Raw genomic sequence first — 71,973 nt, forward strand, 5'->3', positions numbered from 1 at the left:
TGTTTGAAATGAACAAAGTCATTCCATCGGACCAATAATGTTTCTTTGGCGTTGGGATTGACCAAAGCGGCAAAAAGTAGCAGAGTGGTTCCGTTTCAACCAAGCAAAACCCACTTTGACTGATATTATGTTTTGATAATATATGGATAAAAATCTGATGAGTTGGTGCCCTCCATGAATGATGGAATGATAAATGTTTGATTTGGCACGACCGTGTCGATTTGTAGCTAATCTTGTGACAATTTATCTTGGAAAATACTATCATATTGCGACGACATCTCTCTCTCTCTCTTTCTCTCTCTCTCTCTCTCTCTCTCTCTCTCTCTCTCTATATATATATATATATATATATATATACTTCGGCAAGAATACCTACTCTCAAGTACTAGAAATCATGGTCGTGGGTTGTATCTTCTCAATTCAACTATATGAATGTAATCAACATAGTTTATTTGATAGGAATCATGCTTTGATCATGTTTTTTTGACATAAAAATTAAATTTTTTAAGTCATAAAATTTGATACATTGTGAGCAATTGATTTTTAAAGGTCTTAAAAAACATACATGTGTACCATAATCACGCCATCCAAAACTTGTTTTTTACTAAATATTGCTTATAGACAAAAAGAGTTTAAAATTTTTGAAAATAGAAAGCTTCTATTAGGTGGGAGTAGGTACTCAGAGAGCACCTTGTTATATAAGATAAATATTTGCTAATATATCCTGTATGTATGATCTAGCTGGAAAACCATAGATGCAAGTTGTGTCCCCTCTCTCAAAAAAAAAAGTTGTGTCCTCTCAATCCGACCTTACATGTGTTCATGTTTTGTTTGCGAGGAAACTCACTTTGGAGCATAATTTTTAGATGTGAACATATAATCTTTTGATTCTTGAAAATTTGGCACATTATAGGCATTAATTTTTTTGAATCATTTGGAAAACCTGTTTACATGTTGCAGATAGATGATTTAAACCTATTTTCTGCTGAATTATGTAAGGTTAAATCCACAAAAAAAATGAAAAAAATAAAGAATTGGTGTTTTCTACTAGATTATATACATATATGGGAAGGGTGTATTGTTGGACACCCAAAAAGTTTGATCGAAGTCAAACTTAGTTGCGCCAATGATTGTGTGAAAGCCTTTAGTGGCGGTCACAACCGCCTTTAAAGACCACTTTTGCAGATTTTTTTCCGCTGTTGTTGGGTTGTTCGACATTACACCCCTCTTATATAATGTATATATAGGTAACTAAAATATGTAAACCAAGGTTTTCACATTCTTTTACTTTTTTTTTTAAATTTCACTATAGAGATGTGATCTAGATGCTTGGTTTTATAAAAGCAAACTCTTAGATCATCCAATTACAATGTATAACAAAATCTTTTAAGGGTTGAAAATCAATTGTTTGGAAATTTCATAAATATTCAAACATAAAAATTGTATTTCTTGATCCGATTACGATGATCCAACAGTCGATTCTTAGCAAATGAACTTCGTCAAATGCATCTACAGGGTTAGATTTGCAAAAAAAACTATGAAAATCTTGATTCATACCAACAAATATATTTCGTTAGTAAACATATTTCACTTATATATATATATATATATATATATATATATATATATATAACTTGAATATGTTTACCAAACATGTTTCTTGGTATGAACCAAGATTTTTATAGACACTTGGTTTATAGAAATAGACTCTTGGATCATCCAATTAGGATGTATAAGAAGGATCTTTTAAGGGTTGAAAATCAATGGCTTAGAATTTTTATAAATATTAAAAAATAAAAAATCATATTTTTTTATCCGATTACGATTATCCAACAATCGATTCCTAACAAATGGACCACACAGAATGCATATGTAGGGTTAGATTGTGCAAAAAAACTTATGAAATTCTTGATTCATATCAGCAAACATATTTAGTTGGTAAACATATTTTAGTTTCCCTATATATATGGGAAAAATAACCTACAAAATGCCCATGGTGCTAAATGAAACATGCTATTGGATTCCTGTTTTTTTTTTTTTTGAAATTTTGACTATACAGATGCGATATATATGCTTGTTTTTATCGGAATGACTTCTTGGAGCATTTGATTTTGATGCATGGATAGGATTTTATAAGGTTTAAAAAATCAACGGCCTATAATTTTCATAAATTTTTTTTGCTCCAAATAACATTTTTCTATCCAAAATGAATGATTCTAGTGTCATTTTTTGGTACCATGGGGTGAGGGGTAAGCCCTTATAGTTTTATGCTAGTAGGCTAGTTATTGCAAGTTAGGGGCAGAGGAAGGAACCTAAACTAGGTTGGGCATAAATGCACCAAAAAAAAATCAAAACCCTAAATTCTAAGAACATGATTCATAGGTATGTTAATTAAAAAAAAAATTCTTAACACTCCTGAAATTCTAACAAGAAACAAGGTTAAAATCATGGAATCATGTTTAATGTTGATTAAAAAAAGCCAAAAATGCCTAATTAAATCTTCATAGCATTTAAAAACCAAATAGAAAACCTAAATTTTAACAAAAATCAAAGATTTAGGGGTTTGATAAGCAATCACCAAAAGGAGCATTCATTAATAGAATCATGCTTAATGATATATATAAAAAACAAAACAAAAAACCAAAAATTATAATTAAACATTTGGAAAATTTGAAAAAATGCAAACCAATGACCTAATATCTAAAAAAACATAGATTTATGTTCATTAAAAAAAAAACTAATTCTAACTAAAGTCAAGCATTCATTACATGTCCAACGCTAATTAAAAAACATACAAAAAATCTTAAAATACCCTAATTAAACATTTATACCATGTAAACAAATAAACTAAATAAATAAACAAAAACACTAACAAGAATCATACATTATGCTAAAAAAAGCAAATAAAAACCTTAAAATCAAAACATTCATGCTATTATCAAATAATTCCTAAGGAAAAAAGCACAAAAAATACTTAAACCCCTAATTAAACATTTATGTCATTTGAAAAAATCCAAATCAATACCTCAATTCTAAAAAAATCATAAATTTATGCTAATTGAAAACAAAAAATAACTTATTTGTCTAGCCAAAATCAAGCGTCTATTACTTACTTTATGCTAATTTAAAAAATACACAAAAACCTTAAAACCCTAATTAAAGATTCATGTTATTAAAAAAAATAAATAAATAAACACCATACATTATACTGTTTAAAAAACAAATAAAACCTGTAAAATCAAAACATTCTTGTTAATAGCATACATTATGATAAAAAAGCAAAAACCTAATTAAACATTTATGTCAATTAAAAAATCCAAATCAATACCCTAAATCTTAAAAGATTCATAGATTTATGCTAATTGAAAAATAAACAAAACCCCTAATATTCTAATCAAAATCACACATTGATTGTATGTCTAATGCAAATTAAGAAAATAAAAAAACCTAAAACCCTAATTAAACATTCATGTTATTTAAAAAATAGACTATATCTAAACAAATAGCATACCCTACTAATTGAAAAAAATAAAACCCTTAAAATCAAAACCCTATTCAAAGAATAATTTGAAAAAGAAAATTACAAACAAGAAGAAGAATGCAGTGGTGTGTTGCAGCCTAAAGCAGGTTGCAGGCAACACGTTGAGGGTCTGATCCTCCTAAATAGAGAGGGGAGGGGGTGCATGTTGCATGCCGTGCACCAAAGGCTGCCGCTAGATGGAAAGTGGTTGGAGGCCTAAAAGAGTGGTGTGGGCCAACGTTGCAGTTTTAAGAGAGAGAGACAAAGAGAGAAATTCTCATGCCCATTTTGTTGGTTTTCATTTCTCATTTGTATATATATATATATATATAGAGAGAGAGAGAGAGAGAGAAAGAGAAAGAAAAAATTCATATGTACATGTCACCATCATACAAACTAACACATATATATACACCACCGAGGTGGTATTCCATGTGGTAAGCAAGGTCATATGTCAAGCTGAAGGCCCAGGATCGAATCCCTCTGACCCATGGGGCAGTTGTTGTTTTGATAGGGGTCAACCTAACATATATATTCGCTTTTTTTATATATCTGAATATTGTTAGTAACCGTGGCCATGTTTCACGGAAAAATTTTCACCCATTAAAGAGAGAGGAGGGCCCAATCTTCCTTTAACGGTTGAGACTGCCATGTATCAGGGCCTTATCTAGAATGAGCCTCTCATTCTAGATAAGCTCCAGGTGAAACGGTATATCGTTGCATGGGTAAATGGCTACCCAAAGGGAGATAAACTCCTAGCAACCCTTTTTTATATATAAGAGGAGGGATTACTCACCGGTAAGTGTGAAGCATGAGCAGAAACCCCCTTTGATGCAGGTCGTTTACATAAATCGATCTCAAACCTCTGTTCTCTCCTTCATATTGATCCTTCAGTGGTATCAAAGCCAGGTTTGGTGGTGTGCGCGGCCCACTCCAAATCATTGAGAAAACGTCACCATAAAAATCAGATAAAAAAAGGAGGTCAGAGCTATTATTATTATTTTTAGATATTAGGCAAATCTCTTAAGGAGAGATCATCATTTTCTCTTCTTCTTTTTTCGCTTTTCACAAAGTATAAAAAAAGGGGCAGACCCCATCTGGGATCTGCATTAGGTTTCAGAGGGTCTTGGCCGATCTTGAGAAAAAGGATAAAAAAAAAAAGAAGAGGGAGAGGGTTTCCATTTTTTTTAAACAAAAAAAGGTTGCCGACATCCGATGACCTCGGTAAATAAATAAATTTAAAAAAAATTAAGTAAAGTTTGATTCCTTGACATCTGTATCAAAGCATAAGAGTTCGGGGTCTCTTTTATTTAAAATACAAGAAAAGGATCACTTGCAGTAGGCGACCTCAACAAAAAAACATAAAAGAGGTCACCGACATCGGGCGACCTCAAAAAATAAAAAAATCAAAACAAACAACATCAAAAGAGGAGAAAGCAACACAGTTGGATGCTCAACCACATTTTTTTTTGCATCTTTGTCATCTGACAACTGTGAAAACATAAAAAATAAAAACTGAGGATTACCGTTATTTATCACCATTTTTTGGTGTGTTTTTTTCAACGACCACTAGACAACACCTTGTCATTTTTTTTCTGGGGAACAACCCATCAGATAACAGCATCCTATCATCGGCTAAAAAAAAATCTGGCGTAGATCATTTTTTTTTCTTCAGCAATCCGTCGGTGTTTTTTCTCACCGTCGAGAAACAAAAAAACAAACAAAACCAAAAGAGAAAAAAGGCGATTACCATCTTTTTTTTTGTTTTTCCTTTCTTTCTCGCTGCTGCAACTCCGACGACACCTACTTCGGCGACCACTGGGCAGATCCGACGCCATCAATGACTTTTTCTTCTCTCCAACAAACGAACCGACAACGATCTCACTGGATGCAAAAAAAAAAAAAGAGAAACAAAAACAGAAGCTTCTGTCAGTTTTTTTTTTTAAAACCGACTTATATACTGGTTTCCAGGTCAAATTACCTTTTCATCCGGGTCTTTGCCAGAAATTCTGATTGTATCCTTTTTCAGTTCATTTACATTAATACCACTGCTTTTAGTTTAATTGTCAGTTATATCCTTCTGTTATAAAATTATAGCAGTATCATAGTCTTTTTTATTTATTACTTTTGTGTCCCTTAATTACAGCAAAAGTCCTAGTTTTTGCTAGAAATTTCAAAAAAGGACTTAGTCTCCGGATTTTATTTTTCTGAAACAGGGTCAAATTTTTTGTTTTTTTTTTGCAGAAAACCCTTGTTACTTTTTAAGTCCTCTTTTTGGGGTGGGATTATTCTTGTAAACCTTTCCTCTAACTTTTCTGAAATTCTAGAAAAGTGATCAGAGTTTGCCATATTTTTTTTGCATGAAATAGTGATATTTAACATGAATTTTCTTTTGATTATGAACATGTTCTTTTATGCATTTATGGCTAATATTCTCTTATTATTATGCTTGTTGATTGTTGGACTTAAACTTATCATGTTATGCCCTGTTTCATGTCCTCCATCTCCATTCCAAACGGGGCAAGGTGGGGTGGAGCCTGTTTCCCCATATCCACTACCATCCTTACAAAAGACAAGCTGAATATATTTTTGAGAAAAAATGTGCTGCTATTTTCATGGCTTTGAGCAAATATTTCTTATTAAAATTGCTTTGGTATGCCCTTTCTTTCATCTTTTTCCGAGAGGGGTCCGCACATTCAAACAGTACTCAAGTAAGAAACTTAGGACCATAGTATCTGCCTTGTCACATAAATTCTTATTGGTGTTAGCTACGTAAATAAATTATTATATCATGGACAATATGGCATTAACGAGGGTGAACCATACCACCTTCAACCTTCTCAATGATAACTTTTGTATTTGGATAAATATTTTGTGTTGAACTATGTCTATAGCTGATTAAATTTCGATTAATTTATACCTCTTGGAAAAAACCTTATTTTTCAGTCTTTTCATGATTATATATGTTTACAGAGAAACTGAAATATGTTTATCAGCAAAACATGTTTTGAATTAGGTGATGCTTTTTTTGCAAATCTAAGTTTGTAGGTGCATTCGGCATGTCTATTTGCTAGGAATTGAATTGTAATCAGATCAATAAATACAATTTTTTATATTTGAATATTTAAAAAATTCTAAGCCGATGATTTTCAAGCCATAAAAGATTCTTCTTATACATTGTAATCAGGTGATCCAATAGTCTGTTTTTATAAAACCGAGCATCTAGATCACATATGTACAGTGAAGTTTTAGAAAAAAAAAAAAACTATAAAAATATAGGTTCATACCAACAAACATATTTTGTTGGTTAACATATTCCAATTTTCCTATATATCAGAACTGAAAATATTTCAGTTTCCCTATAAACATATTCCAGCTGAGTCACTAGAATATGAGAACTAATGTGTGAACCACAATTTTCATTGATTTTTAACTCATTTCTTTTGAATCTAACCATACTGATGTCATCTACATGCTTAGTTTTATAAGAACCCGCTCTTGAATCATCTGATTTTGATGCATAAACATGGTTTTTTAAGGCTTTAAAATCAATGGCTCATAAACTTCATAAATATTCAAGAATTAAAAAATCACAATTTTCATCAAAAATACATAATCCAATGGTTTGTTCCTATCAAATTCATCATGCCAAGCACATCCACATGGTTGGATTTGCAAAAAAAAGTGTTGAAAATGCCCATAGTTCTAGCTCTCATAATTTAGTTCTCATATTCTAGTGACTATATATATATATATATATATAGCTACTGACTACTTTTTTAGTAAAGCATAATTTAAAAATATATATATGTCTTCTTTAAACTTGACCAAAACGATTCAATATAGTCAATTTACTGGGGAACGATACTTGGATCATGTTTTTTTAAACCTTGGATATTTATGAAAATCTTGGATCAATGATTTTTAAAGATTATAAAAACTTGCCTGTGTACCAGAATCAGATGATCCAATAGTCAATTCCTATAAAATCAAATATGTAAAACACATATGTATGGGCAGTTTTAAGAAAAACATAAAAAAATATTTCAAAAGCCAAATTAGCTAGAAAAGCACCTTCTCTCTCTCTCATATATATATATATATATATATATATATATATATATATATATAAAGGTGTAATGTCATATTGCAAACAGTTTAATATTACATCAAACACAATGCAAAGTGCAAAAAAATAACCTTTAGCAGTGGTTGTTTTGTGAAATTTGCATGTTCAATGTTGTTTGACAATGTTACGTCAGCCTCTATGGTGCTTCATGGTGGCATTGTACACCATAGCTTAGGGTGGTGAACACTTGATTTATATAAATTTGAATTTCAACAGAAAACTCTAATCATTAGATTATATTTAACATATTTTATTTATTATTTTCGTGTGTTAAAGTTCACTCAAATGTGTTGTTTTATATCATTTTTAAACCACCTTTATTTGTATGAATTGTCAAAGGCTGATTTTTACTATCTCAAAGATGAAATCTTATGTGCATTATACATAATAAAACCTTCTAATATAGTAAATAAATCATGTTAAAGACATCTTTACGGTTAGATTTACCGCTTAGTGGCTAGATATATGCAAACAAAATTATGTGCCAGCTGGGTATCTAAAATATGTTTACTATGAACCAAAATTTTCAAAGTTTTTTTTTTAAAAAAAATCAACAATTTTACTGTACGGATGTGATCTAGATGCTTGGTTTTGTAGAAACGGACTCTTGAATCATCCAATTATGATGTATAAGAAGATTCTTTTAAGGGTTGAAAATCAATGGCTTAGAATTTTTATAAATATTCAAGCATGAAAATAACATTTCTTGATCCGATTTTATGATCCAACAGTCGATTCCTAACAAATGAACCATCTTGAATGTATCAGAAAGGTTAGATTTACAAAGAAAAACTATGAAAGTCTAGATTCATACCAGCAAACATTTTCGGTTGATAAACATATCCCAGTATGCAAACAAAAGTATGTACCACCTTGTGATATCTTATATATGGAGAGAGAGAGAGCAACAATTTACAATTGCTTGCTAAAAGAAGGTGATGTTTTTGTAAAACAACAACAAAAAGTCTTTAAATTTTAGGATAACCTTTTGAAAGATTTCATACCTTTTTTTTCGGGCTTTCTTTTCATCATCCCATTAAATGAAAATAGTGTTACCAACGTGGCTTATGAGTGGTGAGGCGAAGAAGAAAAATACTCAGTCATTTTCTTCCTTCCTTTTTTTTTAATAAAAAGAAGAAGAAAGAAAGTAAGAAAATGACCGTGGGATTTGTGTCAACTAATGCTCCACTTTTGTGGGGACTTGAAAATTTGAATTTGAAAGCAATTAATGGATAATAAATGTGATGGTTGGACCATGAAGGCAGAACTTCAGACACGAAGATCTTTGGTTTTTGGACCCATTTCAAGACACAACTTCCACGAGATTTCCAACAGTGACAGGGTTCGGCCTTTTATCGTTTGGCTCAGTTGCAATAGTCAGAGCCCCACCAGTTATTAGACGAGAGGGCATACTCCGCTCTCCACCGTGCATTTTTCTTAATCAAGATAGGCGTGGGCCCCACTCTCACCATCCCCAAGTGAGATTGTGTGGTTCAGGACAGAACGTGACCTGATCTCCCCTCGGGTTGCTAGACAGTTCACTTACGACATTGGTGACCTTATCACTTTCATCCTTTGCGAGTGAACCTCTCTATATGACTGCACTGTTGCGTTTGTGCACAACTCCGCATGCAACATACTCTAACAACTTGCACCTAGTTGTGCATTCCTTCATTTAAATTAAACAATATGCTTATGTTACACGATTAAGCTACCAAAATCTCTGCAGAAAATTTAATAATGTGTAGTGAAAGCGCTATAAAAAATTTCAGAGATTTTGAAACCATGTTACAGAAGCGCTGCCCAAACTCCCACAAATAAGGTATGTACCTGTGAGACTTATCTGGTCCCTTGTATGTGTTTGTAGAATTTCCTAAAGCTTTCTCCCAAATCTTTGAGATTTTCTTTATGAGTTAAAAGACAATCATTATGTCAAAACCTTAATCCATTTACTCTCATATATATAGGAGGTTCTTAAATAAATTTTCAGATTTTTCATATTAAATTAGGACAGGTTCAACTAAAAAGTTAAAAATAATTTTTTGATTTTTCATACTAAAATAATGCAGATACTATCAAAAATTTTATATTGTAACCTATTAATGTTGAATGGGCAATTTTGTTTATTTTGAGTTTTAAATACTCAAAAGAGAATTACTGTTATTTCTATTCTTTCTAGGGCCTTGAAGTGGCACTATTCTTTCTAAATTAATAAAAAATATTCGGCACATTTATTTGCAGAGATTATAGGTTCAAAACCCTAAATCTAATTGAATTATTTATAAGTTTTATATGTGATACATACGCTAAGAATTGCATACGAGATTGTGGTTGAGCCATGAGTGTTAACAGGGATTCTAAAATTGTCCGGAGGTCCATTTATGATTGAATACATGCTTAATGGTTATGATTCATGCTATCTGTGTTTGATTATAATTATGATACATTTTGTAACTGCATGTTGATGCATTTTGACTGCATGAAATGTTTTATGGGTATTAACCCAAAAGTGCAACTATTGTGAGTTTTGACCATGTTGCGTTTATTTTTAATGGCATGCATTGAAAATATATTCAAAAGGATAAAAGAAGTTGCATTATTATTTTTTGAGCTATTTTGATGGTGAAAACTTGATAATTAGCGAGTCATTCAAGTAGTATCGACACTTTTTACCCATTCCCATGAAATCCTTGTGAAGGCCTGTAATGGTGAAAACCCAAGAGCAGATAATATATCTATGAAAAGGGTTGTGAGGGTGAAAACCCAAGATTGAGAAATCTAAAGGATGAGTGATCATGTTCCTAATCCACAACTAATGTAAAGAGAGACAGACTCGGCTAAAAGATGCTGACAATCTAACCATGCACATGTGTAGTAGTTGACTATGATCATTGCCAGTAACGAGAATCCTTGATGAAAGTTCCTTTACTATGGTGCTGATCTCTCTACTACCATGGGTAAAATATGAAATAAATTTTTATCAATGAACACCCCCTAGAAGTATGTATACTCACAGTGGATCGAGCGAGTGGTGCTCCGAGATGTTGAATTAGGATAATCACTTAAAATTTGTGAATTGTTTGTTAGCATGACATTTAATACAAAAACAATTTAATTCAAAAGATAATAGTATAGTTCATGCATATAGGATAGACATCTAAATATATAATTATCTATTTTATTAATTTTGTAAATTGTTTTTTATATTTATAAAAAAACATGAGATGCAAATAATTTTTATAATTATTTAGATTAAATTATTTTGATTATATATGCAATTCATAAAGGATTGTGAGATGCGAGTAATTCTTTATGATTATTTAATTATAATTTGATTCGACTCAATTAAAAAAATTGCCTTAAGAATATGTATTGTTATTGCAGAAAAATGTTTGAAACAAATAACTTTTGAATGCATTTTAAAATATTAAATAAGAGTACTATGATATATTTTATGTTTATAATTTGATACACACTAGAGACACGAGAAAGGCGTATTAATACATACGGTGACATTAAGTTGCCTCACTTATTTTTATTAAAAAAATTTTGGTTCACATAAACGAATAAGCGGATGCTACAGTACACAATGACTCAACTGTAATTTTGTTATAGATTAGGTTAATTTGAACAATATCTAAATTTTTGTGATTTTGATTTGTATGCACTATGATATTTGTTTAATTGAATGAAATGTTTTTGAAATAATTATTATGATATTTTTTTATCAATGACGAACCGAATATTCAAAATTGGTTTATGTCTTCCGTTGTGTTTCAAAAAGAAATTTTTTTAGTGAAAATTTCAGACTCTAAATTTTTAGAGTGTTACAATAAGCCTGATCCGATTAAGCCCACAAGGCTAATAGGTGGCCCGTGAGATGGGGTTTACCTGGTGGGCTGACCCGACCCACAAATGGATGGGGCTGTAGTCTGGGCTACTAATGAAGGTAAGGAGCTAATGATTAGAAATCACTTTTTCCTTAAAAAATTTATAATTATTTGTAGATCAAATGTTAAGAATGTGATATACATGGTTTATTTATTAAGAATCTTGTTTGGAATCATGTGATTATGACAAGTAATTAAATTTTTAAAGATGTTCAAAAATCAAAAGCCCACAATGTGTCAATATTTTATAATTCAAAATATCACATTATTATATAAAAAAGCGCCATGCAAGGCTTAATCATTATCCAACAAACCATGTTGGACACATAGATCTATGTGATTAGATTGAGTCAATACAATAACTCATTAGTTTCTTACCTTCATTAATAGCAAATAATTTTACTTATATTATATATACAAAAATTGGTAGTTGGTCACTCGCTAGGTGCTCAAATGAAAGCCACGCACGCTGAGCGTCTGCCCAGCATGAGTTTTGCATAAAAAGACTTTAACTGCTGCTGAAACGACGCTAGTAAAAGTTTAAACAAACACTTTTAGACTTTAGTGCCAGTAAGTCTTTTTGCACAAAACTAACACCGAGTGTCCCTCACGCCGTGTGATGGAAGCTCAAAGTGAGTGACCTTCGTTTGAGCACCTAAAAAAATGAGCAGCTAAGCATTACTCATTATAGGGGTGGCAAAATCTGACCCCACCTGCCAACCCGCTTCTTAGCTGGGTTAGGGTTTGGCTTAAACGGGTTCGTGTTATAAACAAGTTGACCCATCTAACCCGTTTATTAAACAGTTTGTGTTAGGGGTATGCCAACCCGCCAACTCGTTCGACCCGTTTAATAAACGGGTTAATTAGGCAGGTGGATCAACCCGTTTACACGAACCCATCAACCCGTTTATATATATATCAACTTACCTAACCCTAACTCCTAACTTTACACTTTAGTCACCCACCTAACTCCTTCCTACCCCGTCGTAGTCGAGAGCCCGAGACCTCTTCTCTCCAATGGTGGTGTGCGCCTGTGTGGTTATTGTGTCTATGTTATCGGGTCGACCCGTTTAATAAACGGGTCATCGTGTCGTGTTGGGTTACCCGTTTAATAAATGGGTCGTGTTCGTGTTTGCCACAACCGACCCGTTTAATAAATGGGTCGTGTTCGTGTTTGCCACATCCGACCCGTTTAATAAACGAGTCGTGTTCGTATTGAAGTATTCTGACCCGCCCAACTTACCCGATTGCCACCCCTAACTCATTATATATATTTTTATATATTATCAAGCTTAAAAATACATAAAAATAAACTTTTCAAGAAAATGAGCCAGCTCGTGATATGCTTGCCAAACTTGATTTGTAATGAGCTCAGGCTCGACTCAGCTCATGATCAGCTCACGAGCCAAGCTTGAGCTAGGGTGTACCCTTAACGAGCCAAACCCTAATGGCCCAAGCTGGGCTCGTTTACCAGCCCTAGCAGAGGTACATTGCATTTGTATAACGTGATTACTGTATAAGTGTTCGTACAAAACACAAAACAGAGGATGTTAGAGAGCTTATTTTCTTTAAACAAATGAGTTGGCCTATTGTAACTTTCAGCAAGTCTACTCTTTTTTAATATTAATAAAGCAGGCTTGATCCTTAACAAACAAATCATGCTAAATACATCTACGTAGTTAGATTGAGTTGATACAACTTCACCCATAATTTTTAGCTCCTTAGTTTCTCACCTTCATTAATAGCAAATATTTATGTTAACAAAGTTATGTGTTTAAACTAATGGGGGCTCAGCGTGGTTGGTAGGAGCTGTCAGTGCATTCTCTTTGTAGTGGGACATCCCAGGTTCAAACTCCAGAGGTATATTGAATAATAACTGGTGGAGGTCTGTCTAACCCAGTTTGCCTTAAAAAAAAATTATGTGTTTAGAGCAAGCAAATGGCAGTTTTTCTGACTCGATATAATAATCAATATGATAGAAAACAAAGCTGGGAGGATGGATGATTGTCTTTTTGGTACAACGAATCTTATTTTATTTCGGGTGAAAGATGGGTATTTTGGTCATTTAATATTTAGATATTAATTTTCGTTTTCGGCCATGGCCTCGTTTCGTTCGCGCCAACCCCAAGCGAGAGGTTCGACCGCGCCACCTCATGTCTATAAATGGAAGAGAGAGGCTGCCTCATTCACCACGATTCCACCTTTCCTTCTACATCCTTCGCGCGCTTGAACTCCTGAGAGAGAGAGAGAGAGAGAGAGAGAGTTTCCTTCGTTCATTAGCAAACTGCAGAAGGTCCAGGGGAGGACCGCCACAGGTGGCTGTAGAGGAGTTCCTTCGTTGATCGTTTCTCACGATATCGCGTCTGCGGTCATCCTTATCTCTGGTCGAACACGGAATACGGTGCGTTCTATCCGCTACGCATGCGTTTATTCCCCGACGATCGAATTCCTGTAGGAGTCCGTGAAGATTTCACAGACGCGACGCGTTCGCGCTCCTACGAATCATATACTGGAAGGCACAATACGGAGTCGTGTTTCATTCTGCTTTTTTTGAAAAAAAAAGTGATTTCGATTTGTTTTTTACCTGAAAACTTTGTCGTTACAAGAGGCGTTGTGGGCGGAATAAATTATTTAGAGGAGAGTTTTAATAATTGGAAAGGTTTGGAGTGAACTTCTTCGTAAGCTTCGCCTCCGCAAAAATGCGCGCTCGTCGAGAATTTAGTTTCTTATTTAAGCTCGATTCAAGAACTCAATCTTAAGCTTTTGAAGTCTCTGCCGGAGACATTTTGTTAAATTCAGTAGAAGTTGCGTGCGGCGAAACGATGCTTTTTTAGGTGGATTTTGAACTCGAATTAAGAGAGATCGAGGGCTTTATAAGCGAATGCTGAGGTTGATTTCGTGCCTTCGCGTTCGGGATGTGTTGGAGACGTTTCTTGAGAGGTGTAATTGATATTTTCAAGTGGAAATTTGTTTGAGTTTAGTGATCTAGACGGATCGATAGCTTGAATTTGTGGTTTAGATTTTGGAAGCAATAATGAAAATTTTAAGAGCGATTCAGGGAGCTAGAGCTTTAGTTTCGAAAGTTTAACGTCCTTCAGTTTTTTTTTTTTTTTATTGTTTGTTTAATTTTTAATTTTTTTGAAGTTCGTTTCGCATGGATTTATTTTCGTAAATGACCTGAACAAATTATTCGTTTTGTAAACTTAAGCCTGCTTCAAGTTGACGCAGTCCTAATCTTATTCTGTAATTTCAGTTATGAGTTACGTAACCGACGCTTCAAACAGTGATCCGGATGTTTTATTTGGAAGTGGCATCTCATTTCACTAAACCAATGGTTAAATGATGGTTTTCCAAAAAAAGAAAAGATCCCGATGAATCATCTCCTTCATTTGGTTATTTCAAGTTAGTTTGTAACTTTGTTTCATGGCCTTGAAGGACCCTTAGCTCTAATTTTAATTTTATGTTTAATAAGAGATTGATAATGGAAGATTTCTGAACTGTAAGTTCTGCTTTATTTGTGAATTTGTTGTTTCAGGCATTCCTGTTAGCTAGTTTTTTAGTTGAGGCTGTTGATGCCACACGGTGCTTTCTTAAAAGGAAAAGTGATAGCTGCCTACCACTTTTTGGCCTACCACCAGCCTACCACGAGCGAACGGGTGTTTTAGGGTTGTTTTTCACAAATCTGACCCTTCAGTCTGCAGCTGTATTCGGCATGGCCAATTTGCTAGGAACGACACTTGGATCATGATTTTTTGATAAAGAATATGATTTTTAAGACTTAAATATTTATGAAAATCTTAGACCTTTGGTTTTCAAACCTTATAGACGATCCAAGAGTAGATTCCTATAAAATCAAGCATGTAGAACACATTTATACAGTCACATTTAAGGAAAACATAGAAAAACCCTTCAAAAGCCCTGTAGGCTGGTGGTAGGCAGCTACAACCTACTCTTCTTTAAAAGGATTAAAGGCTTAAGTTGTTTTAATTCTTCCCATAAATAATGGATCTTAGCTTCATTTAATAACTTTCATAAATGAATTGATCAGTGATTGGGTAATCTTAGGCACTGTTTTTGTTGTATTCAATACTTTCTTTTGTGCCTATTGGAGCTGTCACTTGATTAATTATTTTTATCATTTATCTTCACTAGTGGAGTACTAATTGCATCTTTTGGTAAACCTGCAGGAGCCTTTGTTTTGAAGATAATTTGATTGAGCAGCTGAATTCAATTGAGTCCAGTCATTTTATTCAGAATCGCTAATGATTTTGATAGGTTAAATAGTAAGAACTGTAATTCAACTGTGGAAAAGAAAACTTTTGGGAGGAACATCTTATGTTTGGCACCTAGACAATGGCAAAAAACAGAGAACCACTGTTAAAGAAAGAGGTTGTGTACTATGAGAATTGTCCCGGATGTAAGGTGGACCAGAAGAATGAATTTCAAGTGGGTGTGCCTCTGAAAGAGCTTCTATACATGGGCATTGTTGTAGTCGGCAATGGTTAGTCCTACTCTGTTGTCTATTTAATTAAGTATTTTGGATAGGGGTCTACAATTTTGCTTTCTGTTCTTGATGCTACAGTGATATAGGCAGTTAGGTAATATCCCCTGAAGACCATACCTAAGCTCAACAGCCGTTACAATATCTGGCATTGGTTTAGATCTGTTTAAGCTAAGTCCCTGTTGATCTAGTGGCCAAATGATGGCTACCCAAATGGATGTTTTTTCCTATTTGCTAGTGTTGGACCAAGCCTAGCATACGAGATCCAGTTTGAAGTTTGTAGATTGTTATGAGTAGGATCCAACTGTTAAGCCAACACAAACCAGTTTCAGCTCTGCACCAGTGTTGTGAGAGGCGTACGCCTCAATACCTGAAGCGTACGCCTCAGAGGCGAAGCGCACGCTCAAGGTATTGAGGCATTGCAGTGAAGTGTTTCAAGCCTGAAACGCACGCTTCACTCATGTAAAGCACACACCTCAAGTGGAAACGTGCTTCGCTTCTAAGGCGTGCACATCATGTTGAATGTCGTCTTCGATTCTCGATTCTGTTTCAAAAGAGATCAGAACTCTGTTTTGTGTTTTGTTGGGTGGGGCTTTTGGTCTTATCATCCCAATCGCCGTCCGGCGTGTTATTTACCAGCCATGGCTGGCACTTCGCCGCTTTCCGGCTATCAAAGCATTGTAAATAGTCCGAAACGAAGCCTGGACGCGCCCAAGACCAGCCTCAGGGGTCTCAACAAGCCTAAGTGCTCCAAATGTGGCAACGTCGCCCGTTCAAGGTGATCTCTCTCTCTCTCTCTCTCTCAGCCTTACGCCCTCCTTGTCGATGGTTCCTTGCGTATTCCTGCTTATTTCCCGAACGAAATGGCATTTTTTCTGTTCGATGCAGAGAAATTTGGGTGTTTCTCTATGTGGGGAATTGTCGTTTCTCTTGAAACCTTTGTTTCTTTTGTGTTTTCTTGAGTGAATGGTTGTACGACCTCCTAGTCGATTGCTCCCGTCGTACTCCTGCTTATTTCGTGAAAAAAGAGCTTTTCTGCTCAATTGTTGAGGAATTTCGGTGTTTTCTCTATGTGGGAGTTGTCGTTTCTCCTGAAAACATCTGATTTTTTGGTTTTTCTTGTGTGGATGATTGTCGGTTCTTCAATTTGTTGCCTGTGTAGGCGTGGAAATCGATTTCGTGTATTCAGTGTTCGGTTGTTTCTGTTCGTCGTGCAAATTGGTTTTGCTTTGACGATGAGAATCGGGTGTTTTTGATCGATCGTGGAGGCATTTTGGGTGTTTATCAGTGTGGGGAGTTGATTTTCCCTTGGTAGTCGTCGCTTTTGATTGTTCTTCTTGAGTCATCAGCGACGTGATTTCTTCTTTTAAAGTTAGTTGCCTCTTCTTTCTTGAGGGTCTGGTAGTGTTTGTCTGGAATTGTGTTTGCATCTTTCATGGTTGAGTCTTTTTTATCTGATAGGCAAAATATGAAAGATCCGGTACTCATATATTATTTAGTGTATTTCTGCAGTGATTTCATTTTACATCTTGTTTTTCCCCAGATATTTTCTCTTTGGTCTGTCAGTGCTAGGAAGTATGGTAGGTTGGGTTTTTCAACCAGGGACGTTGGCGAGGTGCTTTCAATCACTGGTAGAGAGCTCCATTTTGATGAAAATCCTTTCCTTTTTTTTCATGAATTTTAATACTGCTATGTGCTTGAACCACTTGATTTGGCTTTTAATTAAACCCAATTAACCTGGAGCCAATAGACCAAGGAATGAGTGCTTGTCTTTGTTTTGATTACGGACAAGTCATGGCAGGTTGACTTTGAAGTAACTTATATGACTTGTCCATAGTGCGTTGTGTCGGTGCATATCCATTCATCTTGAGAGTAGGCCTCATTCCCATAAAAATTGTGGATTATAAGTTGGATATAACTGAAAAAGAAGCAGTAGGTGCCTAAATAAAGGCCATACTCTTTGGCGAAAACTGCAGAATTACAAATACTCGAAAAAGTGTTGCATGTAGCCTATAGATAATCATTTTGCTGTTTGCTGCCTGGCAGTCCTAACATTTTAGTATTTCTATTTCTAGTAAATCTTCTCTGATTATGTTACAATCGAAAAGATTTTTCTAGTTCAACTGCTATTGACGTTCTTCTCCGCTTGTCATAAGTTTTTATGGTTATCCTTTAAATGGCTCTGAATGGACAATAATGTTTCAGGTTTTGGTTTGTTGATATTCCAACTTTTCTCTTCCCATTGGTTGAGAGAATTCTTGGACCCATCATGGTAGTGCGTGTGGCAGCAGTAAGTTTCCAGAATTCATCTTATTTACAGATATCTTTGCTGAAATTTGTCACGTAAGGCTTTGGTAATCTTTTCTTTTTCTCTTCCTATGCAGATTATAACTATACCTTTGCTTGCTAGTTATCCGCTGATGGCCATGTTCTCAGGGTTAATTCTTTCATTCACAATTAATTGTGCATCATTGTTGAAGAATGTCCTCTCTGTAAGTAGTACATTCTAGTGCTCATTAGCTTCAAAATGCACTCAAGAGCATTTATGTGGGAAAAATAAATACTAGAGGACACATATCATAAAGAAATTATTATATTTATTTGAGTTACACCTTATGAATTTCATTATTGGTTATATGATTACTGCCAAAAAATTGACCAGCAATTTGTTAACCCAGTTTGGATGTTTTAATAAATAGCTCCTTGCTATTTATATTTATTTAAAATAGCAAGTTTTTGTGTTTCGTTGTTTTATTTTTACTTTTTGAACAAGTTTTTATAAATTTAATAAGAAAGCACCTCATTTTTTAAGAAGGGGGACCTACTTTTTTTTTCCTACTAATTTTCTTCCATTCCACCCATCAACACCACTGTTTCTTCACCACCATCACTATTGCCACATCTTCACTATCACCATCACTTGTCCACTGCCACTACGACTACTTCCGCCTCCATCACAATCACTACCACTTCACCACCACCATCACCACTGGTTATCTTCTCTTAGTTATCTTCCTTTTCTCTTCATTCTAGTTTAAATAGTTTGTCATCCAAACATTTACTTAATTATCAATAAAGATAAGACTATTCTTTATAAAATGTGCTTTAATTTATTTGTAAGCAATAAACAAAAACACATCCAAAGAAGGGTTTAGTGAAAGCTCGTATTTCTCTACACACAAATAAAAAAGAAAACATCAGAATGATGAGCCGTCGCCTCATGGGCCTATGTTCTGTTTGATAAAAAGAAATATTATAGTTTCTAACTAGGATTACTGGTATCTATTACTTATTCTGTTTAGTGGAATTGTGCATTTTTCATTGATTGAAGCAATTTATCCCTCTGACAACTGTTTTGTCAAATTCCTCAGACAACAATTGTTACTGGATTATTTATTCAGCAAAATAATTCTGTGGTATTTTTCCTCTCCATTTTTTAATGTCATTTGATGTTACTAATGGGTTCATTTCCTATTAATCTATTTCAACCACCACTTGACACAATCACCACACTTACCTGGACATCTGTTCTATGCAGCCTCAACATCAAAGAGGAGCTGCAAATGGACTTTCAATGGCTGGAATGTCATTTTTCAAAGCAATTGGCCCTGCAGGAGGAGGTTCAATGTATGTTTATTCTTTTAATCTTTTGGTTCCTTGACACACCTCAGAAAGGTATCAGGCTTATCAATTTTATTCTACTGTTAAGGTGGTTCACTTTTCAGTATGAAGAAGCCATTTGAACTCTAAACCTTCAAGGGAAATAAGCCTCTAGTCCCAGTTTGGGTAGCATAGAGTTTTTATTTTTCTCTTTGCCTGTCTGTTAATCCTGACTAGTGGCAGGCATAACGAAATCACAGATTGTAGGGCAGATAAAGTTACGAACACCACATAATATTCACATTGTATCCTACTTTTAGGTTAATGTGCCATTTACCTTGCTGGTCAAGCACTTGAATTGTCTGGTTTCATTGCTGATCCAGCCAATTTAGGTGCAAGTGCAACTTGACAGAGAACTGTAAATTAGGTTGGTTTGAATTGTCTTGAGTTGATGACAATGGGACCGTCCAACCAAAAGGTCCAAAATCTACAACCAATGATGCCCTAATTATTGACATTATAGTTGTAGCGTTGTGTCAGAGACTGAAGCAATACACCTTTGATGCGAAGGGGATCTAAAGATTCTAAACCTGTACCTAACAGGGTTTGAATGAACTCAACCAAACCTGGTTGACTTTTATTTTCTCCTCTCTCTTTCCCAATTTCTTATCCAGGTTGGTCAGACCCCAAAACCAATATCCTGCCCATTGTTAACCCTAGGTTGAGGAATGAGCTATGGTGGTGCACTGAGAACAGGAGGCTGTTTTCTTGCATTAAAAAACACCAAGAACAGGCATATACACCATCCACACCAAGAACCAGCAGTTGACCAAACAGATTGCTAGTGAGTGGTGGGGGCCCGTGGGACCCTTCAACTTCTGTTATTAACTGTTTGCAAAAAAAAAATTCTTTTGCAGTTTTGCTTGGGCACAGGAGCGCCAACATTCTTCCTTCTTACCAGGTATAGGGTTCATCTTTGCATTTGCATATATATATATATATATATATTTGCTGCAAACCATTATACCTACCATCTAGTTGGGATCTCACGATGCAAGTTATTTTGACTCAATCCTACCTTTAAGATGTGTTCAACATGGTCGATTTAATGGGAATTGACCCTTGCATCGTGTTTTTTGACAAATAAATGTGTTTTATTGAGTTAGAAATTGTTGGTGCATGTACAGCCATCGATTTTTGCATAGCTGGAGAAAACCTGTACATGCGTCAGATTACCTCGTAGATGTGTTCACATGGTCGATTTAATGGGAATAAACCCTTGCATTGTGTTTTTTCTACAAGTAAACATGTTTTCTTGATTTGAAAATTGGTGCATTTACGGCCTTCAATTTTTGCATAGCAAAATGTGTTTCACTAAATCGATTGTTGGTACAATTGAATGTAGCAAACATTAACCCTTTGCATATAATCCATACTTATCAAAAATACTTTAATTTTGTTATCTCAAATATTATGGTCAATCGCAGTAGTAACTTTATAATTATATTTAAAACTCTGGTGTTGGAGTTGCACGGCTTTTTTGCATAGTGGCGAATTATTTCGAGAGAGAGAGAGCAGCTGCACCATAGGTTTCGAACAAGTGCATAACAACTGCCCTCTTGTTTCCCGAAACCAAGGTGTAGTTGCTTGTTGGGCGCATTAAAACCCTAACTCGTGATAACCGACACTTTGAATTTGATTGTTACGGCTCCATTTTTGTCCAACAGCGTGAGAAACACGTTTTTGTACGTGGTAGTATACAAGGGTTTTAGAGTTGACATTTTTAAACAATTGTAACTTTGAAAATGAAATATTTTGGTTGCATCGGATTACTTACTCTTTCCGGTGAACTGCTATGAATCAATTGTATTTGACTTCTAATTTCCAACAATCAGATTGAACATATTTTTGGGTCCTAAAAAACTCTAGGGTATTCCCTGTAATCTTGTTTAGAAAAACCTACGTTGTGCCACGGGATTTCCATGAGAACTCAGTGTAAGGATACGGATATGCAAGTGTCTGTTCACTGCTCACCGTTCAGCATCCTGGATTGTGTAGCTGGTGCACAAGACTGACACCCATTTTTTTTTTTAAATTTTTACTCGGAGAAACTGCCCCAGGCGCAGAGACCTAGCCGTGCTGGCTCAGCCTGCCATACTTACGGTTGCTGTCCTGTCAGCATAAAACTTGAGGGCTTACGCTGGGGGGGTGATGCCCTTGAGATTTGAACCTAGGCTGCCTGTAAAACGGCCTAGGCCCCATCCCACTACGCCAGACCCCTTGGGTCTAAGACTGGCACCCGTTAACCAGATGAAGCTGGATCAGGCAATTTTAGCTGAGATTTCCACGGTAAATTTAACATCAGGTCTTTATCTTTACAAAAAATGGCTGAATCACATTGTTTTGTGATGATCATTGTAGTGCTTTGGGTGATCATTGCACCTTTCCTCTGTCAGCTTATCATGGTTCTATTTTAAAAGTGAAAACATCAAAAGGTAAATGAAAACAGGAGGGAGTTTTCATACAGGCCGCATCTTGTGCTTCACTTTCATTGGCCAATGTTTTCAGCCATAATGTTTTAGGACCTTTTTTTGAAGTAGACAAATGATAACCCAAGTTTGATTGAATTGTTAATGTGCCATTCATGTATGCTGAACTATGTTTAACACATCTTTTTCAATACAAGGCAAGCATATGCAGTTTATAACCATATGGTAAAATTAACATCAAGTCTCTCTTTGTTTATTTTTTGAAAGCAAAGTTTGAAAAGGCTTGAGGTTCATTCATGTTGAGGCAAGGTTTAAGACTCCTAAGTCTCACGTTTGTCTTTGGCAACGGAAGTTGTTGAATAATATATAAAAGGAAATCCTAATAACAAAATTGTAAAAAATTTTTTTGTAATAGATTTTGTACGTGTAGTTTGTATTGCATTGGTAAAGAAAATAAAATAATTCATCAAAGCCATCTTTCCCAAAGGGGAGTAGATTCACTCGTTTAAGAAAAATCAACGACATTTAAATTATTTGTAAACATAAAAAGATTTTTTGATGTATTTTATCATTTTAATTAGTCAGGTCAATAATACTGTGGTTTCTATCCTCTTTCTAAGTCATAATTGTTGATTTCCTTTTTTTCCCTGTATATTAACTTTTAACCCAGCACGAAGGCGAGTGAAAATGTTAGTGCCTCATGTCAAACACCATCTATAGATTTTTTTTTTTGAAACAAAAACACCCTCAAAAGAGAGAAAAGGTTCTTCGCCTTCAAATGTGACAACTCTAGTTCAATTTTCTTTCCCCTTGTCATTGATGCTTATTACAGTTCATCTCATCATTTATCTTAATGCAGGTAATCAAATGGTTTTCTTCACCTTGAACGTGATTCTGGTTATCGTAGCTGTATTGACCTTCAAGCCTTTCCTGCCCGAGTCTGTAAAGAAACCCTATGAGGAGACAGAAGAATAACCCATTTGGCTGGGCATATACTTAGTTTGGTTGTCTGCGATGGTGAAGAAGCAACCCTATTTGCATTCTAGGTCAGCTCAATGAGTGCCCTTCTCATTCATGCTGTGGTCGGTTGCCTGAAAGGTGGTGGTGCTAAATGAGGCGGGCCAGCTTGCATTCGAGAACAGCTTATTGCCCTTAATCTTGTATGACAAATAAGTCGACCTTTTGATAGGTTGTTTCCTTAAAGTTAAGTATCAAAATTTTGTAAGCTAATGAAGGTCATAACTACAAAACTAGTAGTACCTACCAAATCGAACATCCAACATGAACTTCATATGCAAGGCACACAAATATGGGTATTCAAGCAGATGTGCTTGCTACTTGATATTACATAAATTTGTGGATGCGCTCGCATACACGATCTGAATCTGAAGTGTCCCTAAAATGAATGTTTTATGAAAAAAGGTTGAATGATAAGTCATTGAAATGTCAAATTTTAAAATATCCATACAAATTTTTAATGACATCTTCAAAGCACTTTGGCAAGATTCACAATTAAAAAAAAGTTATATAGCGTCTTATTTTTGGCAATTACTACACTTGCTTCAGCTTTTATAATATTTAGGATTTAGGATTAGGATATTCAAGAATAATGCATCAGATTTGGATTGATATCCAACCGAATGCAATCCGTTTGCACCCTACCCGTACTGTCCAATAACTATTTCTTGAAAAATGTCATTAAAAGGAAAATTAGTCTTACTGCATGGTCGAGATGACACGAACACATCTCCATGCGATCAGTCCCTGGCTCTCATAGACTGGTCGGTTTGTCCATTCGGGTCAGGTTGTCCTGACTCCAAAAAGGGTTAGAACTCTAATCCGGGCAGGCTCATGGATATAAAGGTTGGGATTCGAATTGGATGTAGCCAATACCAGATTTGTTTAATCGGATGTTGGCTAAAGATATTCAAATTCGGATTCGGATGATGAAAAACTATTTTACATGTAACTGGATTCTGATATCCATCAAATCCACATATTTATTGGATTCGATACCAAAAAACAAAACCATATCAACATCTGATTAAAATTGGATATCTTTTTAGCTTACCAAACCCCGCTAAATGGAGTCAGATTTGGTTGGATATCGGATTAAATCCGTTCCATTGACATCCTTGGTCAGACTTAACACCATGCATTTCTCTTGGTGCTAATGAAGGTTCATCCTGAACCATGTTCACTTGATCCAACCCAGATCCGAAACATTTCAGACCTTAAGAAATGCCTCCGACTTGCACCATGTAACAAATATCACATATTATTACAATAGCACGTTTTTACCGCGATATAAATGCAATAAAACATTTGTTTGCATTTTTTTCTATATTTTCCTTTACAATAGTTTTATGTTGTAAAGAGTCACTGTACCATACTCCTCATAATATCAACCCGCGGCAAACCCCCTGGCCTCCCCTATCCTCTCTCTCTTTCTCTCATCCAACTTTTATAGCTCAGTGAAAACAGCGGTCTGTCTTCTTCTTCTTCTTGTGGATGACAATTCTTAGCAAAGAAGAAGAAAGAATGAGGAAAACCAACTAAATCCTTCCTGCTTCTGCATGACGTGTCAAGAATCATCAAAATTGAGGCCTCCTTCTCCCTTGCCTCCTCTTCATGGCATCCTTGACCCTCTCACCTCACTCTCTTCAAAGGAATCCATCTCAACCTATTCCCTCAATAGATCTCTCCTCTTCTCTCAGACCCTCTTCTTCCGACCTCTCCTTTTCCTCTTCCTTCCTGCCTTTTCCCAGCCTAAACCTCCACAAAACCCCCAATTTCAAGCTCCCCACCAACCCGTTCCGCGTATTCGCCGTTGCCATCAATCCCCAAGAGCTCCCTGCTAGCAGCCCCCAACGTCTAGTGAAGGAGCTAGAAGAAAGGAAGAAGGTTGCTTTCCCCAAAAAGAAACTACCACCAAGAAGATTCATACTGAAACCCCCTTTAGACGATGAGAAACTGACGGCTAGGTTCCTCAATACCCCTCAGTTATCCCTCAAATCCTTCCCTCTGCTGAGTTCCTGCCTACCCTCTTCCCCTCTCAACAATGCCGATAAGCAATGGATGGATGAGTACCTCCTTGAAGCCAAGCAGGCGCTGGGGTACCCGCTGGAACCCTCCGAGAATCTGGACGACTCCAGTCCTGCAAAGCAATTCGACACCCTCCTGTATTTGGCGTTCCAGCACCCTTCCTGCGACCGGACGAAGACGAGGCACGTCCGGTCGGGGCACTCGAGGCTCTGTTTCTTGGGGCAGTACGTGCTCGAGCTCACGCTCGCCGAGTTCTTCCTGCAGAGGTATCCCAAGGAGTCGCCGGGGCCTATGCGGGAGCGAGTGTACGGTTTGATTGGGAAGAGGCACTTGCCCAAGTGGATCAAAGCTGCGAGCTTACAGAATTTGGTGTTTCCTTATGATGACATGGATAAGCTCGTCAGGAAGGAGAAGGATCCACCGGTCAAGTAACTCTCTCTTTCTCTCTCTAAATTCCGGTAGTTGTTTGTTTTAGAGTGTTTTCATGTAATCACATTTCACTTAAAATGTTTTTATCTTAGACTTTCATTTACTTGTTTTCCGAGTGTTTGGTGCTCTTGGTTGTTGATTTGGATTATTCGGGATGGTTGTATTGTTCATTTAGTGGCGATTGTCCAAGAAGGTATCCCATAGAAATCTCCATATCTTCTTTTTTCCCAGAATTTTCATGCCAGTTTCAAATTGTTTTGTGTTCTATTGAACAATCATGTTCTAAAAATTATTACTAGGAGTTAGATAAACCTGATAGTTTTGTAAACTTAGTAAGTGCTAAAGTTTGGCTACTTAGCCAGCTAACTGCCTCAGTTGATAAAATGAGTATGTTCTATTAATTTAAGTTCCAAGGCTAAGTTTGTTGGTGAGACAACAGTGATCTTTTTGTAGCTTGTATAAAACAGAGATCAGTATATAAAATATCCAATACCAACAATTCAGCAGTGCGATATATAAAATGGCTATTACCAACATCCTAGTATTTGTATTTAGCTGCCACTTGTCTGCCTGAGGTCCTGAGTATTGGAACTCATCGAAATGGGATCTCACAAAAATGGTCAGAAATCAGAATTATTAAGACGACCTTTAATATTCCTGTAACCTATCTCAAACGAAGTTTCGGTAACAAAATTTTCATGTATTCATCAAATGGTGATCCAGGTCAGTATTTTGGGCCTTATTTGGTGTAATTTATTTATGTTTTGGAATGCCGGAAGTATATCGTGTTCTCTTTGAGGCATTTGGAATGGACCCGGAAGATGAGAGCTGTCAACCTAAACTAAGGAGGCAACTTGAAGATGTTGATTATGTCTCTGCTGAATTTGAAGACAGAAAGCTTAGCTGGCAAGACATTGCTGCATACAAGGTGAAGAAGTTTTTCTTCCTTTTTCTAACAGAAGCTTTGTAAATTTCTCTTTATTTATTCATTGATTTGCAGTTGTTTGAATATTCCAACTAACCCCATCGCTTCCTTTTTCCAGCCGCCAGAAGATGCACTCTTTGCACACACAAGACTTTTTAGGGCATGTGTTCCGTCGGGGATGCACAGGTTTCGGGGGAACATTTGGGACTATGAAAGTAGGCCCCAAGTCATGCAAGTGCTCGGATACCCTTTGCCAATGACAGATAAAATACCAGAAATAACTGAAGCTCGGAATATTGAGCTGGGACTTGGGCTCCAGGTACGTTCCTGATTAAACAGTTTTTAATGAATGGTTTCTCCTGTCTAGAGCATAGTGTATTTTATTGTTCTGCCACAGAATGATACGTCAATATATTGTCATGGTTACATGGCTTTTCTTCTAGACCAGTTTCTAACCATAGGACTGTTAAAATATGTTGATCCTTAAATGTACATATATATATTTATATATATAAAGATACGTATACATATATATATATATGTATACATATCTCTATTTATATATATAAATATATATATTTTATCTTCCTAAAATACCCTCAAGGGTATTCTTGTAAATTAGCATTTTACGCATATTCCAATTGGAATATGCATTGTAATTTTTGTTTTATTTTTTTTTTGTTTTTTATATTTTTGGATTTCGTACCACATTGGGGGCCTCCCAAAAGTGACGTTGGGAGCCCCCAACGGTCACAAATGTGACCGTTGGGGGCTCTCCAACGTCCCCTTTGGGAGCCCCCAAGGTGGTCCCTTTTCATGCTTATAAATAGGGGATTTCCCCTTTGTATTTGGTATTCTTGTGGGAGCTTATGCTCCATTGTAATGGGGTTTTCACCCCTTCTCCATTATTCTTCAATGATATGTAACTTATGACTTTAAGTCATATTTTTCCCTTTTTATGGGTTTTATGTATTGGCACATTATGTGCGTGTGTTGTTTCCCTTTAATGGGTATATTTGCACTTTACGTGCATAAGTATGGGTTCATTATTGAACCCAAGGTATTCCAAGTCACTTTCTAACATGGTATCAGAGCAAGGTCACGATGGGGTTGTCTCTTGGTGCAACGGAAAGCGTGTCGCTCAAAGAAATGGTGAAGTATTCATTGCTCTTCCTAAAGTATTATGCTTTTGAAGTTATTCGGTATGTATCCCTTTTCTCAAAAAGTATTATGCATTTGAAAGTATGTTTCTTGCATATAGTTTGTTCGTTTGATGGTCATGATAGTTGAATTATTTCTTTTCACATTTCGTGTGCTCATATATTTTGAAAATATCTCCTAAATTTGGTGAAATCGTTTGTTGTCCAAATATAAAATTCGTGTCTATTTATCGAACTACTCATAGCATATAATAGTAATTTATGTTTTTAAAAAAAAAAAATTACCTTCAATTATGTGAGATTTATAGTTCTTAAATAAGTATTTCATGATTGACCTATAAGTTAACTTTTAAAATTATATATGATCTCTTGCTAAAATAATGATCTTTGCTTAAAATTTCTTAACTCTCATATGAACCCTAATTTGATTTGAGTTCCTCTCTTGATTATGGTTTTGAATGCATTTTTGAAAAATTTGATATAATCATTATATGAGAATCTCTCACATCTAAAATCTTTGTTGAATCCTAAAGTAGTTCTTGTTAATGATAACTTATAAGAACTCCTAAAAAGTTTTTCAATGTTTCTTTTTTGAAAAATTATTTATGATAAACCATTAGGAAAGATTGTTTTTAAAAAGGAATTTCCCACATAGAATGCATAGTTCATCTATTGCATCCTTTTTTGGTATAAATGATTTCATTTTTCATCCTTATAAACTTGTTGGTTTGTATTTTTCATAAGGTTTCGAAATCTCTTAAAAATATCTTTAAAAATGCCTACATTGGCCATAATATAGTTTTAGTTGTCCTCAATTGCACTTGTCAAGCATGTAATTACATAATTGAAACTTGAGAATTTCAAGCATTGCTCTTTTTATAAAGTGCATACTTGCTCACTTTTGTGTATTTTTGTATTTTGTGCACATTTGCTTCTCAAAATTTTTGCGCTTGTATGCATTCTCTTTTTTTTATGATATACATGCCTTAGTGCATGTTTGTTTACACCTTGGTGTGTATTTGTTCAAGTATTGTATGAGTGCTTTCGTGCACATCTTTTATAAAGCCTTGTGTGCTTACATGTGTATTGTCTCTTCGTAGACATTTTTGCATTATGGAGCCTTTATGCACATTTCTTATTGTGAAAAACATAATGAATTTAGATATTGAGTCCTTTTTAAATCATTGTAAGTGCTTATAGCACTTTGTACGTTTCCGCATATCTCATCTCAATCAAAGAATATTTAAAACTTGTTGTATGAGATTTAATCCCAAATCTATAAATTTTCAAGTACTTTTTCCTTGAGTATTGTGTTAAAGCCTTCTTTGTGAACCATTACGGTTCTTATGATTTCTTTGATTAAAAGCTTGATTGTCTTGATGAATTCTTTATGTTGTGGTCTTTTTGATACAAGACTTCTTTTAAAGATTAGGCATAATTCGTGTTTATGCAAAATTGTTTTTGATGAATTATATTGGACCTTCGATTCAATTTGTTAATCGGTCCTCTTTGTAAAAACTTTTTGGAAAATGATTCCTTATGTGTATATTGCCCTCTTTGGCATTTATATTTGTCCATCACATGTTATTTAATGCATCATTTATTTGGCCTTATTATTGTCATATTAGAGATGTTTGTCGAGGTGAGTTATGGGCACCTCGTGTTGTATCATTTTAGATTGTCCACCTTCCATATTATAGATGGTTGTTGAGGTGAGTTATGGGCACCTTGGGACTCTAAAATGAGTTGATATTTGATTTCTAATTATGAGTGTGTCACTCATTTTTTCTCTTGTGGCCATTGATATTATGGATGCTTCTATGTAAATGTGATGGACATATGGTGTTTGAAACCTTAAATGCTTTAAGGTATATTTAAAATCAAGGTGTTTTGGGATTATAGCCCAACCTTTTATTTATGAATCTTATGAGTGCATTTGCACATTTGTGATTCCAAATGTTGTGCTTATTGTGCACATGTGTTCTTGTGTTTTTTCACAAGTGTTCTTGGTGTGTGTATGTTCACACATTTGTTCTAAAGAATATTATTTTATCATCTTGTTGAAGATACTTTTACATGCATTTATTCCAAAATGTTATTGTTATGAGTATTCATGTTTTAAAAGGAATATTGTTTCATTCGAGGTTTATTTTCATTACAAGTTTATTGCCTCAAAAGTCTTTTCCTTGTATGCCCATTATCTAAGTGTCATCATATGTAGACAAGAATTTTATTACACCTTCGTGTGTTTTTAGCCCTTTGTTGGCTTTTGCTCTCTTGGTCTAGTAGCTGAACACACTTGTCTTGAGTGTTTTTATATGTAGACAAGGCACGTTGATTCACACCATGGTGTGTGATTTTTAGCCTATGTTGGCATTTGTGTCCTTGTTCTAGTCGCTTAAGATGTATGCCCATGGTTGGCTTATTTCACTCATTTCAAGTACTATCATATGTAGACAAGAGATGTATTATGTTTTAGCCCATGGTTGGCTTATTACTCTTGTTCTAGTAGCTGAACATACTTGGTTTTAAGTGTATTTTTTACGTAGACAAGAGATACTTTTTAGTCCATGTTGGCATGTATTCTCTTGTTCTTGTCGTAGATGCACTTATTTCAAGTATTATTATATGTAGACAAGAGGTTCTTTTACACACCTTTGTGTGTGTCTTTGGCCTTTAATGGCTTTATATTCTTGATCTAGTAGCTTATACACTTGATTTATGGGTTTTGGAGGACTAATGAGGAAGATGTTTGTAATAGATAAACTATTGTTGAAATTTGCAAAATTTCATTCATGACTTGTGTTTTTCAAGCAAATCATATTTTTGATATGCATATCAAGTTGATTTCTTAGCATTTAATCTATATATTGAGTGCTTATGGTTTTTGCCACCCTTATATGCAAAATGTGTATTAAGTATGTCTTTCATAAATGATTTTAAAACCTTGTGAACTCTTGGGTTTATTTTGCCTAAAGTATGCTTGAAAACTTTGTTTCTCTTGTTTGGCACTTCATTACATGTTTGAAGCATGTTCATTAATGAGTTCTTTGAGTATTAATTCATTTCATGATAAGTATATGCATATGCTCTTTATGGCCTTTTTTGGGCCCTCATTCAATAATGTTTATGTATATCATGCCTCTTCGTAGGCTTATTGAGGTGTCCCTTAGTGGACCATTTTGTTATTCCCCATTATGGGGTTATATTTTTCCAACGTTGGACCTTATGAATGCATTATGTATTCTTGGAATTTATTTCTGCATAATTTGCTTCCGCTCATTTTGTTTTAAACATGATATATGATTTTGAAACTTTGGTGTCATTTTTGCATAATTTGCATCTCTTCTAACCTGTGCTAGTTAGAAATGTTCCATTTGAATAAAAGTACAAAGATTTGTTTTACTTGTTTCTTTGTTGTTATTTCACAGGATCTTGGAGATAGGACAAAGAGAAGTACCCTGGATAGTTCGGGAAATTTGAAGACAATAGGAGGAAGGCCTTTTCAAGTTCCATTGCATCCTTGCCGGAGCCTCTTAGAGTCTTGCCCTTCAATCTTTTCGTTTCCCCGCAAAGATTGAGGGGGGGTGTTAAAATATGTTGATCCTTAAATGTACATATATATATTTATATATATAAAGATACGTATACATATATATATATATATATATGTATACATATCTCTATTTATATATATATAAATATATATATTTTATCTTCCTAAAATACCCTCAAGGGTATTCTTGTAAATTAGCATTTTACGCATATTCCAATTGGAATATGCATTGTAATTTTTGTTTTATTTTTTTTTTGTTTTTTATATTTTTGGATTTCGTACCACATTGGGGGCCTCCCAAAAGTGACGTTGGGAGCCCCCAACGGTCACAAATGTGACCGTTGGGGGCTCTCCAACGTCCCCTTTGGGAGCCCCCAAGGTGGTCCCTTTTCATGCTTATAAATAGGGGATTTCCCCTTTGTATTTGGTATTCTTGTGGGAGCTTATGCTCCATTGTAATGGGGTTTTCACCCCTTCTCCATTATTCTTCAATGATATGTAACTTATGACTTTAAGTCATATTTTTCCCTTTTTATGGGTTTTATGTATTGGCACATTATGTGTGTGTTGTTTCCCTTTAATGGGTATATTTGCACTTTACGTGCATAAGTATGGGTTCATTATTGAACCCAAGGTATTCCAAGTCACTTTCTAACAAGGACCACCATATGATGCCTGTTAGATCTGGTAATAATGACTGTATCCAAGATATTTATATGCACATACTGAAACATCTTCTAATTCCTTGTTACTTTATTTTAAATCCTTTTCATGCTTGAAAATCCTGCATCATGTTAACACTATGATGCTTGAAAAGGTAAGGATCTCATTCACATATAGCCTTTCTGTGGCTTCCTTGTTACATTAGTTCATACAATATTACATCTAGCATTTTTAAACATTTCGTCTGTCATGTGCAAGCATGTTGGTCATATGTCAATCTCTCAAACTGATTTTAGTACTGCCAGTCACAAATGGTGTCCAGCAGCTGCATCCATTCTTTCAAATGTCAAATTTCTACCTCAGTGTTTGTGTTTAGTGTATCTAAACATCTTATTGCGTGGTTCATCTGGTGGTCATAAACTTTTTTATGGTTTAAGATTTCTAATATATTCTGAAACTAACAATTTCATGATATCCTTGATGTTTTGGTATCACAGCTTTGCTTTTTGCATCCATCAAAATACAAATATGAACATCCTCGATTTTGCTTGGAGCGGTTGGAATATGTTGGTCAAACGATTCAGGTAACATTAAGACCATGGCCTCTACTTTTCAGTCATTGTGGTAGTTCTGTAAGCTTTTGTTATTCTTGCATGGAGAACTATCCAAAAAGCCATTATAACTTGAAGTTATAGAAGTGGACAGCTGCACTAGTCATCACAAATAGATCAACTTATTCATGTAGTAAAAAACATTGATGGGGTCTAATTTTCCTATTTGCCATCGTGTTGTAAGTGATGATCTTTTTTGTTTCTGTAATGAGTTCTTTTTTAGCCTGCTCAATTTTTAGGCATCTTCTTGCAAGGTATTTGAAACTTTCCACACTACCATGCAATTAAGGAAATAATATATAATGTAATTTTGATTCTTTTGCGAGATTTGAGACACTTATTTTGCTTTTTCTTGCTTGATAAAACTCAGATATTCTGTTTGGATAGACTTGTGAACATATGTTTATATTTTGTGTGGCATTGTTTGATGAAAAATGTTGCAGTTACACTGAGATCGTTTGTCAAACAATAGCATCAATACTACACAATATGTACTATAAAAATGATTCCTTTCCAATAGGTATAAATATGTTCCCAATAGAATTGTTGTTGAAAAAATAGATAAACCTAACTTGTATGTGGCTTGTATTTAGCCATATGATATCGTCTGATTAGTATGTATTGTTTCTTACTCCATGACACGGTAGCTGGGGAAAAACCTTGTACTCCACATTGACCTCCTCTAACTCACAGTGATCAAATGGGCTGCACAACACCATATCTGGACGGGATCCTTTTCCACAGCAACCTGACTACCCACCATAGCATTGGCCTACATCAGGTCATGTTTGAGCAGAACTTGCATCAGATCAATTCAGCCCAGCAATGATGTATTGCACCAAAGTCAGGTCAAACCACAGGCATCTAGCCTGGTCTAACTGATACTACATTGAGCCAACCTGATCCTGCAGTGCATTTGACTCCCATCTGATTCCACTTCACCCTCAACCTCAACGCACAACATACTGACCACAATGTCACACTGAATACCCTGCATACAATGAACTGACTCAATCTAACATCACGTTGTATCATGTGTCTCCAATCTGCATGCAAATAGCATCAGTGAAACGTTAAATATTTATGCTGTACTAAATGCAAAGTTTTGTCTAATAAATAGTAAAAGCAGTTAAGCATAGAGCCCTGAAGATGTACTGAGCTTCTTGCACTCTTTATTCTCTGGGCACAACTCCATCAAACTCCTTGATCATGATTGGTTAAAGTTGGGGTGTCTACAGATCAAATTCCTTTCATTTAAGCCTATAAGCCAAGCTCATAGGATCCAAATTCTAAACACAATATAAAGCAAAAAAATTGATATTGATCAGATGGCAGAGCCAGCCCCAACCCATTGACGGTGCCAATTGAATGAGCAGGAAATGCATCAATGCATGGTTGGCTTCTCTATCTGTCATCATAGAATCTGTAGAAACTTGCTTTGGATGTGAAAAATGGTGGAGAAAATGTTTATAGGCTGGCTAATGTTCAGAAGGGTGTCTTAACATATCTGCTACATTGTTTTGTGTTTTCCACTTCCATTTCAAGGAACTATAAATCAGTTCAGCTTAGTGCAGGAACATGTTTGGATTTTATTTCATGAACATGCTGCCTTAACCAAGGCCTGAAGTTTAATGTGGTAGGTTCTGATTTCATGTGAAAATGAAGCAAATATTTAAAGGAAACAGATCAGGCTGCAGCAATTGTGCTTTAGCTTTCTCCAAAATCAAGAGCTTCTCATATTTAAGCATGGATATTTTCTTTCTTGGACCTTTTTCCACAATGTTGTTTTGTTTTTTAATCATGCCTGTTATGCTAATTAACATAGAAAGCTTTCCACAAACTGAAGCAACTTTTTTTTTTTTCTACTGGCTTTCTTTTATGGTTGTTCTCTGGGATATTTTTCCATTTCATCCTACCTCCCTACCTAATCGTGTGTTTAGTATTCTTATCTATTTCAAGCATAACCAGCGGGGTTCATGAGGTGTACAAACACGAAAAGGGCAGTTAAAAGTTAAGTGCATGTTCTGTGGGGATTGAAATAGCTCGATTGAGAATGATATATAACACTTCTACCGATAACTGTCCGAAAAATTACCGGTGGCAACTTTCTGTGAATATTGCTTAAAATGCATAATGTGCATGCTTGTCGTTCTCATCAATACGGCTGTGCTGCCTAAGATCAACTGTGGTCTGTGAGCTAGTGTCAGATCAGTGAGATTTAATGCATCCCTTATCATATGAGGCACTAGCAGATGCAGATGAAAATTATAAACAGTGGATTCCTCTAATCTTTCTCTCCGTGGACTTGAGAGTGTCGATAAACCAATCTCCTCTCTGGATGACCTGACAGCGTTTGTTACAGGGGGCATCCTGCTGTGTTGTTCATTAAAAATGAGTAGTTCAAACTATTAGATAAGACTAGCTTTATTTTATGAGCAGGTCTGTCGTTAAATGCATACATTAATGCAAACATGATTTGCTAGGCCTGTGAATAATTGCATCTGTTGCCATTTTTGCCAGACCTTGTGATGGCTGAGAGGTTATTAATGAAGCATCTAGATGCACCAGGAGAAGCATCGGAGGCTCCTGCTCGATAAATACTGTGGAAGGTACTTACGGGGGAAGAACCTTCACCATTACATTGTATATGGCGGGCAGGTTCTTGATGCATATGAACTCAATCGTAGGATGTGTAATCCGTCCACCACAGCAGTTCAACAAGCGATACACAGGCTTTCTTACACTGTTTATGGTAAGCCCGACGTGAGACGTTTAATGTTTGAAGTTTTTGACTTTGAGCAAATACAACCAAAAGCAATGTAGATATGTGATCTTCTTCGACTGTTATATTTTAATTGATTAATCTGGTTTTTTCATGTTTCTTGTTATTCATTTATATTTTTTTATGTAGCTTGGTTTCTTTGTTCTGGTTGGGGATGAAAGAATTACTAGCTGTATGATAAACTCGGTTTTTCTCTTGAGAGGACAGAGAGCTTTATTTATATGCGTAATGGTTTACAACGTTTAAAATACAGAAGAGAATACAAAAGATAAACGATAACCAAAAGATAAGAGTTATCGTTTTTGACAAACTCTGTCAAAGACGATAATATAAGGTGTTATCGTTTTTGACAGAGTTCTCAAAAAAATGATAACACCAGAGATAATTATCGTGAGTGGCTGCATTTGATGCATGTTTTTGTTCTTCATTTGGTTTATCCAAACTGCTATCGTTGGATTAGGAAGCCGTCTGGTCTTTATCCTTATCATGCCCCTGCAAGCTCATCGTGGGATCAACCACGTTCAGCTTGTCGTGAAGCAAGGCAAACCAGGAAAATGGAAGAGGTTTCGTGAGAGCGTCGGCTAACTGATCGGAGGAGGATATAAACTGAACTTGAAGATGACCTTTTTGCACATGGTCTCGGACAAAATGAAAATAAATTTCAACATGTTTCCTGCGGGCATGAAAGATCGGATTCACAGCAAGATATAAAACCCCAATATTGTCACACCAAAGAGTAGGGGGCGAAGATGGAATGAACCCCAGTTCATTGAGAAGACTTTTGAGCTAGAGAAGGTCGGACGCAGCACACACGAGAGACTTGTACTCGGCTTCAGTACTGGAGCGAGCTACTGTGCGTTGCTTGCGAGAAGACCAAGAGACGAGATTAGAACCTAGAAAAACTGTAGAACCACTGGTAGACTTTCGATCATCAAGATTTTCAGCCCAGTCAGCATCAGAAAAGGCGCTAAGTTGGAGAGAAGAAGACTGAGCAAAGAACAAACCATGGTGAATAGTGCCTTTGAGATAGCGAAGGAACTGGCAGACTTTGTTAACGACAATCCAGTGTGTAACCGTGGGTTGGTGCATGAACATGCAGACTTTGTTAACGGCGAAGGCGATGTCGGGCTGTGTGATTGTGAGATATTGCAGACCGCCAACGATGTTTCGATATAAAGTACAATTAGTAAAGAGCGGGGCATCATCTTTAGATAACCGTGTAGAGGAGTTGAAAGGAGTAGAAATCGGTTTCACCTCCACCATGGACGCAAGCGTAAGGGCGTAAGTATGCTGACAGAGAAACAGGTTTGAGGAGGTATAGTGGACTTCAATACCCAGAAAGTAATTTAGGCAGCCAAGGTTCTTAATGGAAAAAGCTTAACTAAGACCAGTGATAATAATATCAACATAAACCAGTAAATAAATAACTAGAGTACTGTCTCGAAAAATAAATAACAAGGCATATGAGAGAGATATAATAAACCCACGGGACTGAAGATAAGTGCTAAGACATTGGTACCAAGCACGAGAAGCCTGTTTTAAACCTTATAAGGCCCGATCCAACTTGCAAACATGCGTATGATGGGTTGACTCTTCAAATCTTGGAGTTTGTGTCATATAAACATCTTCAGAGAGAAGCCTATTTAAAAAAGCATTATTAAAATCTAATTGATGGATTGACCAACGTGAGGAGACTGCAATAGCAAAAACAACACAAATAGTGGTGGGTTTCACAACATGACTAAACGTTTCAAAAAAGTAAATGCCTTCCTCTTTATGAAAACCCTTAGCAACGAGATGAGCTTTGTAGCGTGCCACAAAACCATCAGCATGTCGTTTGATCCGAAAAACCCATTTAGAACCAATGACATTATAATGAGGAAGAGGAGGAACGAGGTGCCAAGTGTGGTTAAGATGAAGGGCAATGAACTCGTCTTGCATGGACAAGCACCACTTGGGGTCAAGATTAGTCTGTTTAAACGAAGTGGGTTTGGGTGTGAGCAAGACTTAACTAAAATAGGCAAGAGAGACAAGATAACATGTAGAGGTGAATGCGTGGGGCTTAAGAGAGTTTGTCATAAATCGAGTGACCATGGGGTGAGTATGGTCAAATGGATGACTCACAACAAGAAGAGGGGACGAAGAAGAACCGGATGATTTCATTGCAGGAGTGGGGCTCGCAGGGGGTGATGGAATGTCAGAGGAATAAAAAATGATGGGACACGCAGGGGAAACCGTGGGATCAAGAGGAAGTGGGTGAGGAGGACGGTTGGAGAAAGACCCCAATCGGTTAGAGCGGGCAGTGTGTGTGTGTGTGTGTGGATGTGTGTGTGTGTGTGTGGGGGGGGGGGGGAGTGCTGAAAACAAACTCATCAAAGTAGACATGACGAGATATGAAGGTGCGATTTTGAGAGGGATCAAAACACAGGTAACCCTTATGACATGACGCATAGACAAGAAAAATGCAAGGAGTGGTTTTAGGCTGAAACTTAGAGGTACAGTAAGGCGTTAAAAGAGGATAGCAGTGGGCATCGAAGACATGAAGATGGAGATAGTCGGCCGGTTGGTGAAAGAGAAGCTCATACGGGGTTCGACGATGAAGAACAAGAGTGGGAAGATGGTTAATGATATAAATGACGGTGCAAAAAGCATCGACCCAGAAGGAATAGGATAAAGAGGAGGTATGAAGGAGGCTGAGTCCAGTTTCAACGACATGCCGATGCTTGTGCTCAACAAGCCCATTTTGTTCTGAGGTACGCAGGCATGAAAACTGATAAAGAATGCCATGGTTCTGTAAAAAGGATTCAAACTTACGACTAGTAAACTCTCCTCCATTATCAATTTGAAAAGTATGGATGGAGAGTTGTAATTGCTTTTCAGTAATATATTTAAAAGATTTAAAGCAGTTAAACACTTGAGACTTAGTATGCAAGGAAAAAGCCATGAAAAGCAAGAAAAGGCATCCACGATATGCTGACAAAATAGAAAACTGTCTCGTAAAGAGACTGGAGCAGGTCCCCACACATCTGTGTGAATAAGTTCAAGAGGAGTAGTCGTAGAAGAAGTAGAGTGACTGAAAGGCAGTTTATGAGCTTTGCCAACATGACAACTTTCACACACTTTTATTTTGTTATCATTGTTAACAGAAATAATATGACTAGAATATAAATAGGACACAATTTTTTTATTTGCATGTCCGAGACGCCGATGCCATATGTCGAACGAAGCCACTTTGCCTGTAAAAGCCACTACTTGTATATCATCAGTTTTAATTGGGTAAAGTCCAGTGCTAGATTTTGGTATTCTGAGGCGAATCTTGCCTATCTGACGGTCCTTAACAAGAAATTCAGAAGGAGTGAATTCAAAAATATAATTATTATCTTCAGTAAACTGGCCCAAAGATAAAAGATTCTTCGTAATAGCAGAAACATAAAGAACATTCTTTAAATCAAAAGAAGACCCATGAGATTTTAGAATAAGGTTACCGGTGTGGGAGATGAGAAGCATATTACTATTGCCAACCATGATTTCTTCACTCCCATGATACAGAGATTTATTGAAAAATTGTTGATCATCCATGGTTAGATGATTTGTAGTGCCAGTATCAGGATACCAATAGTCATTATTAGACTGCTGAAGAGACATAGCAGAGAAAACTTTGGGAATATCTCAACATGTTTTAGCAGTATGTCCACGTCTGTCACAGTATTGGCATGAGACTACCCCATGGCCACCTTGAGATGCACGATTATTGGTGGGTGTGTTCGGGGAAGAACTTTTCCCTTGTCTTCTACCACAACCTCGGGAGGGATCGCGGCTACGGTCTCGCCCTTTGAAGGAAGAGAAGGCAGTGTGCAGGGGTTCAGGAGTTTCAGGACCCTTGGCATGAATAAAGAGCACCCGTTTTTCTTGATTAATAAGCAGATCATATAGATATGTGAAGTAGTACAACGTTGGGTTAGTGGTGATAGAGGTCACAAAGCTTTCGTACTTAAGAGCAAGATCATTTAACGTTATTTGAACTAATTCTTCATCTTCGATAGGGTGATTGACGGCGGCGACAAGAGAATTGACCAGAAATTTTATGCGATCCAAATAAGATAACATATTCATATTTTCTTTCTTGATAAAGGTTAAGTCTTTCTTCAGAATCATGAGTCTAAAAAGGGATTGAGATCCGTAAGCTTTTTCTAAAAGAAGCCAGGCTTCACGGGCCATTTTAGTTCTCGTAATTTGACCGAGAACCGTTTCAGAAACAATAGCTTTGATCCAGCTGAGGGCAAGCTGATCAAAACGAACCCAAATAGGATGCTTTGGATTTTCTATCTTACCTCAGTCTGTTGTCATCGCAAATTTGTCTGATTGAGGAGAAGATCCTTCGATAAACTTGAGAAAGTCTTGACTGATTATAATGGATTCAAGCTGAGATCTCCATAATAAGTAGCTGTCTTGATTCAGTTTTATCGAGACAAGACTGACGATAGCGTTCTACTGGGTCATAGGAGAGGGCAGGGATGCTGAGGATGCCATTGAAATCTCGTTTGAGCTTGGAGGCTCTGATATCATGAAAGAATTACTAGCTGTATGATAAACTCGATTTCTCTCTCTTGTACACCGAGAGAACCGAGAGAACCGAGAGAACCGAGAGCTTTTTTTATATGCGTAATGGTTTACAACGTTTAGAATATAGAAAGAGAATACAAAGGATAAACGATAACCAAAAGAATAAGAGTTTTCGCTTTTGACAAACTTTGTCAAAGACGATATATCATTTTTGACAGAGTTCTCAAAAAACGATTACACTAGAGATAATTATCTCACGACACTCCAGTCTGGAGTCGACTTCTAGTGGCTGCATTTGATACATGTTTTTGTTCTTCATTTGGTTTATCCAAACTGCTATCGTTGGAGTAGGCAACCGTCTGGTCTTTATCCTTATCATGAGATCATTGGAATTTCGTTAAAATTGCGTTATTATGCAAATACTTTAATCAAGGAGCCAAAACAGTCGCAAAGTTTTCAATGTTATATAAGAAGAATCAGACAATAATTAGAAACAAATAAAGGACAGAAAAGTCTGTGTTATCCAAGTGATTAAAACGCCAACCACGTCGAGGCTAATCTCAACTAATTAAAACTTGTCATGGAAAAATGTACTTTTAGCCACCTCAGTTTTTAAATATTCAAGATAAATGCTTACCTTTTCAAGAACTTGCTCAGATGACTGCTTGAGTTACTTTTTATGTCGCTTAAATCAAGTTAACTCTTTAAAAATGAGCGCTTAACTTTTTGTTTTCTTTAAATTATTGTATGCTACTTCTGTAAGTCCTTATTTTTTTTAGCTACAGTGAAGCATAAATATGTAATTCTAGAGGGTAAAGGTAACACAAGGATCATTGAGAAATTTCCTAAAAAGGTGTATTTATCTTAAATGTTTTAAAACTGAGGTGGCTAAACATAAATTATCCATACATTGGGCACCTATATGTAAATTACCCTTAAAATTTTGGTGATTTAGTGCTAGAAAGTAGAAACTACTCTTTCTTTAAACATATTTTAGAATATAAAATATGTAATTTTGTATATTATTGTAGTAGTAATATCCAAAAAGATCGATGAATATTGCAAACAGTCCATATGCTACAAAGTCTAAATAATCAAACAGGAGGAGGATATTGAATATGCTTCATGTTTTCAAACTGCTGTCAAGATAATTATTACCAAAAAAGCAACAAAAAGCTCTCAGTGGCTCAATATGTATGAAATTTGATAGCTACCAATTTCTTTTAAAGCCAGGACATGGATTTGGTGGGCTACATAGGCTTAGTGATTGAGACCTGGCTTCCTTCCACGGTTTAGCTTCACAACTGAATGGTATTCCAGCTTGACCGGTGTCCGGATGAAAACGGGTCTGTATTTTCCTTATCCAACTACTGACCCGTTTTTCAGTTCTATCTAGACTATAGATTTCAGACCCAACCTGAACCCACCGGGGAATTGGTTCGGGTTGGGTGTACCCGATCCAGTTTCACCCAACTAACTAGTCCTGTTGTAAAATTTGTCTTTTTTTTTTGAGTTACTTCAACCCCTTTATAATTCTCTGTATGCCCTTGGTCATGCACTCATGGACTCTAAACCACAATATTTTAGAAAACAAGCCAACATTGTCTCAATCAACAAAAAAGCAGGAGGAGATACTGAAGGAAAAAACCCGATGCTTTGGGGCTTGTTTTCTAGACACCACTTTATTAAAATCCATGGCAGGTGTTCCCTTGTGACTTACATTGTAAAGTTGCATCTATAGTCTGTTTTGCTTTTGTTGAGTCTGATGTAAGCTGCCAGGTTCAAGTGAATCAATACCCCGAAGGGGCAACCCATATACTTGAACTGTAATAGCCTGTGGGCAAAATTGTGAATGAATCAAATGCGTTGAACTTTCTTTTGTTCACCTTCGTTGTGTTTGCTTCTTGTGATTGCGATTTTTCTTCCTCTATTCTCTCTTGCTCTCTGATTACAAGCTTTTGCGACTGACAAGCGAGCGACAAGTAGGCTTGCGGCGGTAATGAAGGATCATCACACTAGCCTATTGAAGAAAATAGGCCTGTGACAAGTGGTATCAGAGCCCGTTCTCGTGCTGGGGAAGAGACTCTAGAGTCGGTGTTGACAGATACACCGACATGCTGCGATTTATGAGTAAGACATCATGGCGCTTTATCAAAATTTGCATAACACCAAAAGCAAGGCAATTGTCAAAGCTGAGGAGATGTGTTTACCTCGGGGCCAAGAGTAGATGACTGCAACTGTCAACAGGATGGTGGAAGATGTGATTTCACACGAAGAAGCGATTTCACGTGCAGTTGAATCATTCGGTGGACTAAATGGTGTGATGGCGAGCCTGTAAGAGTAGATGGTCTTGCTGATGGAACATGTCACTTCATTGACAACTACAGTGACCGACTTGCAGACTGAAGTAGGGGAGCTTCAATTGAAGAACCGCACATTGCAGCGGACAATGATCCTAAATGACGGAAATGGTGAGAGACCATCAAGGATTGATGTGCCAAGACCCGCAAAGTTCAATGGTTCTCGCGACAGCAAGGCCATTGAAAATTTCTTGTTCAAAGTAGAAGACTACTTGAATATTCAGAATGTGATCGTTGAAGATCTTAGGATCAAGGCTACAACAACTCTACTCGATGGAGATGTTATCGCTTGGTGGAGGTGAAAGTGCAGTGACATGGAGAGGGGTCAATGCGTGATAGACACCTTTGACGACTTCAAAATAGAGTTGTGCAACTACTTCATGCCGAGGAATACGCAGAGACAAGCTTACAGATTGGTGGTGGATCTTAAACATACTGGTTCATTGCAAGACTATGTCAGAACGTTCCAAAAGCTTATGCTTGAGGTGCCTAACATGCTAAACGAGGACAAGCACAACTGGTTCATTGTGGGACTTCAGCTATGGGCACAGTTCGAAGTGGAAATGAGCAACCCCAGTAATTTGGAAGATGCATATGTGACGGTCGAGCGCTTAGTTGACACTCAGCGCAAGCCCTTCACCCCATCAACTAAAGTCGGTAAGAAGCCTGACCACAGAGGTAAAAAGGATAGCGACGCGACAACAAAGGTGATGCATCGACACACCATCAATCCGATAAGAAACAAAACTATACAAAGTATAACAACAACAACAACAAGGGTGTGGTTGTGACATGCTGGTTCTGTGACGATAGGCATATCGCCAGACAATGCCCAAAGCGTCTCGTGAACGACAACGAGCATGTCAATGCTGCACAAGCATAATGCAATGATACAGAGACTATGCAACCGCGGATGAGAGCCATGCAGTCGATCAACGTAGCTAGAAGTTGCGCAGTTGAGAACATGTAGGTTAGCAAAGAACTGATGTATCTTGAAGTCATTACAAATGGAAAGTCTATTTCAGCAATGGTAGACTCTGGGGCCACACACAACTTCGTCTCACGGAAAGAGGCAAAGCGGTTGGGGTTGAAGCCTGGGCCAAAGCAAAGGACCATCAAAACAATGAACTCTGAGGCCAAGCCCATCCTTGGTGAAGCAAGAGATGTGGCTATCCAAGTGAAGAGTTGGGCCGATAAAGCCAACTTTTCTGTGGTGCTCCTGGATGATTTTAAGATGATTTTGGGTATGAAGTTTCTGTGGAGCCAGAATGTTATGATGCTGCCAAAGTTTAACACGTTGACGATCATGTGTCAAACTTGTCCCGCACAGTGCAATGCTTTACGCAGAAAGGCAAGTCTTCAGTGTTATCGACAATGCAACTAAAGAAGGGTGTCAAGCGTGGGGAGCAAACATTCTTAGTTGTCGTGTGCACAAAATAAAAGAAGATGCAAGCAGAAGTGCCACCGACCCTAGCCTCACTGTTGGAGGAGTTTCGGGGGGTGATGCCTCTGGAATTGCTGAAGCGTCTTCCACCAAGATGCGAGGTCGACCATAAGATTGAGTTGATCCCGGGAGTGAAGCCTCTCGCAATGATTCCATACTGCATGGGGCCAGCTGAGTTGAAAGAGTTGTGCAGACAACTGGATGAAATGTTGGATGCAAGCATCGTTCGTCCATCGAAAGCCCCATTTGATGCATCGGTCCTATTTCAGATGAAACATGACGGCTCGAAACGATTATGTGTGGATTACTGTACTTTGAAGGTCACGGTGAAGAACAAATACCTGTTGCTGCTAATAATAGACTTGTTCGATCAGTTGGGCAGTGCTCGAGTCTTTTTAAAGCTAGACTTGAGATCGGGTTACTGGCAGATGAGGATTATAGATGACGATGAGCCGAAGACAACTTGCGTCACCCGCTATGGTGCTTACGAATTCTTAGTAATGCCATTCGGGTTGACGAATTATCCAGCCACGTTCACGACCCTAATGAATCAGATTTTCTACCTGTACTTAGACAAGTTTGTGGTAGTCTACTTGGATGGCATCGTGAACTACAACAACAACATGGAAGAACATGTCAGGCACTTGCGAACAGTGTTTCAGGTGCTGAAGGAGAATGATCTCTATGTCAAATGAGAGAAGTGTCTCTTCGGGCAGGAGGAGATTAGCTTCCTTGGCCACGTTGTGGGGCGTGATGTGCTGCATATGGATGGGCAAAAGATAAGAGCCATCCGGGAATGAGTTTTGCCAAGCAAGGTCTCAGAGTTGCGGTCATTTTTTGGTTTGACAAACTACTATCGGTGTTTCATCGAAGACTATTCTCTCGTTGCTGCGCCCCTCACAGATTTATTAAAGAAGAATTGGGTATGGCTCTAGACATGAGTGTGCCGAGATGCCTTTGATGGCTTGAAGAAAGCCTTATTGAGGGAGCCAGTGTTGCGACTGCCTGATCACTGAAAACCCTTTGAGGTCCAAACTTTGTCATTGGCGGAGTTATTATGTAGGAGGGTCATCCGATTGCATATGAGAGTTGTAAGTTGAAGGATGCAGAGAGGTGTTACATGGTGCATGAACGTGAGATGACCGCCATCGTGTATTGCTTCAGGACCTGGTGACACTACCTCTTGGGTGCTCAGTTCGTCGTCAAGACGAACAATGTTGCCACAAGTTATTTTCAGACATAGAAGAAACTGACGCCTAAGTAAGCTTGGTGGCAGATGTTTTTTGCTGAGTTTGACTTTGCCTTGGAGTACAAAGTTGAAAAGACCAATGTTGTGGCGGATGCCTTGAGACGCAGAGCTGAACTGACAGTTGTACGCGCAAAGCCTTCTGAAGTGCATTTGGAGGGCGCATTGCTGAGCCGCATCTGCGAAGACACACAACAGGATCCAACAGCACACCACTTTGTTTGTGTGGCACAGACAAGGAGGACTCAACAATTTTGGCTACATGATGTCCTCCTCATGACAAAAGGAGGACGCGTCTTCGTGCCACGGTAGGGAAGCCTCCGCCGTGAACTGCTTAAAAAGTGCCATGATACACTATAGGCTGGTCATCCTGGTCAGGAGCATACCTTAGCACACCTTGAGCGCAGCTACTATTGACCGCAGATGAGGGACGAAGTGGAGGGGTATGTGTGAACATGCCTAATCTGCCAACAAGATAAGGGGACAAACCAAAAGACTGCCGGTCTCCTTGAGCCTCTACCAATTCCAGAACGTCCTTGAGATAACATCTCCATGGACTTCATTATTAGTCTGCCAAAGGTAGAGGGCCTCAGTTCCATCCTGGTTGTGGTGAATCATTTCTCAAAGTATGTCACTTTCATCCCAGCTTCGAAGAAGTGCCCTGCAGAGTTGTTTGTAAAGCATGTGGTGAAGCACTGTGGCATACCAAAGAGTATTGTGAGTGATCGCAATGCTCGCTTCATGGGCAAGTTCTGGCGTGAAGTATTTCGGCTACTTGGCTCTGATTTGTTATTTTCAACAAGCTTTCATCCACAAAAAGATGAGCAAACAGAGTGCATCAACGAGATACTTGAGCAGTACCTTAGGCACTTTGTTAGTGCCAATCAGAAAAATTAGGTGAAGCTCCTTGACGTGGCACAATTCTGTTATAATCTACAAAAAAATGAGTCTTCAGGCCACAACCCATTTGAGATAGCTACGGAGCAGCAGTCACTGACTCCGCACACTCTTGCCGCATAAGAAAAATGAAGGTCATCATTCGTCTATTAGTTTGTTCGCGACTGACACATGCATAATGAGTTGGCGAAGTTATTTCTATACAAGGCGCTAAAGAAAATGAAGAAGTGGTCGGACAAACATCATCGGCTCGTTGGATTCTAAGTTGGGGACCAAGTGTTGGTGAAGTTATATCCAGGTCGCACATGCATCTTCCACGAGCGGCACCACAGACTGCTCAAAAAGTATGAAGGACCCTTCACCATCATAAAGAAGATGGGCAAGCTGGCGTACAAGTTGGAGTTGCCCCCAGACTTCAAGGTGCACCCGGTGTTTCACGTGTGCAACCTCAAGCAGTTCCATCTAGACGATGGAGATCCAGAACGCAGCGTGCCACAACACGCTCCCATCATGCAGAAGGCCTCGACAACACAACAGGTCAATAAACACCTCAGTTAGATCCTTCGTCACAAGGTCAACTACTTGGGCAAAACAAAGAAGTACCTAGTGTAGTGAGAGGAAATATATAGCGAAACCTACGTGGGAGCCAGCTTTCCAAATAAACAGTCGCTACTTGGCTGAAGTCAGGACTTACCATGAAAGAGATGGCACCGAGGACGATGCATGATTTGAAGAGAAGAGCATGATCCCTTGTGACTTACATTGTAAAGTTGCGTCTAGAGTCTGTTTTGCTTTTGTTGAGTCTGATGTAAGCTGCTCGGTTCAGGTGAATCAATACCCCGAAGGGGCAGGCCGTATACTTGAACTGTAATAGCCTGCAAGCAAAATTGTAAATGAATCAAATGTGTTGAGCTTTCTTTTGTTCACCCTCTTTGTGATTGCGTCTTGTGATTGCAATTCTTCTCCCTCTATTTTCTCTTACACTCTGATTACAAGCTTCCACGACTAGCAAGCGAGCGACAAGTAGGCTTGTGGCGGTGAGGAAGGATCATTGAGCCGCGCAGGCCTATTGAAGGAACACTATAAGAAAAATGTGTATTAGCGAGTATTAGCGATGGACGCTATCCGTCACTAATACATCACAACATCCGTCGCTGACGTGTTTAGTGACAGATTCACGATGGCTTAGCGATGGATCACATCCATTGCATAATTCTAGTCGCTAAACTGCGACATATTTTATTTATCGCTAATTAGCGACAGATTAGCGATGGACATGATCCGTCGCTAATCCGAGACTGATTTGGTTATGCGACAGATTATATTTCGTTGCTACAATAGCGGCAGATTAGCGACGGAATATAATCCATCGCAAAACATTAAAAAATCATATTAGCAACGGATAATATCCGTCGCTAATCCGTCGCCAAATTTTAAAAAAAAAATTAAAAAAGAGCCCTGAGGCGTGCGCCTCATACGCCTTGAGGCGCATGCCTCGAGGCAAGGCGCGCCTTAATTTTTTTTTCTTGCGAAATGGATTGAAGTCTGGGCTTTTCATTTTTTCCATAAGATGCTCAATCCCTGCATTCACACACCAAAAGTTAGATGCAAGGTTAAGATTGTGGAATCTGCAGAGGCTGAGAAAATATTTAGCAGAACTGGAAAAGAAAACAAAAGATAAAACTCTTAATATTTATTTTCTTTCAAGAGGGAAGAAGAAAAAACATGAAGAGAAAATCGCCAACGACACATTGGTTTGACCGGGCTTTCCTATTCTGGAACCAATTACACACATTGGTTTCTGAAATTGGTCCATGTTGCAATAATTCATAGGTTATCTCTTTTATCTTTTGCTTGCTAGGTGTTCCATTTCCTTGTTCAAAGATATTCTCAAGTACTTGAAGCTACATTTGGCTTGGTGTCCAACGTTGTCTCGTGATGATTTTATGGCCAGCAGCCATCAATGGATCATAATACATATTCCCCAGCCTCATTCCTGAAACACCACAAAATGGAATCAATATCAGAAAGACACTAGTGAAATTAATATTAGCTCAAGAATCTCAATGGATATATAAATAATCACAATTCACCCGAATATTAGAAAAAATAGAGGAAAATAGTAGAGATGTCACACAGGCACGAAAAAAAAACATTTTACAAGACCGTGTGATCATGATACAGAAAAAATGCAGAACATAAAAGCCTAATATCAGTTTTCAAACTAAAGATACCCCTGGAGCAGGGGACAATCTTGGTAAAGATCACTAGAGACTTACCAAAAGCATATCCTCGGCTAGACTATCCAAACAAATTAAAAATAAATATTCAGTAAAAAATTAGCATTAAAGTTAACAAAAGTAGCTTCTATAATAAAACGCCCAAGCAAGCACAAGAAACTGAAACTAGGATCTATGAATGGACTGGATCTCTGAACGTAGTGAGGTCTTTGATAGACTTTTGGAGGCGAAGTTTGTTGCAAACTATCCAAGTCCTAAACACAACTTAAGTAGATTATTTAGTAAAGAGATCATCTCTTATGCAGTACTCACAACAGTCTTGTAACAAACCATCCATCTCAGGGAGCAAGGAACAATGTTCGCTAAAAAAAGAGCATTTCAAATAAACAATGAAAATCTATAACAAAGATATACGTAATAAAACTCCAGCAAATATTCTATTAGAAACAAAGGCTCGACTCTCTATCATCGTTGCAATAATTTTACTTCATCAATGCAATGCAAGCAAAATCATTTGCAATCTCAACTACTAGATCTATCATCACTAATTTCACTACGAAACATCTAGGAAAGCAGAAAATATTGCACGAATCATCAATGTATGAAGTATCCAAGACCTTGCACCATACAAAATGCTCCAAAGGCACAATTACAAGCATCAGTTCTTCACATCCGTCACTCATTGACTCAAAGAACCCAGCTCAAAGATCTCTTTTAAGCAGAAACAACTACAAACAAGGGAAAACACTATCATTTGAGCGGAGAAACACAAAACAACTCGGATCAAACAAATGCGGTCAAGAAACCAAAATGATGAGAAAAAAAGACTGAAAAATCGGGGGAAAACAAAGGGGCTGACAGAATCACGAGGGCAGGGATGGATACCCCCTCCATCGACCCCCAATGGATGGGGAGGGCCCTGACAGGGGCATTCGAGCCTCTGCCGACCCTCAAGAAACTATCGAAAGAAAGGGGGAGGGTTCGACAGAGGCCACCGGCCTCCCTGTCGGACCCCGACAACCCCAGAGAAAGGGGAGGCTTCGATAGAGGACACTGGTCCTCTGTCGGTCCTCCGGCGATCCTGAAAGAAAGGGGGAAAAGGCGAGAGGGGGTCGCAGGGTTTACTTGGGAGACGCCATAAAAGACAGATGTGGCAGGGCTGGCACGAAGGATCGGGTAGGAGCTCGCAGATGGGGAACAGAGGAAACATCGATCGTGAGGCGCGCTTGGGACTGCAACGATGACACCGAAAAGGGGGGAGCACGAAGACCGTGACCGAGAGGTCGCCGGTGTGTCGACGATAGGTGGTGGCTCTACTCGCAGGGTTTGCTGAACGGGAGCAGCAGGGAGTACTCAGGGTCACTGGCAGCTTCGGTCGACGGTGCCTGCTGAGAAGGGGGACGGTGGTAGCTGGTAGCACGCCGTCAATGGCTAACGAAGAGGGAGACAACGGCGCTGGGGTTCGCTAGCCGGAGCTGAACGCAGCGGACTAGGATTTGGTTTTGAGGAAAATTAGAGAGGAGGAGAGAGAATGTCACGGCATAGAGGGACTTATATCGAAAAATAGCGACGGATTCCCGATGGACTTATTTCGTCGCCAATTCCTTCGCTAAGTAATGACTGTCATAATGACATATGTCTTTTGTCGCTAATCCGTCGCTAAGTTGCAACGGAGTCTGAGACCATTTTTTTAGCGTCGTTAATCTGTCGCTATTTACCGACGGATAAATGTCATCGCTAATTAGCAATGAATAGTTTTTTCTAGCTAATCCATCGCAAATTTGCGACAAAAAAAATCTGTCACAAATTTCCGTAGCTAATTACAGTTTTTCTTGTAGTGGAAATAGGCCCGTGACAGCATGTTATGTTTTAGGAAACTGATTGCCCGGCAGCATTGTTGCAAGACCACATACCCAATTTCCAATTAAGATGTAGGGATTTTACATGTAAAAACATGCATACTTAAAAGTAGGGCTTAAAAGTTACATGTGATCAGATTCAGATATCCATCAAATCTGGATATCCATTGGATTTTGTCCCAAAAACTCAAAACCATATCCACACCTTATTATAACCAGAAATGGTTTTGGCTTACTAAATCTGACTACACGGAGTCACATTCACTTGGATATCAGATAAAATCCGATCCATTGGCATCCCTAGAGACGTTGCGTGATTTTGACATACTTGTGACGTCTCAACCAGTGTTGTGGTGTGTATCATCGGCCAATATGTATCATATCGCCTGAAAATCGATATAATATTGACCTGAATCGGCTATTTTTTAATAAATATAAAATAGCTTTAAATTAATTTTTAATATTATTTCAATGGTTTTAACATGTCACATTCTGATTGATACGAAATATTTTTAATTATTTTTGGCTGATTCAGAACGAATTCACCTGAATCGTTGGCCAAACGATACAAGTCCGATTCCGATAATGACAACATTGATCAACTATTGATATGCATTGACTAAGAGGCGGTGCCTAGCTACCAGCTTTTCCTTGAAAAAAGGTTAACAACCTCAAAATATCACAGCAAATTGGGGAAAAAGCTCTAAAATAAGAATATCACATTAATACCACAGTATTCTAAAACATGTGTTTGGTTTATTTAATTTTCTAAAATATCCAATAATTTTGTGAAAAAACTTTTTGCATTCTTTCCGATTGAGAATAATATGCATGCCAATATTGGACACCATGCTAGAAGCACCAATGGCGAGTTACCGAGGGATGTAAGCGAGAATATTGTAAATGCAATTTTAGGTGGAAAATTTTTTTAGTCAATCCTACTAATTATGGTAAACGCTCTATTGATCCTTGTGCATCAAGGAAACATGACCAAGTTCATGAAATCCAATATTTTCACTTCAGAGTGCATGCCAAACATGACCAAGTTCATGAAGTCTAAACAATGTGGTTTAAAAACAGTGTCATGTTCTATGTGAATCAAATGCACCCTTAAGAACAACTAAGTTCATGATCTTGGTCATATTTTTTGGCACACAAACGGATTCACATCAGTCTATGCAATTACTGCTCACTCAATTATGAAGATCAACTCATGGGACAAAAAATATAACTTTTTTTAGATAGAGTCCATAAGGTACCAGGGGTTGCATTTCCAAAAAAGTGGAAGATCAGGGGAGGACAAAGATATCTCTATCAATATCACCTATATCCTTCTCACTGTTTTGTTATCATTATTGAGGACAATTCCATCATCCATGTCACTATTATGGTTTGTGTTTTCTTCTTGTATGGATAATGAAAATGAAATTTCTTTGGGAAATGGAAGAAAGAAAGGTTCTTTGTAAGCTCCATTAAAATGTGGAAAAATGACAACTAATTATATTCATCTTATGTTTTAAAAATTGAAGAGAGCCTAAGCGGTTTGGTGCAGTGGAAGGAGCCTTGGCCACTAGACGGGTGGTCAGGGTTCCATTCCCATGAGCATCAGCCCCTTGCATTAACGAAGGCAAAGAATAAACTTCTTGCACCAACGGGGGCTCCCCTTGTTTGAGTCACCATGTGTTGGGACATTGCAAGTTCAAAACCCAATGGTATGTAGGGGTCTGCCTAACCCAATCTTGCCTTTCTTGCTCAACCAAAGCTTGGCAACAGGGGTGCACCACTAACACATGCTCCCGTTGACTGCCTTGTTTTCTCTTTTTCTTGGTGTGGTGCTTTGTCTTGGAAGAGATAAACATGACCAGGTTTGTCAACTTGTCATCTTCCTCGTCCTTATCTAACATCCACATCTGCTTTATCCATTCAATATACTAAAAAGCTGTCTTTCGTGAAGTGACATTTCCTTCATCAATACAAACATTATCTTTTGCACTTTCACATAAACAGTAAGATAGGTCAAATTTTTTTTTTTTACCCCACAACTACCTTGCCTTACATGACCTACCACCGAAAGCTATGACATACTTGTGCACCAGTGAGGCTTGATCCGATGCCTTCATCTTAGCACCCTAGCAACCACCCCGCTGGACATGCGGGCGAACCTCTCATGGTGGTGTAAGATAGGTCATATTATAGCAACATATAGGATACGGGAATTAAAAAAAATTGAAGAATCTATGATTTGTATACGCACACAAAGAAATGGTGATTACCTATAACATAAATGATTGATCTTTTCTGGATATCTCCATCGATCAAAAAAGTGGAAATAAGATAGGGTTGAGATAGATTTGAGAAGCAAAATGTATTTTTAAAAAAAACTCAATTGCTCCTTGTCCGTTGTTTCATAAATTCTAATATATATATATATATATATATATATATATATATATATATATATATATATATATATATATATATAGGGTAATTAAAATATGTAAACTGGTATGAACTCAGATTTTCATAGGTTTTCTTTATTTTTTTTTTTAAATTTCACCCTACTGACGAGATCTACATATATGGTTTACTCTTTGATCATCTGATTACGATATATAAGAAGAATCTTTTAAGGCTTGAAAATCAATGGTTCAAAATTTTTACAAATATGCAAGGATAAAAAAACCATATTTCTTGATCCGATAACGACGATCCAATAGTTGATTCCAAACAAATAGACCACACCGAATGCATCTGTATGGTTAAATTTGAAAAAAAACCTATGAAAATCTCAGTTCATACAAGTTTACATATTTCACTTTTCATATATATATATATATATATATATATATATATATATATATATATATATATATATATATATATATATATAGAGAGAGAGAGAGAGAGAGAGAGAGAGAGAGAGAGAGAGAGAGGTGCCCACGACCTGAGCGTGAGTCACTGTTTTCTTACCTATGTTATAGGGAGTCACCATTTTGGTGGCGTATCCTTGGTGACATAAGCGGACATGTGGACATGGACAGTGTATATTTTAATATGATTTTATTATTTTTATTGTTGTCTAATTAATAATATTATTTTAATATAAAATGTATTTTAAATTTTAAAATATCAAAACACTAGTTTTTACTGATTAAAATTTCAGTGTCCTCGTGTCCTATTTTCTAAAAGAATTTGACTTGGAAATCAAATCTGCATTATGCATCCTTGTGTCCATGTATCTTTGCGACATAGTTTTTTACTACGTTACATGGATATAGCTGCAAATACAGGGATACAACTATTTTTGTGAAGTTTTCAATATGACTAGCATATAAGTGGCATGATATGAGGGCCAAAATAGAGTATTTGTGTGATATAGTTTTCGGACGAACCGACCATAGGGATATCTGTCACAAATTGATCTTTGGATCATAATCTCTTTAACCAAAATAATGCAATTTTTTCAAAAAAAAAAAAAGAGTATCAAAACCCAATGTACTTTGTATAACTGGCGGGGTCTGCTTAACCCCAGCTGGACTATCAAAATTTAAAAAATTGTGGGTGTTTGATTTTTCAAACCTTAATAAAACCTACTTACATGCCGGAAATAGACTATCCAAAAATCAGTCCCTACTAAATAGATCACGTAAAACACATTAGAACTGCAAGATCTAAAATAAGGAAAAACGTAGATATGAACATGCCCACCATGCCCATAGATCAATCTGTGCACACCTCTCCCTCTCTCTCTCTTTCCTTACACACACATACGTCCTAACTAAAATGCATGATTTATATTAAATTAATTTAAAGAAAAAAATTAAACTTTTTCATCAAGTTAATGCAACATTCACCCATGCATTTTTTATGATTTTTGACGTATCTAAAAGCACATTTAAACATGAAAAGTATCTAATCTAATACATTTTCTGCTTAGTTATATTAAATAGTCTTAAGTTTATAAAAATACAATGCACGTACACGCAACTATTGCTTTTTGTAACTGGTTAGCGGATAAACTGGTTAGGACCTCTCTCTCTCTCTCTCTCTCTCTCTCTCTTCTCTCTCTCTCTCTCTCAATAACTAATGATGTCGTTACGCTACAACTGGAACAGCCGAATAGGCTATTTTATCAAGTCATTCAATTAAATTTTGGGTTGTATTTTTTTTAATAATTCAAGAAAAAAAACCCAATTACCGACCAAACATTGGCGAGCCTCTGGTTGGTAAAACCCTTGCGGGGGATTATGCCCAGCTTTGACCTTGCTGCAAAGGACACCACCCGTGGGTTTTGAACTTGTGACATCCCGTCAACTTGGTGACATTCACAAGTCACCCCTACCAGATGAGGGAAAAATCTTGGGTTGTGTTTATCATCATGTCGTTGGCAACTTTCTCATGGAGAAAGGGTTGGATAGCAGATAACTCATACTTTATTTCTTTTTAACCCTTCTTGATATTGATATCGGGTGGATCAGGTGCAATCACATTGCATACTTTGAGTGTGCGGTATGTCACTGCACCTGACTGCTCTAGTAACTGGATTCATCCTGTCATCTGTGTGGCTCAACAGGAGATGGAGGTGCAGTGGCACACTCAAAGTGTGCAATGTGATTGCACCTGATCGGTGTGGTCTTTGGTATCTCCAACTCTCTATTTATTTCTCTCCTTCAACAACGCAAGTTTTTGTCACTTGGCTTCCTCCAAGGAGAAAAGAACCCTTAACAATTTCATAAATACATTTTTTCCATCTTCATTTTCATACTTGAAGAAAACAATATATGGTCTAGGGTATTAATGGTGAAGAAAATTGATGTTTCTGTTGGTGGTGTACCAACGGTAATATCAGTTTGTTTTTCACACCAACGGTCTAGATCTTGCCAATGAGCTTGTGCCATTTTGGTTACTTTTTTTAAAATTAAGGATCCTTGGTCATTGTGGAACTATTGGTATGTGTTATCATTATTGCTAGGGGTGTCAGAAGATTTGGTTTGGTTCGGACTCAGGTGGAATCAGACTTGGACAAGATTTTCAGGTATGGTATCGAGGTTCGGATCTGAATATAATCGGGTCTACTATGATACAAACATACCCGAACAATACTGGGTAAAATAATATTTTTGTTTATTATTTTTATATTAAAAAATTGCAGTTCTTAATCGGAACTCGGGTCAGGTCCAAGTCTGGTATAAAATTTCACAAACTATATCAGACCTTTGGATCCGGACCCGGGTCTTAATCGGATCTTCTTATTTGTCACCATACCCCACCCTGTAGGGTTTGGTCTGAGTGGGGTCCAGGTAAACCAGACCCGTTAACACCCCTAATTATTACCAAGAACCAAGTGAAAACTCAAAGGCACGTGCAAAGATAGAAGCACGTGCTGGAGAGTAAGGTGGAAAATAAAAAATAGAAAATCAGAAAATGGCAACTACATTTTTTCTGACATGCATCACTTCCTGCCAGATAGGGGCCCACTGTTTAAGTAGGCATTTTTTGTCTAGGCACTGGGGCCCACTTTTCGTGTTTACAAATTTATCATAAAAAAGTAAAAAACAAAAAGAATCACAAAAGGCCGCTCAACTTATATCCTATTTCAGGGAACTACACCTTCTTGGTTACATTAGGCAGCCTTCACTTTCTTAATGCATTCCAAAATGTCTATTTTTAACCCTTCCGTGTTGGAAATGCCCACCAAATGTTCTTTTGTTACTGAGATCAAAGTTGAGGGTATTTTAGTCACTTTATTTTGATCAAAACAGTGATCAACCAAATGATTTTAGGACCAATATTTTCTTTGCAACAAAGATGAAAACTTAAGCATTTAAATGTGATAATAAAAGAATTAAGCACGTTCATGTAAATTTGTGATAAGTTTGCACCATTTCGTAGTTTATTCGAAATGAAAAGAGGATTAAAAAAGGAGACTACCATCTAAAGATCAAGGTAAATAACCACGCGACTCAAAGATGAGTGGTCCTCAAATCACAATGTAAATCAAGGCGAATAACGATGCATGCAAGGCAGCACTATGGCACACTCAAATTGATAAATAAAAATAAAAGAATAACGTAAATAGTTTATACTAAAACCTTGGTAGTTGATCATATCCACTAAGTGCGTATTAGAAGTCAACAAAAGTTTTCAATTATTAGAACAAATTTAAATAGTCATTGGTAGAATATGGTGCATGATTGAGCATTTCCAAATTCCAATATCATTTTTTAGACTATAATCATCGTGTTTTATACGTCTTGGATTAATTAGGAAACCTTTTTCGAAAATCTAAATGAGCCGTTGAAAGCTATAGATAAATGGCGATAATGTCAATAATGCCAAGTAATGGAAGGCACGATAGTGAAGTCTGATGAAGAATTTTTCTTTTTTTCGAAGAGAATGAAATTTCATTAACAAGGGGAAGAACAGAAAGAACGAACATGACGAGTCATCATCATCGTCTGCAAAACTTTTTTCCAAAAGTAAAACATGCATGAGGCCACATGATTTTCTCATTATTTATAATCAATTAAAATCGTTTTGCTATGTTAACATTAGATATATACATATATATATACACCATTAATACAGTATAAAATATTTGATTTATTAAAAATAATAATAAAACATTGCCTGTTCATGTCATGAAAGTGTTACCTATCATGTCCCCATGTTGTTAGTAGCTAGGGAGGTAAACAGAACGGGTTTGGTTCTGATACCCGACAAAACCAAACCTGCTTACTAGGGTTGGGTAGGAAACTTCAGAACAGATTAATAATCGGATTTGGGTTTAGTATTGAGTTTTGCATTCATATCCCGATGTTGTTAGTAGGGATGTAAACATAAGGGGTTTGGTTCTGGTAAGTACTCGACCGAACCCATTTACATCCCTAGTAATTACGGCCCAAAATGGTGTATGTTGGTCCTTGAGTAAGGAGGAATCTCTCAACCGCAGCTTGCAAGATCAACAAAGAGGAAACCACAGCGGAAGAAGAAAAAGAAAAGATGAAAGGCTTTTCTGAGGTTTGCTTCAAGAGAGCTTCAATTTCAAGTCTTTCTATATTTTTTTTTGTATGCCGAGCACGCCTCTTTATAGGCTGCTTTCTCTATTGGATTCCCTTAGGCTCGGCGAGCAGTTGCGCCAGCTGAGAGAGGATCTCGATGGACCAAGGATTTTGATAAGGATGTTTTTTGAAAAACAATTTAGAAAAGGGTCCAGGTTCATCCACAAACCGACCCTTGTTCGTGGATGAGACCGATCTATGCGGTTTATGACCACATAGACTATCAGCTCCCACTTGACCATAAATGTGGTGGGCTTGATGCCACTTTTGTGGGTTTTTCCTTGGAGATTACGGTTTTTCCTTTTTAAGGATTTTCATCATAATCATAAATATCTTAAACCCATATGAGCAACATGTTTTGAAAATAGATCCTCAAGGATTCCTTTTGTAAGAGGATCAGCTATCATGTCTGATGTTGGTAGATAATCAACAATTATCTCATTTCGCTCAATCATGTCATGTATGTATGTAATGGTATTTTACCATTATATGCTTGCTTTTTGAGCTATCAACTTCACTTTTCTTTAAGGAAATGGCAGCTTGATTGTCACAAAATAGTTGCATAGGTTCAACTTCTAGATTTAGTTTTAAATCATTTATGAACATACTAATCCAGACTGCAAATGCCACGGTTGCATTACACGTGATATACTCAGCCTCTTGAGTATGCTGAGCCACACAACCCTGTTTCTTACAGGACCATGCAACAACTACTCCTCCAAAGAGAAAGATGTAGCTAGAGGTAGATTTGTTGTCATCTTTGTATCCTGCAAAGTCAGCATCAGAATATCCAATTAAATCAAGGTCGTCAGCTTGAAAACTTAGTTGTAAGCCTTTGAAACCTTTCAAGTATCAGAATATTCTTTTTATTGATTTCCAGTGAGGCCAACCAGGATTACTTTGGTATCTACTTACAAGACCAACAACAAAGCTTATATCCGGTCTTGTATACAACATAAGATACATTAAAATTTCAACAGCTTGAGCATATGGCACGTCCAATTTTTGTTGGCCTTCTGATGGGCAGTCACTTTTACTCAGATTTACTCCTTTGGCAACATGAGTACCAATGGGTTTTTGAGTCATGCATTCTATATTTCTTTAAGATATAGTTAATGTATCTTTTTTTATTTAAGCCAAGAATTCTTGATTTTCTGTCTCGAGTAATTTTAATGCCTAGAATATATGAAGCTTCACCCATATCTTTCATTTCAAAGTTAGTATACAACCAACTTTTTGAATTGGCTATCATTTTATTATTATTCTCAATTAATAATATATCATCTACGTATAACGACAGAATGCAAAAGTGACTCCCACTTTTCCAAACATAAACACAGTGATCTAACTGATTAGCTACATACCCAATCTTGGTTATTGCATTATGAAAAGCCAAATACCACTGTCTTGGTGACTATTTAAGTTCGTACAAAGATTTTTTTAACTTGTATACTTTGTCACTATCTTCGACATAACCCTCTGGCTGAACCATATAAATGGTTTCTTTTAAGTCATCATTCAATAAGGCAGTTCTTACATCCATCTGCCATACATCAAGATCGAAGAAAGCTGCTATGGACAAAATTATCCTTATGGATGCAAACTTGGCCACTGGTGAATAGGTTTCAATGTAATCAATTCTCTCTTTTTGGGAGAAACCTTTAGCCACCAGTCTAGCCTTAAATTTTTCCATGGTTCCATCAAATTTGTATTTTTTCTTTAGAACCCACTTGCATCTAACAGGTTTTCCCCCTTCAGGAAGATCGGTCAATTCTCAGACCTTATTCTTTTCAATAGATTCTATTTCCTCATCCATAACTTTCTTCCATTCTGATGCTTCATGTGATTTTATTGCATTAGAATATGACAAGTTATCGGTCATTTCATCCAGGTTCACTGAGTAGCATAACTCTTCAGACAAATATACATAATAATCATCTAAATAGGATGGAGGAGCTTTAGACCTTTTATGACCACTCAATCTTTGAGAAGTAAAGAGATCAGAATCAGTAGGTTCAATGTCTGACTGTTCCACAGTTGGTTCATTACCAAACTATTATGCAGTTGGTTCATTGCCTAATTGCTCATCATCATCCAGTAAATCAAACAAGTCATCACCTTGATCACTGGATTCATTATTTAGTTCTTCAAGAAACTTTACATCTCTACTCTCGACCAGTCCCAACCTTTGGTGATATAACCTATAGCATTTTAATCCTTTAAGATAACCAATAAAAATGCATCTAGCAGATCTATTGTCCAGTTTATCCATAGTAAGATCTAGAATCTTAGCATGTGCTACAGATCCCTATCTTTTGAGATGGGCTAAGTCTAGTTTAATACCAGTCCACCTTTCGTAAGGTGTGATTGGGACAACTTTGCAGGGTACACAGTTCATTGTATACATAATTGTACTCACAACTTCTCTCCAAAATACTTTGGGTAACTGTGCACCTGCCAACATGGATCTGACCCTGTTCAAGAGTGTTTTGTTACATCTTTCTGCAACATCATTTTGTTGAGGTGTTCTTGGCATGGTTCTTTGCCTATCAATGCCAAGATCTTTACAGAACTCACATAATTCATTAGAGGTGTATTCACCGCCTCTATCTGACCTTGTTTTCTTTATGTTTTTTTCAAGTTGTCTTTCAACTTCACTTTTATATAATTTGAATTTCTCGAGTGCTTCATATTTTTGTCTAATAAGATACAAGTATCCATACATCGAGAAATCATCAATGAATGTTATATAATATAACATACCACTGTGAGTTTGGACCCTGAATGGTCCACAAATGTCTATATGAATTATTTCTAATAGTTCATTAGCTCGCACAACATTTGATGGAAAGGGTTTTCTTGTCATCTTTTCATATACACAAGACTCATATTTTTCAAAGTGAGACTCATCAAAAACAGGAATAATGCCTTGTTGGGTCATTTTCTCCATCTTTTTAATACTTATGTGACCTAATCTTTTATGCCATATATTTATATCAACACTAAAGGCACAATCAATATAGACATAAAAAGTTTCTTTATTGTCACATAATTTGAACATGTTGTGTTCTTTTATATACTTGCCCTCAAACAAAACTCTACCATGTTTACCCACAGTGACTTTGCTAGGGACAAACCTGACCTCAAACCCTTTTCCAGTGAGGGCTGGCACTGGCACTAGATTCCTTTTCATAAAAGGTACATACAGAACATCATTAAACAAGACACTTGTTCCACCAATGTTTAATCTATAGGATCCAATTCCTAGCACATCGCAATAGGAGTTGTTTTTCATATAGACTTTATGTTCACTAGGTTTCAGCTCTTTTAGATCCACTAACCCATCGATAGTCTTGGCTATGTGATGAGTAGCTTCTGAGTCTACCCACCACCCTGAAAGCTCCTTATTCACAAAGTGGCATTCCGACACAACACAAACAACCTCTTTGTTGTCATTTTTCTTATGGTTGTCATTGTTGTATCGATTATTCTCATAAGTCTTGTTGTTTGAAATCTAGGTTCTGTAGTTTCTCTGGATGTGACCCAATTTGCCACACTTGAAGCACTTGACTTGGGAGTCGTTGTTCCTCTGTGGTTTGCAAAAACCTGAGCCCTGTCCTTTGTTGAACTTGCCATTACCTTTTTTCTTAAAGTTATTGGTTTTAAAAGGTACTCGACTACTAGTGGGTGTCCCTTGAAAAATCAACAGCTCAGATTTTTTCTCTTTGTTCATATGTTTTTGTTCTATAGCTAACTACAGGGGCAACTCGGTTAGGTTAAGATTTTTGGAATTTAACCTAAGGGCAGTAGTTACCATCTTTCAGAAAGGTAATATATATATATATATATATATATATATATATATATATATATAGAGAGAGAGAGAGAGAGAGATAACAATGAACGAGCTTCTCGTCAAACCGGGGTCAGATGAATCTAGCGTGTCCAATTTGGTGAAATGTGGGGCATTAGAGGCGGTCGCAACCATCGCTAATGCTCTGGGCAGAAAAAAGCGAATAAATGTTTCACTAATAGTGTACATTTTGTGTGTCCAATATATATATATATATATATATATATATATATAATGTTTCAAAATTAGGAGACCGGGAAAGCAAGTATTAACATGCGGCCGGTTCATGAAATTGCTAAATCTTCCATAAGAGCCACATAAACAGTTTATTCATTTATTTTTACTTTAAACCCTCCGAATATTTTAGAAAAAAATACCATCTTTTAGTGGCCTAAGTTATTAAACTTAGTAATGATAATAAAAGTAGCTACCATTGTAAGAATAAAGTTGTTTGGAGGAAACTAGAGAGATGAACTTGGTCTATACCATGACAAAACATGAGACACTACATCTTTTTTTAGTACTAAATGTTGGGAAATAACTCCCTTCATTATAATTGAAAGAAGGAACAACAATTCAACGAGTACATGTTGGGGTTATGCCTCAATACTATCCCTAAGTTTACCTCTATCTTTCTTATTTTAGTTTGTAGGTATAAGGTTTTTTACAAAAGTTTAGTCCCACTAAGGATTTTGAGAAACCTTTTGTCTTTTTTAAGTAGAGGAGTGTTGCCCTAAAGGACAAAGCCCTCAAGGCTTGTTATTCATTTTATTCTTGGACCTTGTTCCTGACCTTTGATTTTGACTTGGATTCAGGTTTGGCTTTGACTTTCTTTTTAGTACTTAGGACAAATTTAATTTTCAAGTTTAAAATCATCTTTGACCTTTGACTTTGACTTAAATTTTGGCCCAGTTTAACTTTGACTTTTTTTAGTACTTCGAATGGATTTAATCCCCAAGTCTAAAATCATCTTTGATCAGTACATTTATGGACCTTGACTTAGCATTGAATCCTATTCAAATAATTCTGAATCTTATCCAGATTCATTTAAACCTATCCAATGATTTTGCATGGGCATTAAAGGTTCAAACGGTCTAGCAGCCACCCTTATCATTGCTTTGATTAACCGTTGACTTGTTGACTCAATCAAGGTCAATTTTGACCTTGCCAGAGTCATTTTGAGCCATGTTTGTTGCCCTTATTTAAATATTCATTTGGACCTTTATGGTTTTGGTTAGTCTTGACCCATTTATTTATGGTTGTTTGGGCCTCTTAAAGACCCATTATGAGCTTAATGCGTGTCCTGAGACTGAGGCCTACATAAACCCTAATCCTCTCATTTTTCTCATCCCATTCTCAGCTTTCTCTTCTTCTCTTTCTCTTGAGTTCTCTCTCACGAGCTCTCTCTCTCTCTCTCTCTCTCTTTCTCTCTCTCTCTCTCTCTCTCTTTTGTTTTGAAGTTTCAATTTTTGAATCCCTTTTTAGATCCAGATCCGACAACAGTTTAGATCCAAATCCAGTTGCTATTCAAATCTAAATCTGATTGCAGTTCCGATCCTTATCTAGAATCTAGATCCAATTATTATTCAAATCCCTATCCGTGATCTAGATTTGGTTGTTGATTAAACCTTCCCGATTAAGTTGTTGTTCGGATCTAGATCTGTTTGTAGTTTGAATCCATACTCATATTTGAACTCAATATCCATATCCAACTTGAGCTTAAATTATCTTATTCTACACAAGAGATTGCTCAAGGTGGTTCATGTCGAGGTTACCAATCTCACCCAGTGCAGGGCGTAGATCAATTTTTCACGGGTAGACGAAAGCTTGGTTGTATCCTGTGAATATAATTGTACAATTAACCATTGCACTAAGGACTTAAACCTAAGGCAACTATCGCTTGAAAGATAGTGTGTGTATACGGATGCCTCCAAACATATCTGATTTCAGCTTAGTTGTCTGACCCACTAAGTTAAACAATACTTTCAACAGTACATACCAAGTGTGAGGTTTATCAAACCACAAAAAGGCATTTTCATCATCATGAACATTATTCAACAAAAAACAATTATAAGATGATAGATTGTGCACATAACCGAAACTAGTAAAAATAATGTCCTCTAGCCAAAAGAAGGACGATGAAAGGTGTTGAGCCTTATTCTGAACAACTCTCAACCAACATATCTAAAATGAATTGTTAGAGGAAATAGAGAGACTTAGGATGAAATCTCAACCAACGTATTGGTGTTGTGCTTACTATAGTTGTGACACTTGGATGGTCTATTCATCAATTGGATGCTCATAATGCTTTTTTTAATTGACTTTTGCAAAAAGAGGTTTATATAATGCAACCACAGGGGTTTGTGTATTCTCGATATCCTTATTATGTTTGTAAGTTACAGAAAGCACTATATGATCTTAAACATGCATCATAAGCTTGGTACCAAAGGTTGAGCTTTTTTTTTTCAGTATTGGCTTTGTGGGTTCTCGAATTGATACATCTTTGTTTATTCTCCACTAGGATCGCCTTCTTATTTATATTCTTATCAATGTTAATGACATCACTTTTTTTATTGTTCCTCTAGTTATATTGCTTACATCATTGGCAGAATGTGCATTGAATTTGCTCTTTTAAGGACTTGGGTGACTTGCATTTCTTTTCGGTTATTGAATCTATTTTTTAACTTCTGATGGCATGTTTCTGTCTCAGCAAAAATATGTGATTGACACCCGCAAGCAAGTAATGGTGAGAATCAAATCTAATTGAATAGGCAATTTGAGGGGAAGGGTGGTGTATGTTCGCCCCCGATGATTCACTGAATCCCACGTCTGGGTTCGGGGGGTCGAATGAGCGCCACATATTTATGCACATGGGGCTCGTATTCCCGTGTATAACGACATAACTTTGCATCTGACTCTGGTGTTGTTGCAAAGACTTAATCACCCTTACTTGCTTTTCTTGCCCTGAAATGACGGTTCGAGGAAATGACAAAAATATCCTCCATTCAAAAATTGGAAAACTACGGTTCGAGAAAAGGACAAAAAAGTCCTCCATCCAGAAAGTTTGATGTTAACTATTTAAAGTGGAGACGTTCCCTATTCATTAAACTCCTGTGCCATCTACTGTAACAGTAGCTCCCATTATCAACCCAAACTTTGCCTTCATCTCCAGTCGAGGTTTCCGCCTTGTTTTTTATCCTGTTTTACAACACATTGTCGCCTTCTCATGCGTGCCTTGTGTTACAAAACATTCTCGTGTCTTCTCATCATTTTTGTTGTCATTAGGCATTATGGAAGAAAGCAATGATGCACAAACATTCCAACCAGTGCCATTAAGGCGGCGTGAGTAGCTTTCCATCTCATCATGCTATCGATGAAGAAGGCATGTCATCTTGTGTGCCATTAAGGCATTGTTTGGTTATTGCAGGTAGATTTTGTTCTTACGATGGTTGGAAACTTATCGATATTTGTAAGACGCTGGGACCTGTTGACAAGAATGCTTGTTTACACATGCTAGGAAGGGCCTCTAGCCCATCAGGTATCCTACATTCGCTCATTATATGCATTGTATCTCAAACCGCTGTAATAGTAACATACTCCCATTTTTGTGAGATATATCTTTGTTAGTTAATATCGATTTGTTTGCTATTTTGCTCAATTTCTTCCGTATCAATTTGTAATTTATTGTGCGATATATTTATCGACCTTTTAGATATTATGGTTTTGTATTGTCGAGTTGTAAGTTATTATGCTGAACTGCCATATCGATTTTCAATATATTATTCGATATGCATATCGCTTTGTAAGATATTATATGTTTTGTAATATGTATTTCTAAGATATTTGTACACAAACTTTGAAAATGTGTGCGTGCATAAACACATCGTTACACACATGCGGGGGGGGGGGGGGGGGGGGGGGGGCGATTTTCATATTCATATCGCTGCTCTGTCAGCGATTTCTATTGAACTCGCTTTACATCCTCATGGATATAATGAGAGTGTTATCGTCAACACACATGTACGAAATGTATCTTTTATTGGCATGGTAAGTGACAACTCGATGCTAAGTATAAGCAAATATCAAACCACACTTGCTTTGATACTGTCATTCATTAAATCATTGCTTTGCTTGCTTAACCTTATCGGTATTCGTTGTTATATGCATCCTGATTAAATCATAGTAAACGTGCGCGCTTGCTAACGCAAATTGATATATTGCTTACAAAATATTCCACTTTCTTCTTTTCTTTTTCGTTGTTGTTAGGCATTATGGAAGAAAGCAATGATGCACAAACATTCCAACCAGTGCCATTAAGGCGCCGTGAGTAGCTTTCCATCTCATCATGCTATCGATGAAGAAGGCATGTCATCTTGTGTGCCATTAAGGCATTGTTTGGTTATTGCAGGTAGATTTTGTTCTTACGATGGTTGGAAACTTATCGATATTTGTAAGACGCTGGGACCTGTTGACAAGAATGTTTGTTTACACATGCTAGGAAGGGCCTCTAGCCCATCAGGTATCCTACATTCACTCATTATATGCATTGTATCTCAAACCGCTGTAATAGTAACATACTCTCGTTTTTGTGAGATATATCTTTGTTAGTTAATATCGATTTGTTTGCTATTTTGCTCAATTTCTTCCGTATCGATTTGTAATTTATTGTGCGATATATTTATCGACCTTTTAGATATTATGGTTTTGTATTGTCGAGTTGTAAGTTATTATGCTGAACTGCCATATCGATTTTCAATATATTATTCGATATGCATATCGCTTTGTAAGATATTATATGTTTTGTAATATGTATTTCTAAGATATTTGTGCAACAAACTTTGAAAATGTGTGCGTGCATAAACACATCGTTACACACATGCGGGGGGGGGGGGGGGGGGCGATTTTCATATTCATACCGCTGCTCTGTCAACGATTTCTATTGAACTCGCTTTACATCCTCATGGATATAATGAGAGTGTTATCGTCAACACACATGTACGAAATGTATCTTTTATTGGCATGGTAAGTGACAACTCGATGCTAAGTATAAGCAAATATCAAACCACACTTGCTTTGATACTGTCATTCATTAAATCATTGCTTTGACTTGCTTAACCTTATCGGTATTCGTTGTTATATGCATCCTGATTAAATCATAGTAAACGTGCGGGCTTGCTAACGCAAATTGATATATTGCTTACAAAACATTCCACTTTCTTCTTTTCTTTTTCGTTGTTGTTAGGCATTATGGAAGAAAGCAATGATGCACAAACATTCCAACCAGTGCCATTAAGGCGCCGTGAGTAGCTTTCCATCTCATCATGCTATCGATGAAGAAGGCATGTCAACTTGTGTGCCATTAAGGCATTGTTTGGTTATTGCAGGTAGATTTTGTTCTTACGATGGTTGGAAACTTATCGATATTTGTAAGACGCTGGGACCTATTAACAAGAATGTTTGTTTACACATGCTAGGAAGGGCCTCTAGCCCATCAGGTATCCTACATTCACTCATTATATGCATTGTATCTCAAACCGCTGTAATAGTAACATACTCCCGTTTTTGTGAGATATATCTTTGTTAGTTAATATCGATTTGTTTGCTATTTTGCTCAATTTCTTCCGTATCGATTTGTAATTTATTGTGCGATATATTTATCGACCTTTTAGATATTATGGTTTTGTATTGTCGAGTTGTAAGTTATTATGCTGAACTGCCATATCGATTTTCAATATATTATTCGATATGCATATCGCTTTGTAAGATATTATATGTTTTGTAATATGTATTTCTAAGATATTTGTACACAAACTTTGAAAATGTGTGCGTGCATAAACATATCGTTACACACATGCGGGGGGGGGGGGGGGGGATTTTCATATTCATACCGCTGCTCTGTCAGCGATTTCTATTGAACTCGCTTTACATCCTCATAGATATAATGAGAGTGTTATCGTCAACACACATGTACGAAATGTATCTTTTATTGGCATGGTAAGTGACAACTCGATGCTAAGTATAAGCAAATATCAAACCACACTTGCTTTGATACTGTCATTCATTAAATCATTGCTTTGACTTGCTTAACCTTATCGGTATTCGTTGTTATATGGATCCTGATTAAATCATAGTAAACGTGCGCGCTTGCTAACGCAAATTGATATATTGCTTACAAAACATTCCACTTTCTTCTTTTCTTTTTCGTTGTTGTTAGGCATTATGGAAGAAAGCAATGATGCACAAACATTCCAACCAGTGCCATTAAGGCGCCGTGAGTAGCTTTCCATCTCATCATGCTATCGATGAAGAAGGCATGTCATCTTGTGTGCCATTAAGGCATTGTTTGGTTATTGCAGGTAGATTTTGTTCTTACGATGGTTGGAAACTTATTGATATTTGTAAGACGCTGGGACCTATTGACAAGAATGTTTGTTTACACATGCTAGGAAGGGCCTCTAGCCCATCAGGTATCCTACATTCACTCATTATATGCATTGTATCTCAAACCGCTGTAATAGTAACATACTCCCGTTTTTGTGAGATATATCTTTGTTAGTTAATATCGATTTGTTTGCTATTTTGCTCAATTTCTTCCGTATCGATTTGTAATTTATTGTGCGATATATTTATCGACCTTTTAGATATTATGGTTTTGTATTGTCGAGTTGTAAGTTATTATGCTGAACTGCCATATCGATTTTCAATATATTATTCGATATGCATATCGCTTTGTAAGATATTATATGTTTTGTAATATGTATTTCTAAGATATTTGTACACAAACTTTGAAAATGTGTGCGTGCATAAACACATCGTTACACACATGCGGGGGGGGGGGGGGGATTTTCATATTCATATCGCTGCTCTGTCAGCGATTTCTATTGAACTCGCTTTACATCCTCATAGATATAATGAGAGTGTTATCGTCAACACACATGTACGAAATGTATCTTTTATTGGCATGGTAAGTGACAACTCGATGCTAAGTATAAGCAAATATCAAACCACACTTGCTTTGATACTGTCATTCATTAAATCATTGCTTTGACTTGCTTAACCTTATCGGTATTCGTTGTTATATGGATCCTGATTAAATCATAGTAAACGTGCGCGCTTGCTAACGCAAATTGATATATTGCTTACAAAACATTCCACTTTCTTCTTTTCTTTTTCGTTGTTGTTAGGCATTATGGAAGAAAGCAATGATGCACAAACATTCCAACCAGTGCCATTAAGGCACCGTGAGTAGCTTTCCATCTCATCATGCTATCGATGAAGAATGCATGTCGTCTTGTGTGCCACTAAGGCATTGTTTGTTTATTGCAGGTAGATCTTGTTCTTACGATGGTTGGAAACTTATCGATATTTGTAAGACGCTGGGACCTGTTGACAAGAATGCTTGTTTACAAATGCTAGGAAGGGCCTCTACCCCATCAGGTATCCTACATTCACTCATTATATGCATTGTATCTCAAACCCCTGTATTAGTAACATATGCCCATTTTTTGTAAGATATATTTTTGTTAGTTAATATCGATTTGTTTGCTATTTTGCTGCAAACACCAATTGATATATTGCTTAAAACATTGTTAAGCTTATCATAAGGTTGTAATAAAGATGATGTAGCTCAATCAATTGAAAGATATTGAGAATTGAACATCTATACTAATGACGCAACTGAAGAATTGAACATCTGCGCTAATGATCCACATGAAAAGAAGGGTACAGGCATTAGACCCACTCTTGACTTGAATGTTCCAGTAGAAGAAATGCAATTCAATAATAAGGTAGATTACCATAACAGTACACATAATAAAAGAGTAGGCAGCGGGAATGTAAATGGAAGTACACTAGACTTGAATGTTCCAGTAGAAGAAATGCAATTCAATAATGAGGTAGATTTTGATGTCAGTACACATAATAAAAGTGTAGGAACTGAGAATGTATATGAAATTACACTTGACTCTATTCTTGTAGAAGGATTGCAGTTTAATAATGAGAAAGCTGCATATAAATTTTACAATGATTATGCCTTAAAAGTTGGCTTCAGTGTTAGAAGGTTTTCTTGGTCAAAAAATGCACAGAGTGTCTTGGTTAGAAAGACATATGTTTGTTCCAAGCAAGGTTGAAAGAAATCAATGGGAAATCCAACAAGGAGCATGCCAGAATCAAGATGTGGATGTCAAGCGAGAATGGTTTTGAGAAGACATCCGAATGAGAAATTAGTAGTTCGTACTTTAATCAGTGATCATAATCATGATTTATCTGCATCATTTATGTCTCTTATGCTAAGGTCACATCGTAAAGTAACTGTAGCGTATGTTGCAATGGCTGAAATAGCCGATAGCGCCGACATTGCACCAAGGAAGACATACAATTTGTTTACCCACATAGATGGTGGTCGTGATAATGTGTCATTCACACCTTTGGATCTAAGAAACCACTTGAGAAGGAAGAGGACAAATAACATGAAGAACGAAGAAATATGTTCTTTGGTTGATTATTTACAGAATAAATCAAGCAATGAACATGGTTTATTTAGTGCAATGCAAGTGGATGAAGATGGATATATTGTGAATATGTTTTGGGCAGATTCAAAGTCAAAAGTAGATTATGAATGCTTCAATGATGTGCTTGTATTTGATACTACAGTAAAGATTAATACTGAACAATGGCCATTTGCACAGTTTGTCGGAGTGAACCATCACGCACAGAGTTATATATTAGGCGAGGCATTTTTGTATGACCAGACCAAGGAAAGCTTTGAGTGATTGTTCATAGTATTTACACAGGAAATGAACGAGAAACAACCTGAAGTTGTACTTACAGATGGTGATCACGCAATTGCGGCTGCAGTGCTTCATGTGTGGCCAGATGCACATCATCGCCTATGTTTGTGGCATATCTTTCAAAATGCAGCAAAGAACATAGGACACATATTTAATCAGAAGTTAGGGTTTGACAAAAAGTTTACTAGGTGTGTGCTTGAGAGCGTAGACGAGATCACCTTTATGTCTGATTGGGAGAAAATGATTCAGACATACGACCTTGAAGATTGTCTGTGGTTACAAAATTTATATGCAGAAAAAGAGAAGTGACCATTGGCATATGGAAGACAATACTTTTGTGCTGGTATGATAAGCACACAAAGAGCTTAATCTATGCATGTCACACTGAAGAAAACCCTGTATTCATGTTTAACAATGTTTCATTTCATGGAACAATATGAATTATTTGTAGACGGTCTAAGACAGAATGAGCTTGAACAAGACGTGGAATGCTTCAATACACGACCTCTAACTTTTGGCATGAAAATATTGATGCAACCTGCAGCTCTGTATACACTAACTGTATTTGAATGGATCAAGAAAGATGTGTTACATGTCATGAATTGCAAAATAGAAGGACTCGTGCAAACCGAGAGTATGCACAAATACCATATTTTATGGCAGGGCGAAAAGCATCATGAAAGGCGAGAAGAACATGTCACGTATAATGTTGACAACCGAAGAGTTGAATGTTCGTGCAAAATGTATAAATTCAAAGGTATTTTATGTTGTCATGCATTAAAGGTACTCAATCAAGAGAAGATACAAGAAATACCTGAGTCTTACGTAATGCGAAGATGAAAGAGACGTGCAAAGATTGAAACCATTATTATGGACAATGTGAGTAAATCTGGTGTTGACGAGAAATGCCACATAGCCTCCCGTTACCAACAACTGTGTAGGTCATTTATGCATGATGCTGATTTGGCATCGAGAAGTGAAGAAGGCTATGTATGCGTGAGAAAAGCTTCAATGGAGTTACTTGAAAACTTGGAGTTAATTCACCTTAAGTCTGTTGCAGCGAATGAATACCAGTCGAAGATAATGAGATCGAACAACGTAGGTGAAAATCATGTTTCGCTTGACACTCCTAAGAAGTTGCGCCGAAGCGTAAACATTATCTTCAACAAATCAGTAGTGAACGTTGTTGATTATGATGGACATATTTATGAAGCGAAGGGTGTGAAAAGAAAACTTGCCTTTGATCGCAGTCGTCGGAGGGCAAAGGGTGCACTAGAATTGGTTGGCAAGAAAAGGAATAAGAAACAACCAACCTGTAATAAAAAACAACAGAGCCCTTCGAATGAACAGATATGTAAGATATTATATTGCTTTTCATTACGTGAAGCTTGTCAATATCTAACTCGTGTAATGTCCAACATGCAGTAATACCCTATAGAAGTAACACCAAACGTTGAAACCTTCATTCCTTTCAACCAGATTTCCGGCAATGATAGCTTCAGTTTTACAAGTCTTTTGGTATGTAATCAATGTTAGGAGGAGGTTTGCATTTCTTGTGAAACTTAATTTAGTGTCTTATATTTTCTATTTTATGACAGGCTCTGATGCATTCGACAGATAGGTATGGGACACATGAATCTCGTGTGGGCTATTAATTTAGTTGTCATGCCTCTTTGCATGACCCGATTTCCACATTGTCAGATTTGGTAAGAGTTTATAGTGTTTTGTCAGTGACAACTTGCTGTCCGTAGTTGGATTTACTTAAATCGATAGATAGCGATTTGTAGCTTCTGTAGGAAGTCGATTCATGACATCACTGAATGGCGATTTGTGGTTATCGTTGAATAGCGATTTGTGGCATCGCAACATAGTGATTTGTGGGTATTGTTGGAATGTCAATCCAAGCGGGGTGAGAAGAGTTGTTCCAGTAAGCTTTTTTGAGCCATTAATCAAGGTTGCGATCCATTTTTTGATCTGAGTAAGCTTTCACCTGCATTTTTCAAGTAGGTGGTTGCATAATGTTGGACTTGTGTAATGATAATAAAAAGAAATCATTTTATGATCTAAGTTTTTTTGGTTGATTTAAACAAGTTCTTTATTTATTGAATTGCGATTTACATCCAATAAATAGAATGTGTCCCAACATAGCTGCAAATCTACTTCCAAGATAGTGTCATGTTTATAAGTTATGAGTGCCATGTTTGGACCAGGGATGAAGGGTATGAAACGGGGATGGAGGCGGGGACGAAGGTTAAAATCCATCCCCGTCCGGGGGTGGAGGCGGGGATGGACGTGCACTTTTCCCCGCCCCGCCCCATCCCCGCCTCATCCCCACCCCGACCACTTTTCCCCGCAATATCC

The 71,973-nt window shown here is 37.0% G+C and overlaps 1 pseudogene across 1 annotated transcript; it reads left to right on the top strand.

Annotated features, from left to right (window-relative positions):
- The first annotated feature begins 24,606 nt into the window (after nucleotides 1-24,606).
- Nucleotides 24,607-35,341, top strand: LOC149826867 (ribonuclease III domain-containing protein RNC1, chloroplastic-like; annotated as a pseudogene). Its single transcript, XR_016435112.1, has 6 exons — nucleotides 24,607-25,602; nucleotides 26,327-26,531; nucleotides 26,647-26,847; nucleotides 32,405-32,491; nucleotide 34,011; nucleotides 35,039-35,341. The product of XR_016435112.1 is annotated as a ribonuclease III domain-containing protein RNC1, chloroplastic-like (transcript).
- Nucleotides 35,342-71,973: the final 36,632 nt, after the last annotated feature.

This window comes from Nuphar pumila, chromosome 10 (assembly GCF_984573655.1).
Source record: "Nuphar pumila chromosome 10, dmNupPumi1.hap1.1, whole genome shotgun sequence".
NCBI lineage: Eukaryota > Viridiplantae > Streptophyta > Magnoliopsida > Nymphaeales > Nymphaeaceae > Nuphar > Nuphar pumila.